This window comes from Brienomyrus brachyistius, chromosome 12 (genome assembly GCF_023856365.1).
Source record: "Brienomyrus brachyistius isolate T26 chromosome 12, BBRACH_0.4, whole genome shotgun sequence".
Lineage (NCBI taxonomy): Eukaryota > Metazoa > Chordata > Actinopteri > Osteoglossiformes > Mormyridae > Brienomyrus > Brienomyrus brachyistius.
Window position 1 is genome coordinate 22,769,866 of NC_064544.1, and position 72,089 is coordinate 22,841,954.

The 72,089-nt window shown below is 41.9% G+C and overlaps 2 protein-coding genes across 2 annotated transcripts; one reads left to right on the forward strand and one right to left on the reverse strand.

Annotated features, from left to right (window-relative positions):
* Positions 1-1,246: 1,246 nt before the first annotated feature.
* Positions 1,247-54,288, reverse strand: LOC125705284 (serine/threonine-protein kinase 32B-like). Its single transcript, XM_048971760.1, has 12 exons — positions 53,747-54,288; positions 42,403-42,458; positions 37,587-37,738; positions 28,422-28,595; positions 22,879-22,916; positions 20,433-20,522; positions 13,622-13,725; positions 11,795-11,911; positions 9,953-10,078; positions 7,632-7,763; positions 7,065-7,129; positions 1,247-5,475 (listed from the first exon to the last, which is right to left on the reverse strand). Exons 1-12 carry the CDS (start codon positions 53,796-53,798, stop codon positions 5,334-5,336), a joined length of 1,248 nt encoding a protein of 415 aa, XP_048827717.1. The 5' UTR covers positions 53,799-54,288; the 3' UTR covers positions 1,247-5,333.
* Positions 54,289-61,359: 7,071 nt separating this feature from the next.
* Positions 61,360-63,235, forward strand: LOC125705292 (cytokine-like protein 1). The gene is made up of 4 exons (XM_048971771.1): positions 61,360-61,590; positions 61,675-61,719; positions 62,096-62,242; positions 62,359-63,235. The coding sequence occupies exons 1-4, from the start codon at positions 61,444-61,446 to the stop codon at positions 62,455-62,457; spliced, it is 438 nt and encodes a 145-aa protein (XP_048827728.1). The 5' UTR covers positions 61,360-61,443; the 3' UTR covers positions 62,458-63,235.
* The last annotated feature ends 8,854 nt before the right edge of the window (positions 63,236-72,089 follow it).

Consider the following 72,089-nt stretch of genomic DNA (forward strand, 5'->3'; position numbering starts at 1 on the left):
TTAACTCTGACAAAGCAATCATTTTTCATCCCTTACACATCAGATTGATGTTGAAGTTTTGCTACCCAAATGGACTAATTTATTCAAAGAAGTATCTTTTGGGGATGCATGTTTACAGAAGGCAACTGTCATACATAATTCATTACGTATTAAATTTACCGTAAATCTGAAGGACTCTTTCGCTAATATACAGATGAAATCCCATAATGCACTAATTTGTGCTGAATTCCTTATTAATGTGGTGCCTGTAAAGCATTGGGGTGAACCTCTCCATTCCCATCCCTTGTCAGTACTTAGTTCTGATTACAAATAGCACAGTATAGCCCCCATCTGACCATTCCAAGTAATAAAGCCTTCAATTTATCAGTATTATTAGTGAGACTTCAGTCACAGGACTTATTCAGCAGGTCAATTAGTGCTCAAAATAATGGGGCTCGCTTGACACCTTGAAGAGCTCAAGAGTAATAGACTGAACAACAGAGCCCTAGAGTGAGACAGAAAGATACTGACAGATGGTTGGGACATGCATACCTCACTCTGCATCCAGGGCGGTGTCCATATCTGCTACAATGCAAAGAGCAGTCTGCTAACATGTGTGTTTGTGTGTGTGATTGATGCTGAACTGGCATGTCAGTGCAGAACCAGTCATCACTAAGGAGGCTACAATTTTCCCTTGTCTATCACCTTCTTAGTCTACAATTTCCATAGATATGCTTTCTCCAGGGTTTCAACAAAGAGGATGTTGATTAATTTCATGTTCTGTGTTTTCGGACCCGGTTCTTCCATAATGAAGTGACGATGGATCCAGGAGAGTTGAAATTATGTGGGTGGTGTTTACTTTCATGGAAGCAGAAATGTCAATAGGAGACCAAGGGGAACATCATAAACCCCAAGTTAATAAATACTTTGACATTTCACAGCACATATCTATCAGGTTCCGTGTGGAAAAAAAACCTTTTGTTCAAGCAAAACCAAGTCTGACGAGCGTTCAGTCATAAGAAACTATTATTCCATATCATTTCTGGCTGGAACATTTAAATCAAGGCGTGTCCTTTGATAATTTCATACTGCAAAATGCAACATCCATTTGGTTTCTAATGGACAAAACTGATGACAAGGTTTGTCCATTCTCCACTTAGTGTGACGATGCAGGTTATTAAATGTACTCTTTATAGGTAAGTAAAATCTGTGTACGATCACAGTGACATACTCAACCAAAAGAGTGACACAGCTATTTGAAAGACACTTTTAAAAATTTGAGGCATGACCTTTATTTATTTTTGTAGTTTTTTGGAAAAACATCACCTAGTTTTGCATGTTATTGTGCTTGGTAAACAGCCAGCAATGTAAACCATTATAATACTGTAGAAACATTTAAACAGTGAAGCATAACTACACATAAACGTGTCGAACACATGCACAAAAGCAAAGCAGCTCTTTGCCATGAAATGAACAGATATATGAGTCATTCGACACGCCGCACAGAAAGGCCATGTTTAGTCCTCAAGCAGAAGGAACATGAGCACACAAAAAGCTTGCTTTACGTTCAGATGGAGATGGTCAGCTGCTGTGTGATTTCTGATAAAGGCTTCCCTCTTAAACAAGCTTAAAATGGCCTTGATAAATGTGAACAATAAGAACTCCTGAAGACCCATTAAATGTTGTTTTCTCCCTCCAGTATCCTGGTTCACCAGATATGTAGACTCTGCTTGGATGAGCTAGTACTTCTAGCTGAATCACAGGAAGTGTATTGAGATATTTGTGTTCTCAGTTAGAGTGCGTCCTCAATATTGGAGGGTGTCCCCTCTCACCCACTCCTGGAACCAGGCAGCTGAGTCATAGCAACGACAAGACAACAGAGCAACTGCTTATCTGCATACTGTGGTCTAGCTTTCCCTTTTATCCATTAACCACTCCATCTCCTGGGCTACGTGAGTATTCAAGTTGCCTGCTCTTCAAGCATCATCATCATCTCATCTGTGCCTTTGTACATCCAGGTAATAACAGGTAACAAGATGGAAAGAGATCAGCAGGACGTCCTAAATGAAATATTTTTACCCCAGTAAAAAGCTACTTGAAGACAAAGGAAAGTAGATAAGCTTGTTTTTTTTTTTGGATCAAAAGTTTGTGTATTTAGTGTCTTTGTATACAGTATATCTATATATTTTGAAACTTTACAACAAGCTTATCTGCTTTTTCGTGATTAACATACATAAATTATTTAAAAAGGTTGCACCACATGCACAGATATATATATACAGTCAAACCTCGGATTGCGAATAACTTGCGAGTGTTTTGCAAGATGAGCAAATTTTTAAAATAAATTTAAAATAAACTTTTTAAATAAACTTAAACGAGCGAGGTCTTGCAATATGAGTATTATGTATACGCTTTGACTGCCGAGCGTCGCGTAATCACAACTGAGCCAATGGGTCTTCTCTCTCTCTCTCTCTCTCACTGTGGGATTGTGGGTAATAATCTCCCATGCTCGGTCTCAGTCAGTGTCCCTCATTCGTATAGTCAAAATTTAGTAGAAAAGCACCACCCGAATAAGGGTGTAGCAGTGCGAGCAATGCATCTGTGTAACGACGATGCAGTGTCCACATTTCCGCGAAATCAAACAGGAGGCAAAAGCAGCTGTCATTGGATAGGTTCCTCATTAAAGTCGCACAAAAAGAAAAAGATTCCAGTGAGCCAACAGATAGCAGTGATTCCGTTAGTTATAGTGAAAGTCGTCCTACAAAATAACCCTCCTCTTCTCCTCTCTCTCGTTTCCCTCAGACCATCCACGATTCTTTTCAAAGGGAAAGTGCAGGTTAATTTCTTTTATGTATTTTTACTTTATATTTTGTATTAATCATTTTTAAATGGATATTTTTGGGTTGTGGAACGAATCATCTGAGTTTCCATTATTTCTAATGGGACAATTCGCTTTGGATTACGAGCACGTTTCCGGAACGAATTATGCTCGCAATCCGAGGTTTTACTGTATTAGGATTCAGGATACTGAAAGTATTCTGACTTGTTCTAAATGCTCACGCGGAACACTCCAAATCTCCTGATGGACATGTTTCCATCTACGGTTGTTGCCCAGTCATGCTACATTGCTGCTGAAGGATTAAAGAGCACCAGTTTCATTTCCTGTGCGTCTTAATCATTTTTGTTCCAAAGAGTCCTTTGGCAAATGTGAAACACTGCTTTTGGCAAGGCTGTAGTCCTGTAAGTGTTATAGTGAGGGCTAGAGGAAACGACAATGAAGGGGCAAGGCGGCCACTTAACAGGCTAATCAGTAGCACCAATCATTATCCTGGTTATGCTCTGTGGTAACTCAGAAATTATGACCAGCTTACCATCTCTTCTGTAACTATAATTGAAGGCGATCCGTCGGTAGCTTCATGGAGGTACACTGTGTAGCTTAGTTCTTTCCCTGCTCCACCATAAATTATTCAGCTCAGGAGTGGTGTGGTAATTAGCACAAGGAGTTAAATCAGGTGTGTGAAATGAGGGGAAACCCAAAAATGTGCAGGGTTCTGGCCCTCCAGGACTGGAGTTGGGCACCCCTGCCCTAACTCAAGGGTAGTTCCCGGCCAACCTGAGCCCTACTCCTTTCCCTGCCCTTTTTGGCTCACAGAAGCCAACTGACCATTCCTTCATCTACAATGACAGCCACCTCTCTTCCTGTGCCAACATACACAGTGATGTTGTCCTTGCGTCGCTTGAGTAAGCTGCCCTTTAGCAAAACTGCCACTGGAGCAGAAGACGTCAACCTGACTATGACGTGAGACAAAGGAATGTAGTGACCTTTAAGGACAGGTGGGGGCTGCTTGCATTGCAGAGCATTGACACTGATGTCGCACATTGCAGAGTGTGGCGCTGATGTCATCAGAATGGAGCACTCCCCTGGTTAATACACCTTGTCCCAGGATATTCAGTCAGATGGAAGAAAACCGGCGTCTTAATGCTGCACTGTGAATACGACACAACAAGAGCGACAATAAACATCTAAGCCAACTAATGGAAACTAAAATATTAAGGGCCATCAGGTTTGCTTTGCCCCAGGTGCCTCGAGAGAGGTAAGAGTGGTCAGGCACAGAACACAGTGAAGCTCCTCCATTATTAAAATGCAACCTCCCCACAGCCTGATCAGACACAGGCAATTCTATTGGTCTAAATATGGTAAAAGGAGAGATCTGCTAGTCTATGGAGGCTGCTGTTTTGGTCAGACCTCGGTTATAAAAATGAACAGAAACGGCTGTTTAAAAAAAGCCAATATATATTAGAGGATCCTTAGAATGCGAGTTTTCCCCCATCAGACAATATGTCCTCTGATTCTGTTTATTAAACCGCAAACATTCTACAACATTATAGAGACAGAGGTTTTCATTAAAATCGACCTGCAGCTGAATATGTGGTTCTATTGAATTCCATTGATCCCGGGACTGCTTTCAGGTGAAATTAGAGAATGCGGTGCTCAACTTGTGAAAATAAATAAGGCATTTTAAATGTTAATTTTGAACAAATGAAAAGTGCAAACCCTCATATGCTACAGGGTTTTGAAATTGAACAAAAATAACGCAGGTTTTATTTGCCTCAGTGGCTCAGAGTGTTCCCACCGGTGATGAGACTTTTTGTACTTCTTACTTGTCACTACTTCTTATAATCACTGTCTGCATCTCTGCACTGGGGTACTTGTTTTAAGACACTGGGCACAGTGGGAGCTGCACTGACCAATTAAAGAACAGCACCAGACGGTTGTAAGCTCACATCTCAGGAGGGTAGCTTCTGTCGTACCATTTAAAAGGCTCGCCAAAGTCGACCTGTGGGTGTCGCTCTGGATTAAAACACCTGTCAGCATTGTTGTGATGTAACGTCAGGTACTGATGAGGGTTGGCTTTCATTTCAGAGTTTCTCCAGTAAGTTTATGGCACACAGTGATGCAGGAGAGAGAGGCAGGTGAAGGTTCTCACACACACACACACACACACACACACACGCACATGCACACACATAGGCCCTTGAGTATCCAAAGGGACACACTTGTAAGGCAAAGCAGCAGCCGACTGAAGACAATGGTTAAGGAGCCAAACTTCATTGTTTCCTTTTTCTTTTTCTTGTTTGTCTTTTTTTTGGGCGTTAGGCAGTGAGCAGCCAGGTGATTTCACAGTCCGCGCTGGAGGCTCCGGGTAGCCATGCGCCATGTTTCGTTGCCGTACCAACCAAAAGAGTAATAATAACACATGCAGAGAAGTAAAACACAGGGAGTCATGGTTGGCGGCTTCTCCCCATGCTCTGAAGCTTGAGCGCCTCGTCCTGCCCCCATCCTCATCTCCAGCTTAGCTTCCATACACGCCGGTCTCCTCTGAAGCCGGGAGCATGTTGTTGTTATGCCCATCTTGCGTCTTCCTCTGGACCTGTGGTGAGGGGTCCAGGAATGGTGTACTGGCTGGCTGGTCGGTGGATGCTTGCTGCCGTAACCTGGGGAAGAGAGGCGGTCTGGGCCACTGCAGACTTGCATGACTCAGAATGTCAGGCCTTGCTAAGACAGTGAAGCCACAGCATGTTCAGTTAGCAACACCTTAGCATTGGATGTATTCCGGACCTTTAAAAAGCAACTGCTTAATGTCAGCTTGTGATTCATAGGGTCTATAATTGGGTTTAGTGCCAAAAATAAATCTTATTAAAATCAGTTGTGCGTGACATTGCAATTCGCAGGGGGATCGTTACGGAGCAGCTACGAAAGCAGAGTTAGCGCTGTTACTTTTTACCGTCATGCTAATCCAATCATTTAATTTTACGCTGAATATCCTTCCTAATTATCCACGGTGAAAATTTGGACGACTTGCCCAGTAGGTTAGTAAGACCATCACCCACACAGATTCTTACTGTATTGCTGGGCCTCATGATCAAACCTTAAGTGACACTGCTGGAGGAATATAGCGCCGATTTACCTCCAACGCATGCCTTCCTCCCAACGCATTACACTCATCAACACCATGGAGCAGCCTCCCCCACCCAAATTCATAAGGTCCCAGTTACTTGATTTGTTCCAATTTACAGGCCCTGGGTGTCCTTCAGTGACCTAAAAGCCTCGCTGTCCAGAGCCAACAGCAGATGTTGATGTTGAGTGATAGGAGGACCAGGTCGTCTGATCCCAACCAAATGAACGCAAGCCAGTATATGTCCTCTGCGATACAGACAGCATAGGTAGCATTGTAGAAACTGTCTTTTGACTCTTAAAACTGAACTGATCTAGGTCTGAAAAATTTTATGATAAAAAATTATGATGAGATTCCGTGGACCGAAACGTCTGCCAAATGACGATGGTTTCCATCTTTGCTCCACTCTGATGGCATTTCCTTCAGAAGATACCCAGCAGAGATCACAGTGCCGTATCTGGGTCCTGAGATGCATGCTTAGACTGCCACCCCCCCCCCCAGAAAAAAGCTCTATTTCTGTCTTTGCTCTTTGGAAAATGCCCCCACCTCCTGATAGCTTGGCCGAAGTCCCGAGCATGTATAGTGTGGAGGCCAGCAGTAAATGAATGACTACTTTAGGGATCCATCTGCCTGATCCAGGACCTCCTTTATCTGCATAGCCCCCTGCCGTTCCTGGGGTCTCCTTTTATGTCCTTCCTTTGAAAGACAGCGGCTGGACATGGAGCTGAGTGCACGCAGCTGGTATCGCATGCCATCCAGTGCCCTCTGTTGATGAGGGGCACCTGGGGGGAGCTTGGTGAGTAATTCTTTAATTCTGGCCCGCCGGTTATAACACGACGTGCCATCTAGCCTCCTCCCTCATGTTTTCCCAGATTAATGAGGCTTCCCTGCATGCCACCTTTCCAAAGTCAACTACAGCCACACATGCCCTGCCTTATTATCTCCCCAGCCAATTAGGGGCCTTCCTTCTGATGCTGACTTGTATTATTCATGAGTGCGGGAGCTCATTATGCGACTGTGTATTTGGGGTTTCTCTTGATTGACAGTTCTGTGCTGTGTGGTGTTCTGCAAAAACCCTCCCCCCTCCCCCCACCAGCCTCCCGTCGTGCCCCAAGGACACCCGCTTACTTCTCCCTGTTGAAGATGATGAACTCCTGGCGTACCGTTTCCAGGCACTGCTGCAGATGGGCAGGCTTTTGTAGGGGCGGAATGATTGACAGTGGTCCAGTCCAATGAAGGTGCACACAAAAGAAACAGCTTATTATAGTTTGGCTCACAGAATGATGCCTTAAAGACTGAGCTCTGCAAATCATAGTTTTAATGCAAGGACACATTAGAGCAGCCCCCAACTTTGCCCATTAGTAATCTAAATGTCTCAAATGGCGATGGACAATGTTACAACAATCTTAAGAACTGATTTACTGTCTATTCAAAGAAAATGAAATATGAAATTCTCCTCTGGCCAGAATAATCATCCTATCTATAATACAATACAGTTTTACGACTATGGAAGACATAGATCTGGGCCAGAAGGTAGGTGCATCTATCTTACAGAAATGTTCAGTAAATAGCACACTATATAAATAACTAGGTTATTGTCTTGGCCTTCTCTGGATACAGACATTAGCAGAGATAATCATGCATTCCAGCCTGTGCATTCTCTGTAATAAGCAAATAAAAACAGGGCCAACTGACCAAGGGAGACGACTCTTTGGTTGCGTCACGTGACTTGCTCTTAGCGAGACGTTTCTTCTTCTTGTGCAAAGGCTTAGATTCCAGAATCATCTCTTCAAGCTCGAAAGTAGGGTCACAGTTTAGCCTTCCCTTCTGGACAGATGAGACAGGTCAACCTTGGGGTTTCTAATGCTTCATTTGCATTTCGTTTGTAATAACCCCGGATATGTGACATGTGAAGGACCATTGAGCTGTCCACCTCCATGCTTACTCTCCTGAAACAGTAGCTTGACTGGAACTCTCAGTGTGATTCATAAATAATCTCAAGGTGCAGAATGAACTATAAAAGAACACCTGTCAATCACAATGAATAACTCTTCAGATTTTCCATATTTGAGGTCTGTCTAATTCTGCCTAATTACCAGGAGAAACTCACAGGGACTCCCGGACAACTTCAGGTAATTCTAAAATTACATCCAAATGCTGCCAGACACCACATCCTTGCCACACCCACATCAAGCCAGCCATCCATTCAGCCACACCCGGTCATTTCTTGCTCTGCCTCCCCTGAATATTTACACACACCTGAAGCTCATCAACCTGCTCAGTTGGTATAAATTAAACACTCTTGGTCTCCTTTAACTACTTGGAGACATTGATTGTCCCAGCATGCTAAGTGTTTGTTTCAAGACCTATTTTCAGTGTATGATGCTTGCTTGCTTTCCTGGTTTTTCTGCTCTTTGTCTTGTAATTCAAATTGAATTATTTCCTCTATGCTCCCTATGTTGGCTTTATGGTTTCCTGCCTCTGATTGGACCATGCGTTTGGATCACAATTTGTATCTATTTGCCTCACCTTGCTTCTCCTTGGTTTTCGACCTTTTGCCTTTCTGTGGACCACAATTCTAGCAATTCTAGCACTTGGGTCACCTCCCTCTCCAATCATTACAATTCTAAAGATTGCCCCAGCATCTAGTAAAAAAACAATTTTATTAGGTACATCTGCCTAGTACTGGGTAGGACCCCCTTTTCCCTACAGTACCGGCAGAATTCCTAGAGAAATGTATGCTGGAACCTTTTGAGTCCCATAACCGATAACAAAAAATGTCCCTATGGAGTATTAAATTTTTGCAAATATACCCTTTGTGCTACTTATAATACCTATGACCATTCCCATCTTACCACTATCATTAACAAAGTGTTTTTGACATACTGTTATACAGTAAGGCAGGAGGTGATGACATCCATAGATGGTATATCTCAGTCGTGTGGTACGTCATAGTCATGTGGTACATCTCAGTCATGTGATACATCTCAGTCATGTGGTACGTCTCAGTCATGTGGTACGTCTGAATCATGTGATACATCTCAGGTGTGTGGTTCGTCTCAGTCATGTGGTACGTCTGAGTTGTGTGGTACGTCTGAGTCATGTGATACATCTCAGGTGTGTGGTTCGTCTCAGGTTCCTCCCCCTAGGTAGAATTACACATATTTTGGATGATTATTGAGTGGGGCTTAAAAAAAATTACAAAAGTGCTTCCCATATTGTGTTTTCCATTGTTTCTAACCTATATTGTCGATTTTGCTTTTTGCTCATTCTTGCTTTGCTCTTCAGCTACTCTGTTCCCAGAATCAATTAAATGTGTTCTTTTCTGTGTGATCAAAGCTGAGTCAGAATTCATTCCCCTGTGGGAAGTCTTTTACCTTAATAAGTCCTATGTAGTTAAGCACGGCATTACAAGGAGCCATATTTCACTAAACATGGTCTTTATAAAGTACGACATGCAGTACAATTATTTGGATGTTATTTCACACCGGAGGGAATTATTTAGTCCTTGTTTTACAGCCTAATGCACAACAAAAGATGAGTATTCGATGCAGATGAGAGGGAGCAAGATGTAAGACAGGGACATAAGGGATGAGAAATGAAAGCCGGTCCATTAAATGTTTGCTTCGCTCAGATGTGCACGTGGGATGGCAGAAAGATGAAAGCAAAGGTATTCAAATCATTTTGAATGTCAAGCACTACTCTCATCATTATGTCCCCATGCAGTTTTGGCTGAAACATGTGTGTCTTGGCTCTGAGTTCAGATTTCACTCATGTTCATAGCTGAGCTGTAAAAAAAGCAATGGGCAAAGAATATGTTGTAATCATCTGTGCTGTATATGGTCCGTTCAACATCGTGGGTATGCTTCAAAGGGCAGAGATGATACTGATAGGAATATTTAGTTTGGTCACACCCAGTGGATCTCACAGTAAATGCACAGTAGGCCTTGATGGCCACCATTCATTGCAATTAGGACAATGATGATGCTAATAACTAATGACAGAGAAAAACTCACATTTGGAACAAAGCCAGGGGGGACAGCTTTCTCCAAGATGGCGTCCCAGTTGACATCAGCCAAGTACGGAGAATTCTGGATGTCACTGATGGTTGAAAGCCTGCCTTCTGGGTCTTTGTCTAAAAGCTGGGAAGATGGGAACAAAGGTATGCAGTTACCATCTCTCTAATGAAACTGCCAGAGTGATATCCAGGAGAAGAGAATGTCAGCACAGCCCTTGTCTATACTGTGGAACAGCCCCCTGTGTCTTATAACCTGCCGCTTGCCACCATATGCCGGTTACTAAGCATGTTTGGGAGAGTGGTGCACGCGCTTGGAACATTATGCAGACACGTGCCTGCAGTGCCTGGAAGTTGAAGATGCCAAGGGCAATTCCCTTGCATTTGTCAGGTTTATTAGCTCAGAAAACACGATGTGTGTGTTTTTAGGACAGAGCACATCTTACTCCGATTATGTCACATCTTACCTGGGAAATCCCCTTACAACCCCTTAAGGAAATTGAACAATTAATTTGTGAACAAGCTATGCACATTCCCATGGGTATGAAATACTTGTGTAAATCACTGGCCCCAAGGCCATTCGACTTGATCATTTTTATTTAGGGAATGATTGAATGCATTGAAAATCTTTCATTTCTGCCACATTCTGCCAAAGGTCTCCAATCTTTTTTACAATGAGAGATACATTTACAAATAAAATAATCTGGGGAGCTTCTGATGGTATATTTTGATGATCAGGGAGGTGGGAGGATCACCCTAAGCATGGGTGGCACTAGGGAGGGGCTTGAGGATGTTGAAGTTCCCCCTACAATAGCCATAGCACCCCCCTTAGCACCCACAAGAAACTTTGGTGGTTTATTTAGAATTGTTTATTATTAATATTTGAATTGAATAATATCATTTACACTTTGAAAAATAAATGCATTAATAAAATTAATCAGTTATTATTATACATGTGTCGGGGGTGTTGCAGGAAAAACGCTAAATTTCAGAGCACACAGGCTGAAACGTCAAGCAACCCCATAGAACCAGCAAAAAATAAATCTCTGACGCCACTCCTGACCCTAAGTGAATCTCGCCAGTGTAAGGGAGGAGGGAGGAGGGGGGGGGGGGGGGGGGGAAGGCATAAGTGTTGGTTGATGGTATCACGATTTAGATACTAGACCTAGGTTAACCTGTGGTACACCAATCTGGAACAAGTCAGACTTGGTATGAAAGATTTCATTGAAATAAAGCTGTTCGTTTGGTGTGAAATGGATTTAAGGCTAACATTTATTTTTCCTTACCTAGTTTTGAACATTTCTACTGTAGCTAGCATTTTCACTACAATAGAGGGGTGTTTCCCAAAAGCATCTTAGTACAAATATTATCTTAACCATTACAGAATGTGTTCTGTGTAGGGCCAAGTTTCCTAAAAGTGTCATACTTCCTGTATGAATATTAATGAGCCTCTCCTTGCCATCCTATGTTTCAAAAATTCACATGCCAGCACTGTTACTTCTTGTCTACCTGCAGTATGTGAGTGTGAGACCATACAACCTGAAAGTAAGCGTAACTTTAAGGGGGATTTTGCCTCCAAAAAATGACTTATAACTGATGATTACAGATCAATTCACCATGACGCATCAATAGATTTTTACAATCCTAGCATGGAACACTAATGACAATGTTCAGTTACTGAAATAAGGAAATTCATCCAATGGGAAGGGTAAAAAATAAATATTTCAACATTAGTCATAGATTTACTTTTACTACATCCGTAGAGGGCATATCGGTCATATAACTTCAGTGGTTTGGGTTGTTTTAGTACAGCTGAACGGGGCAGATTCCAGCAGGAACTCACTCTGCGCAGTAGCGACACCATGCCCTTGGACCAGGTGGAGGAGTAGTGCACACGCTCGCCGCGGAATATGTTAGTGACGTCATCCACAGCTAGGCTAGAGTGGATGTCGTAAGGCCGCTGAGAAACAAAAACACACAGAAATGCAGCAGAATTTTCAAATATGACCTAGCTGGCTGGCCTCATAGCATCATTTATATAATTAACACTTACTGTATATCGAACTATGACTGCAATCAATCCTTTATCCATCTTTGTTTATGTGACCAGAAGGATAAACGCAACTTTTGTTTCCTTCAATTGACTTGTCATAGTAAGTATTAAAATCTCTTTTTTCACAGTTTAATAAATATATTTAGAAGAATTATGAAAGCAAGTAAAATGAAACCAAAGTCATCAAGGCATTTCTGCTCATCTGAAACCTTAATTGTTGCAACGAATACCCAGTACAGGTATCCCCCGTTTAAAGTCCATACGATCAACGTCCATTAACGACTGTGCAATAACAACATACAACATACAACTGTGCAACATACAATAAGAAAATAAATTCTGTGTTTTAATTTTGGACGTAACGCCTGCTGTTTTTTAAAATGCGCGGGCAAGATCTGGGTAGCGTTGACAGTCAACAAAGACAGTACTGTACAACGCTGCCTAAATTTTTTGTGTTTTAATAATCCATATCTCCTTTAAGTGTCTAACATGTGAAAAACGAAAAAGTTACAGAAGGTAGTGTTCTGTGATAAACAAAATGAAGAACGTTTTACTTTATTATAAAAAGTCTTTGAATACAAAACTTCTTAAAACTGACTTGTTATGATGTAATGCACAGTGTTTCGTGTTTTATAAAATATAAAAAGATAAGAATTATTGTACAGTACTGTACTTAATGTTTTAATATTGTGCTTTAATAATCCATAATAAAGTTTAAAATATAGCATCTGCGAAGTATCTAAGCTACTTAGTACAGTAATTAAAGGCATATTACACAACGTGCAGAGTAGCCTAAATATTCTAAGCAACTGTAGTAATATTAGATCAACGTCCAAATCGTCTAACGTCCTGTTTTATAGAACGAAATTTGGACATTAAGCAGGAGATACCTGCAGGAAAAAATATAAAATGTGTACTGGATCTTATGCTAGTCAGCACAGGGCACAATGTCCAGTTATCGCAGGGCACACACTTACACTCTATAGGCAATGCTGAGACCCCAGCTAGCCTAACTGCATGTCTATAAGCATGTAAACTCCCCACTCCCCGAGCCCTGAAGGTCTGGTGCAACAGTGCTTTCAACTGAGCTACCACAACACACAAGCTTTCATCAACCTAACTGTACAGCCCTTGGCATGCACAGTGTTAGAATTAATGGAATTAATTCAGTATAACTGTGTTACATATAAAAAAAACATCTTGGATCCTCTATCAAACTGGGCTGGGTGTTGTTTTACTACAATATATTATGGCAGTAAAGGAGGGAGCCACCCACCAACACCAAGGACACATGATTGTCTAAGAGCACTTCTCCCTGATCTATGAACATGCCTAGTTACTGACATAAAATGATGCAAATGGACACTTTTTGTTTGAGCTGCCAAAACGTGAGTACAGCTATTTTGACATGTAAATTAAATTGTAGATTTAATTAAATTGTAGAGTCAGATTAGTAATTTAACTTTTATAAACCAGTTTTGGTACCATGATCGGTGTGACATTTTCTATTTTTTCTTCCGTGAAAAGCAGCTATTTTGTCTTAGAATTTTACAGTTGGAAATATGCACAGTGGCTACATCATAACTGTTGCAGATGGAGGTGCTCTGCAGTGCTTACCCATCCACGGAGCAGTTCATAAGCTGTGATCCCCAGTGACCACCAGTCCACAGGGTAAGAGTAGCCGGGGCCTCCATCTATGAAGGACTGGAATACCTCTGGAGCTGTGAGATGCACAAGCAGTGGATGGACTTACTGTATTTGAAATAATATTACAGTGTTAAAGTGTAAGTTTAATGTGTTGGACAACCAATTATAGAAGATGTATGGACAGGTATATGTCCAAATGTACTGTGAGGTAGGGCTGGGTGATATAAACATCATTTCATCATATAAAATTTAAACAATAAGAAAATGAGTAACAGATAAATACTCAATAACAAACATTGCCTGGTAGCAACCATCAACTTATTACATAACAGAGACCAATTGAATCCAAACCAATCATATTTTAGTGCTTTGAGATGAGCAGAGCACACCACACACATCCATCTAGGTAATATCATGGAGGAGAGATGTGCTTCCTCTGAGGAAGCTGAGTGCCAGTGACGAAAGCGACAGCTCAGCAGCCTCATCTTTTATTTAAGGGATATTGTGGATAAATATGGTAAAGAGAATTCACTGGTGCATTGGTACCTTTCACAGTTTTAAGTCCAACACACAACAGACTGGGCTGTGTACTGTCTTGTGCCTACTAAAACTGGAAATATTGCAAACATTTCACTACTTCCCCTCCATGAATTGCCACTTTATTGTGGTGGTGGGGTTTATGTGCCTCCATGATCCTAGGAGCTATGTTGCTATGGGCAATTGCCCCTGGTAGAGACTCCCAAGGCAAATTGGTCATAGGTGAGTGGCTAGCATAAGTGCGAATCAGAGCACCCTCATGATGACTAATAATACAATGGATCATGTTACCCCACCCAGACTGGGGAGACCAGGGCCTCACCCTGGAGCCAGGCCTTGGGCAGGAGGCGAGTGCCTGGTGTTCTGGTCTCTACCCATGGAGCCTGGCCAGGCCTAGCCCAAAAAAATAACATGGGTCCATCCTCCTGTTGGCCCACCACCTGCAGGGGGTGCTGTGGGGGTCGGGTGTAATATACGTCGGGTAGCAGTTGAAGGCAGGGGCCTCAAAAGATCGATTATTGGCTACCAAAACTGGCTCTTGGTACATGGAATGTAACTTCTCTGGAGGGAAAGGGGTCTGAGCTGGGGTGGGAAGTAGAGCGATACCGACTAAATATATTCTGGATCACATCAATGCATGGCTCAGATCCTGGAACCAAACTCCTGGAAAGGGGATGGACTCTATTCCACTGTGAAGTTGCTGATAGTGAGAGGCAGGGGTGGGTCTACTTATAGCCCCTCAGGGTTAAATTATGTATGTAGGACCTTACTTACTTATGTAAGTAAGTATGTTGGAGTTCATCCTAATGAATGGTCGGGGGATGGGCTCTGACAGTTGTCTGTGCATATGAACTGAAAAGCAGCTCAGAGTATCTGGCCTTCTTGGAAAGCTTCGGAGGGGTGCTGGAAGGCACTCCTACTGGGGACTTGATTGTTCTGCTGGGGGACTTTAATGCTCACGTTGGTAATGACTTTGTAACCTGAAAGGGTGCAACTGGGAGGAATAGTCTGCTCGACTGGAATCCAAATAGAAAACAGTTATTGGACTTTTGTGCTAACCATAATTTGTCCATAACAAACACCATGCTTGAACATAAGGTTACTCCTAAGTGCACGTGTCACCAGAACACCCCAAACCATAGTTCTATGATCGATTTTATAATTGTATCATCAGGTCTGCATTTGTATGTTTTGGACACTCAGGTGAAGAGAGGAGCTGAGCTGTCAGCTAATCACCACCTGGTGGTGATCCAATGGCAGGGAAGGTGCCAGATAGACATGGTAGATATAAATGCATAGTGAAAGTATGCAAGGAGCATCTGGTGGAGGCCTCTGTCCAAGAGATCGTCTACTCACACCTCTGGCAGAACTTCTCTTGCATCCCAAAGGAGCCAGGGAACACTGAGCCTGAAAGGGGCTATGCCCATCTCTAGAGCTGAAGTTACTGTCAAAAAAGTACTCAAAAACCTATTTAGTGGTAAGGCTCCAGGGGTGGATGAGCTCCAGGGGTGGATGAGATTTACCTTGAGTTCTCGAAAACTCGTGGTTTAGTTGGGCTGTCTTGGCTGACACGCTTCCTCAACATTGCGTGGACGTTGGGGACAACGCCTTTAAAATGGGGTGGTGGTCCCAATCTTTAAGAAAGGGGACTGGAGGATGTGTTCCAACTTCAGGGGGATCACTCCTCAGCTTCCCTAGGATGGTCTATGCTAGGGTACTAGAGAGGAAGGTCCGCCCAATGGTTGAACCTCAAATCCAGGGGGAATAATGCAGATTATATCCTAGTTGCGGAATGCTGGACCGGCTCTTCACCATCACAAGGATAATTGCTGTGTTCATGCAACTTTGCCCAACCAGTCTACATGTGTTGTGTGGACTTGGAAAATGTGTACACTCATGTCTCTTGAGGGATCCTATGGGGGTGCTTTCAAAAGTTTGGGGTACAGGGTTCGTTGTTGTGGGCCATCAGACCCTTGCACACACAGAGCGAGAGCTTGGTTCGCTTTGCCAGCAGTAAGTTGACTTGTTCCCAGTGGGTGGTGGGCTCTACCAGGGCTGATCTTTCATGGACATATTTTCTAGGCATAGCTAAGGGGCAGACGGGGTCTGGTTTGGAGGCCTCAGGATTTCTTCTTTGTTTTTTGCAGATGATGTAGTCCTGCTGACCTGCAGCATTCAATGGGGTGGTTTGCAGCTAAGTGTAAGGTGGCTCCGACGACGATCAGCACCTCCAAGTCTGTGGCTATGGTTCGAAGGATGATTTGCTCTCTTCTGGTAGGAGATGAATTGCGGCAAAAAAATTCCTCCGCATGGTGGCTGGGCTCAGTCTTAGAGGAGGTGAGGAGCTCAGACATTCAGGAGGGGCTGAAAGCAGAGCCGCTGCTCCTCCGCATCAAACAGAGCCAGTTGAGGTGGTTCAAGTATCTTTCTAGGATGCCTTCTGGACACCTCCCTGGGGAGGTGTTTCGGGCAAGTCTAACCAGGAGGAGATCCCGGGGCAGGCCCAAGACCAAGATCTCTAGGCTGGATTTCACCACTTGAAGCACTACCATCTAGTACAACATACAGAATGCAAGCCCTTACAATCACAAACACAAGCAATTAGGGTTTCCACTTTCACTCTGAAAAAATATGGAACAAGCCACATCCTGAATTGGTTAAAAACGGGACATAGAACTTTATTTTTTATTACAGAACGAGTAACAACTGTCGCGTCCCTCCACCCAGCCTTCTCATGTGCCACGCTCACCTCGTTACCCTCGTGTGAATTCCCTACGTATCAGCTGCCCTGCGTTCATTCTGATGTCCTGTCCTGTATGTTAGTCTGTGTTCAAGTCTGTTTCCCCAGATCTGTCATTTTAGTTTCGTGTCTTCGTCCGCCGTGTGATCCCTGTCTGCTAGTTCTCCCTAAATAAACCCCATCCTGTGGATTTCCGTCTCCCTGATCCTGCTTCCCCGCACCATGCTCGCTCGCCCATCACACGATCACAACAACTGTATCAGCAAAGTCAACCCTCTTCCTTGCACTAAGCAGCAAGGCAGTCAGAGAAAAATCCTAGCAAAAAAACGTATTGTCTGTGTTTTCTAGTATTATGTCCTGCAACAAAAAAGTTTATTTTTGAAATAAAATTAGATTTCATTTTGCATTGCATTGAATTTGTCACTTGTCTCATGTTTTGCAATTCTAAGGGAACAAAAGTGGAGCACTGAAATAAAGAAATAATGACTTGAATTGTATTGTGATAATTATCAATATCAACTGATATGAGCAAAATTTTATGGTGAAATATTTTTACATTAAAATTATATGATAAAATATTTTGCCATATCGCCCAGCTATATCGTGAAATTAAACTTTACTTACAGGAATTCTGTTTTTGCATAATCCTCTTTGCTCACTCCTTGCCAGTAACAGCAAAATTTGGGATCAGAGCACAGGGTGTTTATCCTGTACCCTAGATGTTAAGGGTCCTTGCTAAATGGAAAATGGTTGCGTGACTATTCTGCCAAACCGCGAGTTTTAAATCAGAGACCTTCCAATTACAGACACAGAGGTCTGTTCCACAAAGCCACACACCATGCCCAGTTCACCAAGAAGGCACCTCCAGGACCCTCACACTCATGCCAGTGTAAAGGTGGCCATGTGCTTATAGCAGGACCTCGGACAGCACCCACCTGTCAAATTTCAAGACTAGTGTTTTGGAGAGCAGAGCAACATGTGACCACAGGGCCACACCCACAATGACCCACTGGCCAATGGTCACACCAGCTGCTCCAACGTCCCCAGCACCACAGTTCCCTGTAAGAAAGCCTCCCTGACCAGACTTAGGAAGAGAGCTGGACCTACTGCCTTCATAACTAGCTATTCTAGCTGTTGTGTCTGGAGTTTGCAGTGGGGTGCATGTTTCTCCATTTCTTTGTCTAAGCCTTCTGCGTTGATCCTTAATAAATACAGCCTCTGCAAGGCTGATTCTCATTAACCCTAAGTGCTTTAATTCACCTTAACCCTGTGACACATCTTTTTTTCTTGTTCCTACTGTAGTGATCATTCATAGTTTGTCACAGATCTGGCTGTACATGCAATATGTTTTGATTTCTGCTGTATAACGTTAAAAGTGGAGCTACCTTTGTTGTGCTTCTATCTGTTAAGAACTATGAATCTCCACAGGCATCTCTATGAGTAGCAGGAATGGGGGGTTGACCCTGATCCTTCAATCCTGAGCCACATCCACAGTGACCTTACTTCTCCACCCAGTGATTTGCTTGCTCCAGTTAGCCTGTCTGCTGCATCATCAGCTTTGACCATTACCTTAGAGAGAAGATTCTATCCAAGAAACTAAGATACTAAGAACTAAGAAGGGTTTCCACCTTATTCTTTTTAAGGTGTATTTGCTCTCTTTTCTATAATATTAGCATGTTGGTGGGGGGGGGTGTCTGGAGTTTTTGGTTCTCATCCTTAGTTGTCTCTTGACATTCTTTCTTTCACATTTCCCTTTTCCCTGTTTTATGCACCATTTTGTATAAATGATGTAGTAATGCATTACCACACACTCTTGTTAAGTGCCTTGGGGCGACAGTATTGTGAAAAGCACTACATAAAATAAACTGAACTGAATTTTTAAAAAGATGTAGGAAAAACCATTACTGAAAGAATTATGGGAGTCTGGAGCTGCACTAGATTCTGGAAGTTTTCGGTGGTGTGGTTTCCTCGGTCAATCCTCAGGAGAGGGTGACTACATTTCTTCTCTGCCTGCTTGCCTTTTTAAGTAGCAAATCTCAGGAACATACAAGCAAAAGACGGGGAATGTTTCTCGTCTCCCTCTGCATAACTCTGTAGTGGAAGCTTTTTGAAAAAAGTTATTTTCTGAACCACAGATGTCTCCCTACTGCCTGGCCGCAAGACTTGCAGTGTTGAAGCCTGGTTCCCTGAGGGTTTCCTGAATGCCGGATGCAGCTCTGTCACTGGCTTCTTCAGGCACAGAAACACAGGACCAGAAAGTGGCTTCCAGGCCCTGTGGGAACCTCCTCTAACAGCTTCCCCTCCAACAACAGGGCCGTTCAGGGACAGTTTACAGTCCACTGCCAGAGCCTTTTCCTGAGTACCAGCCATACTCAAATATGCTTGTTTTCATATCTAAATTAAAATATTTAAGCACCGTGATAAAGAAAGAGAGGTTTGATTTTCAGACATGAGTGCAAAATTGCAATCTGCACTTTATGTGGTCATACTCATGTTTGTAAAGGTGCATACTTTATGTAATTGCCCATACTAGAGTCTCTAGCAAGTTACTCTGGTGATTTTTACAGATGTTTTTGCATCTGACAGGTCTCAAGATCACTCTTAAATGCCTTTGCTATTTGGTTATAACTTGGAAAGTGAGATTCTATCTAATCTATTTTAGATTACTGGCTGTAGCAAAAAGTCCCTGACCACAAAAAAAAATTAATTGATTTTGGCTTGTTCCCAAGTATGAAAGCGAAGGCTTGCTGTTTATCACCTTGTTTGTTGCAGCAGATGTTAGTGTTTGGGGGAGGATTAAACAGTGTGTAAATTCATTCTGGTCCAAATCTGAAACTTAGCTTAGGCGGGGGAGGTGAAAATAAAATGGACAAATGCATCATTAAAGAGTTATTACAACTAAGCTTTGAAAATTACTAACAGATGCGACGAAGGGTATTGGTCCACTTGTAAAGATGGATATTTCCATCACTTTTCAAGTCTGGAACACAAAATGACACCTAATAAACTTTGCAAGGGTGACAGTGCCTGATTCCCCAAATATGAAAGTACTGATTCGGGCCAGAAATTGTGTCTGTCACCAATGATCCATTATGCAGCATCTTTGAAAATGGAGAAAGAGTAAAGGACTGCCTTTGAAGATGGACCACCAGCTCTTCTGATCCTCTGTGGGCTTTTCATCTCTCTGATAAAAATCTGCTGCTTACGCATCATTTATTTGGCACATTTATCAGACATTGTGTGACCTCCTTCTGTAGGTGGACTTGAAGAACGTGATGGAAACCAATGTGTGAATTTACAGTTCGGTACAATGATACGGGGGAAAAATATTCCTCAGCAAAACCAGATCCCCCCTCAGTTTTAACTAACAGTATCACGTTTTAAGTAAAGATCAGAATGAGAATTGTATCACATGTTAGCCGTCCTTAAAAATGTTCCTCTATGACTAAAACTAACATAGGCCACTGATAACACAAATGGTGGTGCAGCTCTAGTTCCACTCACCCATATAGGGTTTGGTCCCAGCCATGGACATTGCCTTCTCGGAGTCCTTCAAAACAGTGGCGATATTGAAGTCCGTGATGTGCACGTGACCTGCAGGGAACAAAAACGAGAGCCGCTGTCTGTTTGGTACCTCAGTTGCCCCAAGCACGGGCCTCCAGGTCCAGGTGAACATCCAACTGGGCTGGATAGAGCTTTAGAGCTTAACTAGAACAACAGTGACATATGGTCATAATTTTACTGTTCTTTCATTATAATAAATGAGACTGAATGTTAGGCAGTGCCAGTGATTGTGTGCCTAAATGAAGACACAGAATTCCCTGTGCTGTGCTATTTGCTCGAATGTGTGCTACTGGCCTGTGATGAACTCACGGCCCTTCCAGTGTAGACTCTCTGTATGCCTCCTATTATAAGATATCTGGAACCCTGTAGAACTACCCTGATTAGAAAACCAGGCAGTGAAAACCTTTAAGCATAATATGAATATAATATAAACATATATAGGGTGGGCGAAAAGTAAGTATACAGTTTTTATTTTCTTACAAAGTAGATGCTATTTGGAAAGTAAAGTTTTAATTTTGCAAAGTGTTGCAAGGTAGGTATGATGATTTCATTTTACAGTACTTATTGGGTCATCTTTAGCCTCTCAGTTGTTTGAAATGTTCTCCGTCAACGTCGCTACTTTCCTGGAGCCTGTCCCTGACACTGTGACATGCGTTAGCCACCACGCTCACCCGACTGGACGCCTGTGCACTATTTTGGGGGCATAGTAAAGAAGAAGGCTTTTGGGAGGAAGCCCCACACAATGGGGGGATTGAAGGAGTTCATCTTGCAAGCATTTGTGGGCATTGATGCTAACTGGGATTTGTGTGCTAAAGTGTGTCACAGTGTTAGAAACAAGCTCTAGTAATGTATCAAACACTGACATTTCAAACGCCGAAGAAACTAAACATGACCCAATGAGTTGTGGAAAATTAAAACTGTTTACCTACTTTTGCCCCCCCCCCCCCCCCCATATAATGTGTGTGCTATAGTGCCTCAGTATGTAACACTGTAGGCTCAGTTGGTTGGTTTCATTTATGCTACCAGTTCTGTAAAAGAAAGTCAATTTCCTACCCCAGTCCAAAGACACGCATTCATGTGATTTGATGACTCTAAGTTGTCCATACTGTGCTCTAAGTTGCCCATACTGTGCTCTAAGTTGCCCATACTGTGCTCTAAGTTGCCCATACTGCGCTGCGTGCCCATACTGCGTGATGACCTGACTGCCTGTCTAGGCTTCTTGAGATATGTTTCTTGAGATAAGCTCACAGCTCACCACAATCCCTAAGCTTTTGTGGAAAGCAGAAGGATCGTCATACAGTATATAATGTGATATATGATAATATGGCAGACGATATTACAAAACATATTTCAGAACGGGCAATGCTGTGAGAGTGGTAAGTTCTGGCCAGCATAGAGGTTCCCCCAGCCCTTCACCCTGTGCTGAACAAGTGCTTCCATCCGTATGTCTGTCCATTCGCCCTTAACATGAGCATTTTGTCTCGCTGGTTTGACATTAACCCCCTTCAAACCAAAGACCACCATGATGAGCTTCTAATAATGCTAGGATAAAATATTACACAGTAATATATTGCTGCACTGAGGGTTTATGAAGAAGGGAGTCTTTAGCAAACAGTTTTAAGAGCCATCAAAATTTATAGTGTCCAAGAGGGAGGGAGTGGATTTCGAATGTTCTTCATAAATCAGTGTCCACATGACATCCAGTAGTCTGAGAAATATGTTCTTGGCTCATGTGCTTCCATCCATGAAAATGTGGAACACTAGGAAAATCCAGTGAAGTTACTGGCATTGTGTAACAATTTTTTGATTGTTGAATATACTCCAGGCGATTTAATGTAATTACATTGGTTTTTTTTTACTTTCCATGCATCTGTTCATTTATGGTCCATTATTTCTTATGTAGCGTTAGGTAATACACAAGTGCCACTATTAATTTCACCAATAGTTCGGCATTTACCCATCAGAAGGGCTGGCACTCGGCATCAGGGTGCAGAGGAGCAACCTGAAAACAGCTAAGGACTGAATCAAGTTTCCTCCTTCACCCACCTTTCACATTTCTGTGATTTTCTGTGTTTGCTTTGAAGACCAGTCCAAGGCTGGAGCTTAATATCTCTGTGCCAGCTGGAACATGGGCTGCTGGGTGAGGGAAGCTCACTGCAGGACATAGCCACTGAACGTGAGGCTAACATGCAACAGAATCGACCCACAGCCACTAGAGCTGTGTAGGTAGGAGTGCTTCGGAGATGACATTCTGGATTTAATGCATGCTAGTCTGACGGATATCTAGTAAACAAACAAGGCATCAAATTGGTGTGTTACGTTTGATAACTTTTTAAAACCCAGACTCATGTAAAAGAAAGTAATGCAGTCCTTTAGCTCAACTTACCATGCTCATCCAGAAGAATGTTATCTGGTTTTATATCCCTAGAAAGGGGAAATAGAAGGAAAGGTACGTATGAGACATACTGTCCTATAAGTTCATTCATCAGGTATTAGCCAGCTGTACACTGGTGGGGAGGGACCCTTATGGCGCAGTGTGGACAATGCACTGCTCATAAGAAGCTGCCTGTTGCATTACTGATTTAGCTACCAACACACACACACAGAGTAATCCATCAGATGTCAAGATAGATGCATATCAGGGGCAGGTGGGAGTATTTTTAGACAGGCAAATTGCATTTGCATCTCAATTTTAATGAGTGTGCAGTCCAATTAAAACGAAGTAAAGAATTTGCATAAACATCCCCAAAGGGCAATCAGCTATATTTCAATCTGAGGTCTGTTCTTAATTGTCTATTTAATGAGACACCACACTGTGGTATCTGCTATATGGGTATGCAAGATAAATCAGAGCCCTTTAGAAATCAAGATAGTCGAGTCTTTGTGAGGGGGAATGGGAAATTCCCACTAAAATAATGCAAATTGTCTTGCGAGGCATTTATGTAAATGAGCAGAGTCCCCTTTGGAAGAGTAAATGTGCATTCATTTCCATTTCTGTACACTGGATTCCATTTCTGTGAACTTGCAGTGATGTCCAAAGGTGAAGGCATGAAATAAAAGAGGTAATCCGAGACTATACCCAGAGATTATTTATTTATTCTAATTTGTTTGGAAGTGGGGTAAATGGTAATATTTACTTAAGTCCCTATTTGGGTTATATGTAACACATTCCCACACACAGAAAGTTGTATTTCTCATCAGACTCTGTGAAAAACATTCAATCTCATGTGCAATAGTCTCAGTGGAGGTATAAAGATATAATGGAAACACCCCCCACACTCCCCAGTGCAGACATTAGTCTGCCCATCAATAATTTCTATGTAAAAATTGCATTCAGTCAGACAAAGGTCAGGATAGGACAGACATAATATGTACTAGGGCGGTTTACTGTGGCTATCTCTTCGCCTAACTCAAGCAGGTCTCTAAAAACGAGGCAAGTCAGAGTCTCACATTCGCAGAGATGTTATCCAAGCAAAATCAGACTGTATTGATGGATTTTTCTGAAAGGATTCTCCTCATTATTGTTGAGCTACTGTTGATATTTCAATTTTAATCATGCTGGGACCTAAAATGGAATTGGTTGTTTATTTTTCCTGATGTGTAAAGCCAGTGGGATTTATTTAAAATGAATACATTTAAATTTAATATAACTAAAATAATTTATTTTCTCACCCTTTTGTCTGTAACAATGTGGGTATATTTAGAAATAACTCGCATGCATTCTGGGGTCCTATTGGACAGCTTGGGAAGCAGCAGTGGTCTGCAGGGGTCGCCAATGAGGGAAACATGACCTCAAATCCAGGTCGATCCCTGACCTATATTATTGATTAAGGAGGTAGGGGGCAATGTCATTTTTGATGAGGGATATAGGGAATCAATTTCCAAGTATCCTGGCTGGATGTCATTTAAGGATTATGTGAATATTTTACTCCGACAGTTCATGTAAGGGACACCTGTAATTTCATCCTTGATTATCAATATGTCTGTATGTTAACTTGGTACTTCGCAATTTTTTCATTTAAAACCCTTAGTTCAGCACATTCCTTCCATATTTTATTTAAATATTCCATGACTCCATCACTCTTTTGCTTATAATACTACTTAGACTCTTGTAACACATTAGGGAGTATTTGGATAAATTAGCCTACTTTCAAATGAGTAAAATTTGGATCCAGCCTGCATACAAGACAGACAGTAGCACTGTCCATGCATTTCAAGGACACTATTTCATTTAGACAATAAACAACAAATGCTTCTAGCGGCTGTTCAGTTTAACACAGATTCTAGAACTCTTTTTCAGGCTTGAAGAAAACACAAGATAGTTCAGTTAATTACAAAAGACCCGAGATCCCATTTTGTAAATGAGTCTCCATGGCAACCTAGAGAGGTTATCAGTGTTCTCACATTTTGCCCAGAAAAAAGCAGCTTTTACCACATCTTGGTACTGTTGTTGTACAAAGTATATGGTTGCCTGTGCAAATACCTTTTCTGTTGAAAACATGCTTTAAAAAATAACACTGCATCCATTCATTCAAACTGGCAGTTCTGTGCTTTTTTCATTAACTGAGGTAAATGAGAAGTCTGCAGAGATAATGGTGGTTGATAGAGATTTGATCTTGATCAGCCTATCTAGCATCTTTCAGTCCTGAAACTACTGGCTAAAGCTTTACAAGACTGTTGACTATTGATCCATCTGATGACCTATATTTCAGTCATCCAGTGTCATCAAAAAGAAACTCGTATACTTCACACAAAAATATCTTTCTGTATAACATGGGTAATATGTAAAACAAACAGAATATATGCTTGATACCTCAGTCAAAATACATAATAATAAAAGCAATTGAGTTTTTTAGATAAAATAATATAATATATCCCACAGTATTTAAATAATTTAAGACAATTAAAAGCATTTCAAGCCTTAATCTGCTACATCACTTATAAAGGTATTCGTGATTTATAATAGTCATATTTAGTATTTAGACAAATCCTTGAAGGTCAAGGGTTTCACATTTCTGCAAAAAATATAATGTCTAGGTATTATTGTATTCATGAGTCACGGACAAGATTATCATCTTTGGCCATCTTCTAATAGTCGGCTGACTAGATATTTAGTAAATGCATAAATGTTATAGTAAATCATTCCCAGTGTCACAATAATACCTTTAATAGTTTTTGGCATTTTGTTTATTTTTAAGATATTGCCTTCCAGAGATAACAGATACCTCAGTAAAACGAACGAAATGAGTGAGAAACTCAGAAACAATCTGGAACCTAGAGATGAATGAAAATGAAAGTACTCTTTAAAACATCGTGTAATTATTTCAGGCTTTGCTGGGTGGCTTACGAACATTGACCGTTCATTGAGGGTAATGATGCCAAGTTACGAAAATGAGTCCTCTGTGATGTTCCAACCCTTGACCAATGACTGCTGGGGCCTCTGTGACGTTCCAACCTTTGGCCAATGACTGTCGGGGCCCCCGTAACATTCCTCTCCTTGACCAATGGTTGTCCTTCATGTGAAGCTGCTTCAGTTACAACTCCTAGTATCTCTCAAGTTTAGAACTCCAAGGGATCAACGAGACATAGAGTGAACCGAACAACACCAAGATTGCCGAGGATAATAATGTGGACTCGCCTCAGTGCCCACTGTGTAAGTGTGGCCTGTCCTGTGTGGCTGAGCTGCTGTTGACACTGCAGAGCCGGGGGTCATTATCTCTAGCAGAGTGAGCACAAATCCCAACATGGTTACTTACAGTGTATTCTCTGGTCTCCAACTGTATAATGGAGCGAGTAAATAAACCCCACAGAACATGATTGACTCAGTTGAGCAAACAATAATCCCGAGATTCCATGAGGGAGGCAAAATTTATATCAAGTCTGTTTCTGTACAAAAATCCCTCTAGAAAAAAATGAACAATGCTTACAAAACCAGTACACGACAGCAATAATAAGCAACAGGTAGACATCTTGCCGCCAAGTGACCTACCTAAATACAGTTTTACCTTGTCAATAGCACTTTTATTTGAATTTCATGGTCGAAGCTGCTTGTTTGTTGCAATTTATTTGAGCGATAGAGAAAGGCAGCCACGACAATGCGTTGTGCAGAAACAAATCAGGGAAAATCGATGTCTGAGATTCATGTGCAGCCTTTCATATATGCGGGATACTCCGATTTTTTTGGATCTGTGAGGTGAGTAACCAAGGGAATTTGAATTATACAGATGACTGTATGCATGGCAGTTTTTGAATTACTCTGCCATCCCTCAGGGACTTTGCAAGAGGTGAGTTTTTGAGTAGAGTGAAAATCATCTTTGTAGTTCAGTACTGAAGAAGTAGAGATTGTTATTTCGGTGCTTAAACGGCAAAGGAAATCCACAGATTTCTTTTAGTATTCTCTGAGGACTCCTAACATAAACAGGGCTCCATTTGACAACAGAGCAATTTTGCACTTGTTAATGAGCCACTCACTTGAAACTTAGCTTGGAAGCACTTGTACCTAAATAGGCTCCTTGATAACTGTACACTTGTGTTGCCTCCCTCGTACTCACTTTGGACAAATGTCTGTGAAATAAATATAAATGAAAACTATATTGGGTTTATGTTAATTAACTAACTACACATAATTTCATGTTAGAAATCCACATTGTAATGAGCTACTAACATTTTTACCACTTCAATAAGGTATGGCATGTCTGTAAGAATATCAAATATATGTACATGTTAAAAAGAAAAGCAAATCTTTTTTGCTCTCGCTTCCAATTAGGACAATAGTGAAATCCTTGTCATCTGAGATTTTGAGATAATAATTCATCCTGTCAATTCTCCCTTGCAGCCAAGTGTAGGATGAATAGCAATTTCTTGTCATCCTTGTTACTAATGCTAGTCTTTCCTGCTTGGCTGTCTAGCTTTTCAAGATGAAAGAGTCATGTTAGAGATAATGTCAAGGGATGATCTTGTGAAAATAGTTCTCTTCTTCAATTAGCAGTGGCGAAATAGGGCTTTTTCACCAGTCCGATAAGAATGATACTTCTCTTTTGAACAGCCAAGAAGATAACAGTTGTTAAATCGCTTCCCTTATTCACCCTTTTTTTGTGAATAACGAACTAAATTGAGTTATTTCCTAATCAATTAAACAGATGGTCTGTAAATGTTCAAACAAAACTTAATACTTTGATTGAGAGGATTTCTGTTACATTGTTTATTCAGAGTCCTTGCTGTTTTGAAATGATTCATCTTCTGCTTATAGTACCATTCAGCAAAGCTATTCTTTTTCTTGGCATATGCTGTAGAGTTAAAGTCTGTTCTCTGTGTTTTCTGCAGAAGTCTAGATTGTAGCCTTGCCTCTAATTACAAGACAGATACCATCACTGGTGTTTAATTCAAAGAGGCTTTTTATACTAGATTATTGTAGTTCTATTTTTGCTTGCGGTGCCTTTAAGACCAGTCATTTGCTTCAAATAAACCAGTCACTCACTTGATAAGCATTACAACCAAAAAAGGGAAAATGTGCAATTCATTTAAATATGCACTAAATATATTACAATTGTTTTTATGGGATTTTGACAACATAAGCAATTTCCAATAGCACAAACATCTGCTGCATTTTTTATTGTATTTTGTAACAGCCTGCAGTTATACTGCTGGGATGGCTAAGAAACTGAATGATTGTTTAACACAAGCTGCAAAGGTTTATTCACAAGGAAAATAGCCTTTGATTCTTTACTGTGACACCATCAGGTATAAGTATTGCCTTCAACAATATGTTCATTCATATGATCACAACAATAATAACCATTACAATGATAAATATCATTAATGATAAGAACAATGAGATCTGATTATGGCAACAATAATATCAATGATAATGACAATGAGAACATGCAGTAGTGTGTCAGTGTTTTCGGTTGCCATGGTAAGAGCACTCACCGATGGATAATGTGGCAGCATTGTAGGTAGTAGAGGGCTAAGGCCAGCTCACAGATGTACAGCTTCACGGTTTCCTCCTTGAACTGTACATTCTGCTGCAGGTGGTAACGCAAGTCTCCCCCGAGCAGAAGGTCCACCACCATGAACATGTCCTCCTCATCCTGAAAGGAGTACCTGGAAGGTGAAGAGGAGGCACCACTCACAATGAAAATCTGACTGCTTTAAGCTGGACGTCAGACTTGTTCTAATACAAAGAAAGTCCTGTCTGTATACATAGAAAACAGTGTTATTCCATCCATCCATTTTCCAAACCGCTTATCCTACTGCGGAAGCAATGGGCACGAGGCAGGGAACAACCCTGGATGGGGGGCCAGCCCATCGCAGCAGTGTTATTCCCCTGTGTTAAAATGAAAAAATGGCTTTAAAATAAAACTAACCCAATAAGTGAAATAATTAGTATCGTCAGTTCTATAGCATTTTTTAGGAAAATATACAAAATGTATGCATTGATTATATCCGTGCCACATTCACTTTAGCTGATAATATTTTTTTTCCCTATGGAGTCCTAGAGGGGCCACTTTATTTGTCCTGCAAGGGCCAACCAGTTGTTTGCCAAAGACATTTTGCTGAAAATATTAGTTGTGATGTCACAGTCACCTATGAAATATTATTGGAGTCACATGTCAGTCCAGGAGAGGATCCTCCCTCATGAAGGTTAAAGGTCAAATACCTCTGAAAGAATATACTCCCTGTCTGTGGAATGAAAATTTTCATGATTTGATTGTATGTGCAATAATGACACAAAAAGAGACTAATTGGAACCATTTCCTTGACACTAGGATCAAAAGAATCCAGTCCCATAAATCCTAGCAAAGAGAGAAATCCATTGTTGTAAAACATCTAAGGAAATCCATTCTTGGTAAGACAGATGATCATTAAAATGTCCTAAAGCTGGAATACTTTATAGTTTGACAAAAAAAGAAAACTCTGCAAGTCTTTCTCAAGCTCCTTTATTTCTTGTTTTATAACTAGAACAAAAATATCCTCGACCTGCATTCCATATTCAATTGACTTAAAAACTAAAACCAAACTGGACCAGAACCCACAGCCCTCCGATGTCAGGCTACACAGCTTAACATGAACAATCTCTGTAATAAGTATCTTGTTAATGCAAAATTTAAAAATGTAAAAAACTGACATAAAAGCTCAAAGATAAAAAGTAGACTTTTCTATTATAAGGGGGCAGTTATATGGGAAAATTACTGTGGAGATCATTAACAAGCTAAAAAAGCATCTTGGAAATGATCATGTTTGAGACTATGATTCAAAACCCAGGTTATTTTGGACACCTGAGTTTCCTGGGAGGTGTGTACAGAGCAGAGAACAACAAGGCCCTTGACTAACAGAGGACATCCTGGTCTGGCCCATGTGTCACAGCTGCGGAGTGGGAAGTGGGAAGTGGGAAATACTGGGGAGCAGCTGATGGGAGGACAGACTCGCGGGGCGGGGGGGCTTTCATGGTGCAACATTCATTTTTATTTACAATTAAGATAATAAAGCAATAAAAACACCGCCTGTTCCCATAATTTTGGAAACTCAACTGGAACATGATATAGTGTCATTATTAAAGTAAATTGTATTTCAAGCTATTACATTTGTTTTCCTCTGAAATCTGCCGGAACGTTTGGCCACATGTTAAATATAATCCATAATAATTTTTGGCTTGGCAGCATTGCGAATTGATTAGGGAAGTCAATTACGTTGAATTAATTTGCTGTGGAAATGTTACCTGAAGGTTGACTATTAACTGAGCCCCACAAGTCCAAGAGAGAGACTGGAAAAGCATGCAAACTGTCTCTGCCACGCCATCCCAGTTATGTTAACTGTCATCTCTAAGTTGCTTGTAGCATGTGCTTGTGTAGGATTCTGTGTGTGCTGAGCAATAGACTGATTTCCCATGCATGGTGTATTCCTACCTTGAGCCTTGTGCTCATAATCCCAAAAAACATAAGCGGTTGGATTCAGAATGATCTGTCAGGCCTTGACTGGTTGCTGATGTCAGAGATGCAGGATGATGACTGCCTCCTACAGTCAGGTCTCTTTGACCCTACTGAAGGACTGCCTCTTGATTAGCCAGTATAGAAAACTACAAAATAAGAACTGTTTCCCAGCTCAGTGTATGTTTCATGCTATGAGCCTCACCATTAGCCAGATGTAAGATAAGTCTGAAGCAAGACTTAGAATCATTTTATCACCATAACATCACTAACATTGTGGCACGGGGCAGACTGAAGTATTGTCGCAGCACCGAATGATGAGGTAGCTTGCTTCCAGGGAAGACCAGGTTCTTTTATTATAGCCCATACAATGACTCACACAAGCACCAAACACACACTGAACCAAATGTAATGGGGGAAAATGGAATTTGCATAAGACACGAGCAAACACACATGCCACAATAGGAGAGTACAACAAGTATTAAGGATAACACAACACTACAAGGGGGCTATTTACAGTCACTCATGGGGCATGTTTAGACATGGTTCCAGGGACCCCCGCTCTGGGGAACATCACACCCAGTGATTCCCACAGCCAACACCCCTTCTCCGGGGACTGCCAATGCATGGAACAGCTATGGATCTCTGGAGGAGCCGGGCTCCTAGTGGGTGCTGGGAGGCTAGCAAAATCTGATGGTGCTGGTCCCCCCAGCCTCAGTTCATCTTCTGTGACTTTAGGGTGTATCAGCTGTTTACCACCAGGCTGATTCCCTGCAGGGCCTCCTGCTCCGCACCTTAGGTGGTCTCGCCCAGCTGCTCAATCTCCGCCAGCCACTCTTGCGGCTGCTCCATGCTGCGTCTCCCGTGCTCCAGGAACTCACACTGTTGGTTCCGCTTGCCCTGCTCCCATTGCTCCATCTGCTACCGGCCGAGCAGCGCCTTCTTGTGGCCACTTAATGCCGCCTCTGCTGCCTCGGTCAGGCGCTTCTGGCGGTTGCACTCACACTCTTAGGTTGACCTGTTCCTGCTGAATTTTGCTCCTGGCCCTGCTGGTTCTGCCGTCACTGGTCATCCAGCTGATGCCGCTCCTGAGCCAGCCAGGCCTCCAGTATGCGGCATGACTCTTCATGACTGAGAAGAGCAGCCTCAGCCTGCTGCCTCCGCTGGGCAGTCTCACGGCTGGGATCGCTCCACTGCTCGCGGCTGGAAAGCAGGCAGAGCCTCTGGGAGCACACACCTTCCTCAGTTACCGACGCATTCTCGGACGGGGAGCTGGCTGGATGACAAAAGCAGCTTCAGGGCATGCTACAGTAATACAGGAATCTGGTGGGCTCCCAGGGGCAGCTTCAGGGTATGCTGCAGTAATACAGGGATCTGGTGGGCTGCCAAGGGCAACTTCACAGCATGCTGCAGTAAACAGGGATCTGGTGGGCTCCCAGGGGCAGGTTCAGGGCATGCTGCAGTAATACAGGGATTTGGTGGGCTGCCAGGGGCAGCTTCAGGGCATGCAGCAGTAATACAGGGATCTGGTGGGCTGCCAGGGGCAGCTTCAGGGCATGCTGCAGTAATACAGGGATCTGGTGGGCTCCCAGGGGCAGCTTCAGGGCATGCTGCAGTAACACGGGGATCTGGTGGGCTCCCAGGGGCAGCTTCAGGGCATGCTGCAGTCATACGGGGATCTGGTGGGATGCCAGGGGCAGCTTCATGGCATGCTGCAATAATACGGGGATCTGGTGGGCTCCCAGGGGCAACTTCAGGGCATGCTGCAGTAATACGGGGATCTGGTGGGCTGCCAGGGGCAGCTTCAGCGCATGCTGCAGTAATACGGGGATCTGGTGGGCTGCCAGGGGCAGCTTCAGGGAATGCTGCAGTACTACGGGGATCTGGTGGGCTGCCAGGGGCAGCTGCAGGGCATGCTGCAGTAATACGGGGATCTGGTGGGCTCCCAGGGGCAGCTTCAGGGCATGCTGTAGTAACACAGGGATCTGGTGGGCTGCCAGGGGCAGCTTCAGGGCATGCTGCAGTAATATGGGGATCTGGTGGGCTGCCAGGGGCAGCTTCATGGTGCACTGCAGAGGCCCAGAGTTTCTCTTGCGGTGCCTCTCTCTTTGTGGTGCTTTCTGCTGGCTGGTCTAGGGCGGGCTTCTGGCCAGAAGTGGAACTGGTGTCCTACAGCAGAGAAGCTTCTCCCGGGCCAGCTTTGTTGTAAAATGGCAACGCTTCAATGCTTCAGTGTTGCCTGCAGGTATTCCAGGCTACAGTGGACTTGCTGCACTATGTAGGGCCACTTATAGCATTCCATTTCTGACACCAGTGTGGCTCTGGGCAGACCCAAGAACCGCAGCAGCAGCAAAGAATAGAAAAGGCCTGCTTGTAGGGAAGAACTGGCTTTTTTATTAATGCCCTTACAAGGACTTACACAAGCACCCAACAAGCCCCCAACGGAACAGTACATAAGGAAAAGCAGGGAGGCTAGACGCCAGACAGTAAGGTACACGCACAGTGGGTAGTATACACAATGCTAAAGACACGCGAGGAGTGGACAGGGTTCACATAAGACACAGGCAAGAACACACACAACAAATGTGAACACAAGTATTAACACACAACAATACTGCTAGGGGCTATCCACAGTCATTCGCAGGGCATGCTGGGACACGCAAATTTTGCCCAGTCGGAGCTTGGGCCACCAACACCACAATATTTTATAAAACTTGCATAAGTCTTTAGGCAGTGCATTTGGCTTAATATGATTTTAATGAAAAGCTATTCAAATTTTAATGTAAATGATTCATTCAAACAACACCATAGGTCATTTTTATTAAGTGCTTAGCTAAACTGAAACCTATGGACAGTAGAGATGGGACTTATAAAAGAATGGGTGAATACAACTTGTATTTAAAAGTCATATTTAAAGTACAATATATAAATATATTAATATTTAAAAATGCTCATTTAGTAGACACTTCGTCTAAAGCAACATGCAAATGAGGATCAGAGAGCAGGGTTAGCCAGTAACCCTAGAGCAGTTGGAACAAAAGGCCTTGCACAAGGGCTGAGCCATAATATGATTACTCTGCAGACCATGGGATTTGAACCCACTGCCTTCCAAAGACTGCCACTGATCCCCAACCCGTGGAGCTACTTAACAAAAGAATGGAACTTGAAAGGGTGGTCTGAATGATATTCCTATAATGTTGTCGCTTTGCATTCATTCACTAGTTACAGTAACCATAAACACCTAGTTAGGCTTATGATTGCCAGTATAGTCAAATGGCTTGCATATGCGTTTTGCGCACAATTAATCATGAGATAAGAGCTTCTTTAAGATAAATATCTAAACTCAGTAGATGGAACTTATTTGCTGTTGTTGGCCTCTCGAGAGACAATACGTCAGTCTCTGGGTAAAAAAGATCTCTGAAAAGCGTGAGTCATCCGTCCCTATGTCAATGCGGCTAGTTAATGGAGCTTGGCCTGATGTTAGGAGAGCTGGCATCAGACAAGGGCCAGCGCATCACTGGAGCCTTAAAGATTATGCCCGGCTGAGCAGAGAATATCCACCGTGTCGGAGAGAAGGTGCAGGCCCCTGAGGACTGCAAACCCTCAACTCCACCCCTCCCCCTCACCACAGCCTCAGATTCGCTTTCTGCTCTTCAGTGCTGGATCGAGACGCATATTCCGAGCGAGAATACAGCACCTTCCGACCACTGAAGATGCTAAAGTGTGAATGTAGAATTTGAACCTTAAGTGGGCTCAGCTCCCAGTAAGCTACCCCCAGATCCCCAACAATAACGTTTTTAGGGTGGCTGAAGTCCCCCTTAGTAGGGTGTACAATCATCTATGATGACACCAGTAATAGAAAGTGTCAGGATTAGTCTCTGCCCCATGTCTGTTCCCTGTCTGGAACAGCAGGTTACTGGCTATCCCATGTCTTTAGTACCTACTGTGTTCCCTTCTTCCCCACGCCATTGTGTGGCTCAATGGGCTAAGTGGACATCATCATGGGTTTGAGGCTGGTTAGAGACCAGCCTCACCCTCTTTGATATTCCTATGCCCTGCTTACTGCTGTGCTTCTACAAATAGTTTATTTCAGTTGCTTTGATACATTTCTCAGATCAGAAATGAAATTCTCATAACTGCCTGTACAATCTCTACATCATCAAGTCGCTTGTGTGCATAAATGTGAAGTCTCATTCATTTGGTAAAATGTCATGAAAATGATTATATACAATCATCTGCTGATTCCTACATCAGTCAGTTATGTTATGTTGATCAAAATTTATTATAGCAGTTCTCTGTTGAATATCCATCCATCCATCCATTTTCAAAACTGCTTATCCTACTGGGTTCCTGAGTCCAGAGCCTATCCCGGAAGCAATGGGCACGAGGCAGGGAACAACCCAGGATGGGGGGCCAGCCCATCGCAGGGCACACTCACACACCATTCACTCACACATGCACTCCTATGGGCAATTTAGCAACTCCAATTAGCCTCAGCATGTTTTTGGACTGTGGGGGGAAACCGGAGTACCCGGAGGAAACCCCATGACGACATGGGGAGAACATGTAAACTCCGCACACATGTGACCCAGGCGGATCTGTTGAATATCTTACCCCCTAAACCATCTAGGCATTAGTTCATTGTATAAGTCATTACATGCAAAATGGTTGTCAAAGTTGTCATAATCTGTCACGTATATTTTCTATAGATCTCATTTTTTTATAAATGTGTCCTGAATTTCTCTCAGTTGACCAATGATCAACCAGTTCTCTAAAATATCTCAGAGGTGCATCTCAGGAACTTTCATTTGGGAAGCATACATGGACAGAGCACAATACAATGTTGCAATTTGACGATGGAAGAACAACAAGGAAATGAACAGGATCAACAGCTAGTAAGAAGAAGAGGAGTAAGGCTGTATGGTGGAAGGGTATGGAGGCAAAACAGGAAGGGGTGGAAGAGGCCAAGAACAGAGGTGTGTTCCTGATGAAATAAGGGCCACAATTGTGTGTCCTCAGTCATGACCTTACAACGACTGAAGCTGATCGAAGGGTGCAGCCGAATGTTTGGATAACAAGAGAGATTCTGTGGGGAAGCCCTAAGAAAGGAATGGTGACAGGGGCTGTGTGTAGCTAAGGGGGGTAGATGTATGTCTGAAAGGTTGTCAGCCTGAATCCCATTGCTGCACTTTTCACCCATATTATTGACACTTTGACCCTAATTGCCCCAGGGAGGCTTGTTTTGCTCTCTTATCCCCAAAGCTGTGTAAGTAACTGCTAACTATATAGAAGGATAATGAGTCTGCTGACTAAAGGCCAGGTGCAGCTTCAAGAGAGTCCTAAGTATGAGCCTCCTGATGGCGCCTTGACCCACCAGGCCAGCGTCAGGGCTCCCAAGCCCACGTATCAGTGCAGGCTGCTGCGATGCCAGGAGGAGGCCATCAGCAGGCACTAATCACTGGCTGGGAGGCAGTCAGGGTCAAAGCCTGAAGCGCTGAGTCTGTCACCCTGGAAAGCACATGTGTGGAAAGGCAGACTCTTCCCTGCCATCACAAAACAGGCCTGGCTTCCTGTATCCTACCTCATTAGCCCATGGCTGATCGATCAAGCGTTTTAAAGTAAGCTTGAGTAACTAGAGAGCTATGCGATTTAAAACTCTAGTCCATTCTAAAACTTCTTGTTACATAACATAAGAAGCATGATCCATATGATGCGAAACAGAACTCAACTGCGGGGATCCCATCTGGGATCAAGCCCCAGACCTGACTGGGAGCAGACTCTGGTGCCTTAACCGCTTCTATACCCACACAGCAAGGGTGCCTCATCATCCCCAGGACAGGCTCCCCCCCATGCCAGCCTCAGGAATCACACCCCCTCTTCACTTAATCCAGTGATCGAAACTCTACATCCATCTACATCCACGCCCCTCTCCCTACCACACCCAGAATAAAAAGTCATTGTGTATTTTCCTCTGAAAGAGATTGACCATGGGGAGTGAAACTTTCGAGTCTGACTTCCAGGATTATCCCTTATCTCTATACTTCCCCATCAGAATGTCTGATCAGCATATTACATGCAACCACATTCCCAGGCCAAAATGCCTTACATACAAACCCACACTCTTATCATGATTTAAAAATACCCTTCCTTTGCAGTTTTATGATTTAAATGAGTAATTCTATTTGAATAGCCCAACATTATATCTGTGGGTAGAATGTGGTCTTGGTTGTCAATTTTATGTTGTCTCATCACAATACAAGAAATACTTTTGAAAGTGACAGATAAACATCAGTAACAAACAAAAAACAATAAAGACAAAAAACAAATAGAAACCCTGAACTGGATCCCTTCTGTGAGGAAAGTGCTGGCAACAGCTTGACCCAAGGCCAATTATCGATGGTGCAGGGACCCTCGCAAAAACATTTTCTAGACGTGTACTGACAGCCCAGCAAAGGCATTGTGGGTAGAAGCGAAACAATCCCCCTCTCCAGTCCAAGCAAAAAAAGAGACAGAGGGACGGACGGACGGACAGACAAACAGAGAGATAGAGAGATAAATGCAAGATGGATGGATGGATGGATGGATGGATAGATGGATGTAGGACAAGGGAAGTCACACAGATTTGCACTCCATCCAGAACTGGTGTGTGTTGGGGTTTATAGACATGTCCCAGCAGGGCTTGGCTGTCTGCCGTCTTTGGTTTCCATGGCAAAACTGCCAATTTTGTCCAGGTCAAAAATGCAGGCCTGTGCAGATCTGTGAGCTAAGAATTTAAGTTGCTGTTTTTAGCTTCCTGCGGATTTATGCAGCAGACTCTGCACTGACGAGAGCACTGCACTACAATCGCTTGGAGATGCTCTGGCAGACGACGCAGGAGCCTCATAATGATAAACAGTCTGTGTTTGAATTGTCTGAATTGTCTTTTCCAGTCTTTCCCACTGCAGCATTGGACTGCATCCACTGAAGATCCTTTGCATGATTTTTAAGGTTCGCATACTTTGACTAAAGGCAATAAGAAGGCTAAGCTTATGTTACTTTGGCAGCCCTTGAAACCATTTTCAAGTACAATGACACAATATGCAGCACAGAAGGTTGGTCTTTGAGGCTAAGAATTCAGATGGGGGGGGCTGGGAGGGGGGGGCTGGGAGGGGGGGGAGGTCCAACTCACCACAGATTGACAAGAAATGGGTGTTCCAGACCCTGCATCACCTGCAGCTCCCTGAAGACATTGCGCACCTCGTCCCTCTCGATGCACTTCTGCTTGTTCATGTACTTCATGGCGTACATCTTCTTGGTGTCCCTCTTCTGCACGATACATACCTGGGTGGAGCAAAGACCAAAGGTCGACTTCCTTCATGCAAGACCCCCCCCACCTCCGAACTGCACTTTTACTTCTAAATCAAATTTCTTTTTTAAAAAAAAAAAAAAAACATAAGAGTTTTAGTTAGAGGTTCATATAATGAATAACTGTATTGTTATACACAAACTCTGTAGCGGAAAGCTGCCTCATTAGCTACAAAGTAGGATTTCACCCACTTGAGAACAGTAAGGTTTGTAGAAATAATGACCCAATTTGCTGTTCAAAAGGTTTATTTCCCCTTTTAAGGATGAAGTGAAGAACCTGTAGGACCTTCGTTAAACCTGACACTCGCTGTCATTGTACCAGAGTGCCATAAATTGCCGTGATGTGCTCACACTTGGCTCGCAGTGACATTAGCGTCACTTAGCTTAGCCGATTAGCTGACATGTAAATACTCCCAGACTCAGGGTACCAATAGCCTCCTGTATCTATATTATTATTATTATTATTATTATCTTCATGTCCTTCACCTGAGTTTGAACCACAGAACTCGACCCTATACAAGTCTTATCTCAGTGACCCCATCCCCATCCCCTGCACAGAGCACACCCAGCTCTGTCCATTTACACTGAAACCCACCTCCACACATAACTCCCTCTATTGATGCGCAGCAACATCAAATCACAGTGCACCACTACATGACACACACCTACAACAAGCACGTCCCTGCACCTGAAAGACGTTAATGATTACTGTCTGATTTGTTTTCCCTCTGTAAGAAGGAGCAACCCACCTTGTTTCTGAACAAAAGCAATTACTATACAATTGTAATGATCACTATTAAAATTATGGGCAGCGTGGCATCTCAGACTGCTATCCCATTCAGTGCGGTACCACTGCCTTCTGTCCTATACTGACTGGAATAGGCTCCAGATCCCCATTTACTCTGTACTGAAAAATAGATGCACAGATGGATGGAATGATGTCTAAGAGGTCAGCCTTCGCACCTCCACTCCAATGCGTGTGGAGTATTCATGTTCTCCTCAAGCTGTGCGGCTTTAATTCGGGTACTTTGGTTTCTTACACCAGGCTAAATTGTCCATAGTGTGTGTATGTGTATGCCCTGAGAGTATAAGGCTCGTGGCATACGTTGCAAACACTTATCCTTAGCTGAAAGGTCTTGCTCCATTTGTTCAGGGATCTGATGGCCTGCAACAAGGGAACCCATTCCCCTACTCCTGGAGCAGCCCCTACAGGACCTCTCAAAGGACATGCTCATTTGCCTTTTCCAAGTCCACAAACACATGTAGACTGGTTGGGAAAATGCCCATGAACCCTCCAGTATCCTTGCGAGGGTAAAGAGATGGTCCATTGTTCAGTGACTAGGATAGAATCCACATTGTTCCTCCTAGATCTGAGGTTTGACCAACAGACGGACCCTGGCATAGACCTTCCCAGGGAGTCTGAGGAGGATGATCCCCCTAAAGTTGGAACACATCCTCTGGTCCCCTTTCTTAAATATTGGGGCCACCACCACAGTCTGACAATCCAAAGGCACTTTCCCCGATGTCCATGCAATGTTGAAGAGGCATATCAGCCAAGACAGCCAACATCAAGAGCTTTCAAGAACTCAGGGTGAACCTCATCCACACCTGGAACCTTACCAGCAAGTAGTCGTTTGACTATTTCACTGACCTCAGCCCCAGAGATGGGCAAGTCCTCCTCCAAGTCTTCCAGCTCTACTTCCTCTACCCCTCCATGAACCACTACCTTATCATGTTGGAGGGGTTTGTGTACAACCATGATCATAGGAGCTATGTTGTTCAGGGCAACTGCCCCTGGTAGGGTCTCCCCAGGCAAATTGGTCCTAGGTGAACGGCCAGACTAAGTGCGATTCAAACAGACTCCTATGATGACTGCAATAAAGGAGCATGTTATCCCATCCGGATTGGGGAGACTGGGGCCTCGCCCGGGAACCAGGCCTGAGGCGGGAGCTCAAGGGCGGGCGCCTGGTGGCTGGGTCTTCCTCCATAGGGCCCGATCAGACATTGCCTGAAAAAATAACATGGATCCACCCGCCTATGGGCCCACCGCCTGCAGGGGGAGTCGTGGGGGTGCATTGTAGCTCGGGTGACAGTTGTAGGCAGGAGCCTCGACAGACCGATTGTCAGCTATCAAAATACACATGCACACACACACACACACACACACACACACATGTAGGGTATACCTATCCTTATGGGGCCTGCTCATTCACTTCTATGGGATAAAAGCTAATGCTAACTACAGTATGATAACCTTAACCCCCACCCAGCCCTAACCATAACCATAAGTAACCAAGCAAAATACAAGAGTTTTTGCATTTTTAACTTTTTCATAGCAGTCACTGATTTTTATAAAATACAGTTTTCCCTTATGGGGACCAGGAAACCGGTCCCCATAAGGGAAAAAAAATGGATATTTATCACGTTATGGGGACATTTTGTCCCCATAAGGATAGGTATACCCGCTCACAGACACACACACACACACACATGCATACATAGACAATTATTATTATATCCTGCAGACTCGGAATATCACAGCAAGGGACCATAATTCCTAGCATAATCGCTCTGAGTTCTGATATCTAACTAGTTCTGTTTTTGATGCCTGCACCGGTGGTATACACACGTTTCATTTCTAAAAAGCCTCATGTCCTTGTGTAGGCTGTGCTCCAATACACATTCAGCCATTTCATCTAGAAAGGGCAAGGCAGAGGTTCACATATCATCAGAACAGAACAATGCTTCATTTTCTTCCATGTACTTATAACACAGTGTGTCTGGCCCCATACAGCACAAGAAAATGTACTAGAAGAAGGCGTCTGACATTGTGAACAAAGCTGAAGACTGCAGCTTATGATTTATCGAACATCAAGCAGGCAAGCAAGAAAAAAACTGCAATTTCCTGAATGGACAGAATTGAAAATCAAGCATGTCATTATTTATCACAGTGAGCATAACAATTCAATAATTGATCCTGATGAAAATAATACAACAAAACCATTGTTAGTCATGGTAGGGCGAACTGCCACAATAATGGAAATCTTGCTTGATTGAATGCCAGCAAGATCACTATGTCTTGTCACAGTAATGACTCAGAGAGCTTTGCGTACATTGATATAGGATGACTAGCTCTGCAGTTGTGAGCTGCAGTGTGACTTGGCACACTTGTCACCAAGTGTGGATTTCATCTTTCAGGTATCCCCTAATTCAGACTTCACTTCACTCATGATGTCAAGGTGACGAGTGAAACCCCATGATACAGGAATGTGACAGAAGCGGTTAGTTAGGGATGCATGTCTTTTATCAGGGACATATATGTGGCATGGGAGGTAGGTCAACCCAGTATAGAGTTGAAAGATGAAGATAAAACGAAAATTGAAACACGCTGTAGGGACAGTCATGCCCCCCACAGAGACTTGTACATAACATGAGTTTTATGTTCATGGTGTGGTTTTTGTACTCGTGAATGGGTTCATTTGTGCATGGGTTACAGGGTATGTGTGTGTGTGTATTCGTGTAAGGTGGATGCAGGTAGGTGTCAGCATGTGTGTCTGCCTTTTGATGGAAATGTTGAAGCCTGTGCATTTGTGTCTGTGTTTATTTAAGAATTGCTGGTGAGGTTTTGCCAGTTTCGCTGGTCATCTAATTTTAACTTGAATTGCCCCAGAATAGATTCAATATATTGTCAACAATTCACTTAATAAAGCGTATTTTCACTTTTCATTTTCAGCAAATGAAAGAATGATTTATATATATGTGTGTGTGTGTGTGTGTGTGTGTGTGTGTGTGCGTGTGTGTGTGTGTGCAACAATATGTCCACGGCAGATCCAAACTGTGACGGAAGCCTTTCCAGCCACTCATTCCTGCCGTCATCTCCTTTCAAAGTCTCAATTGAAACGGCAGGGAGTTGACGTGTGTACATCACCATGACGACTGTGCCAAATATCCCTAACGAGCTGCCCTTTGTTACCCAACTGTGTGGAGCACAGAAGGCATTTGTACGGCGTTAAGCCATTTGCTACAGCTCTAGAGAGCTTCCTTTGCCTGGCAGTCAACGTCAAGTACTGACAACGTCACGGAAAGATGTGACTTGGGCAGTGACAGTGATGCAGAAAGACAGTGCTGCCTGTTTCAGTGCTACACTGTATGTTTATTTATACTCTGACATCCATTATCAAATACTGCATTGCATGGTACCACACTATTCTCACTAATTATGGTCACAATTTTCTTTTTACAGGCACAATTAAACATGACGTTTCCACGTAAGATCAGTCGTGGTGGATGGCAGGCATTAGACCAGCACCAAACTTACGCACAAAATCTTAATGTGTGGGTCAGTCATTCATCACCACTATTCATACTGTATATGACATATTAAAACCAAATGGAGGTAAAACAATGGACCAGCACTGATTTATGCCACATAATTAACACCAAGGCTCTGAATGTTCTTCAGGTGTTTTTCTCCAATGTGAGTCATTCAGAGTTGGTGGAAAAACTAAGAGACTCCATACACCATATAGCCTGGAAACACAGCATATCTACGAATGGGCAGATACACAGTCCTGTTCTTTATACTGTTGGGAGTGATATTCTGGTGTGTTTTGGCTGTCAGAGGATCATTGTTCACTTACCTTCCCAAAGCTTCCCTTCCCAATGGCTCTGAGAATCTGGAAGTGGTCAAAGTTAACTGGAAGAAAATGAAAAGCATTCGAGGTTAATTTTAATATATATAATACATTCCACATCAACAGGAGATTTTTATACAACAAAATAAATGACTCAAAATTTTTGGGCAGCAGGAAAAGCCATTAAGGAACAAGAATGGTAATCAAAGACTTTAGGGGAATCTTCAGTATAATGCTTATGTATAATGCTTCAGTATAAAGCTATAATGCTTTGATCAAAGGGCAGCTGGTTGTGTGAATTTTGTGCTGTAGAAGTGACTTATACTGCAAGATAAGCACACTGATATAAAAATACAGAAAAACCATCAGGCTGAAAGTGATGCATTTGCTTCTGAACTGAAGATCGCAATAATCTGCAATGAATTTTAATTGGTTGAATGTTTACCTTGTAATTATGCAGACAGGCATTAATACTGTAATGTGAAACATTACAGGATTACATGACAGGGCACTGTCAGCTCTATTAAATGTAGAACAATGAGCAAAGATGGGTCAAATTAGAACTAGGTTTGAAAGTAAGAGCACCACATTTTCAAAGGCTTTCAGCATCACAAAAATAAATAATAGGCACCCAACCCGACCCAGAATATGCCTCGAACATCTCAAATACATAGTCGCATGTGGGGTTCAGAGGTTTAGACTGCCTGCGCCGAGGAAATGTTACCCTGGTGACCTAAATGCTAAGCACTGCTGACCAAAATGATGAGATTCATTCATGTGCACTCATGAGGTCACGATGAGGAAAGGAATCACATGACATGGCATGACATAGAACGAGGGGTTCTCTCACCCCCTTTTGAAGTGGAGGAGCAATTGTTTATTGTTTATCTGCCTATAGGCATATAGACACGTAATAGGTAAGAAAGAGTAAATCAGACTTGTATACAGGGATGTTTGAGGTGTGTCTGTTTGTGTCATTTGTGTGGTGGGCAAATGCGAGGCTGTAGAGACCACCGTACGCATCCACTTGGCCAGACCTCTCTTCTGCTAGTCACTTCTGCCCCTGAGGGGGCCAGAACAACCCAAATGACAAAGTCGACTGCCTCACATGACATCAAGCAAGCGACAAACCACTGATCTGGCGCTGGCGTGGGATGAAGTGAGCTGCTCAGCCTCCCCCAGTAATAAAAAGGTAAAGAGGAAATGAGACAGCGAGGAGCCTCCTCCCCAACGGACCTGCTGTTTTCCTTACCACTTTAGATGCTCCCCCCTCCCTCCACTTCACTCTGAAAATGAGGTCTTTGATATCTCATTGGTGAGAGAGCCAACTGCCTCTGGTGCCTCTGGGGCTGCTGCAGGGAGTTGGGGGGGGGAGGGGGGGGCAGGGTTTCATTCAGTCATGGGAGCGGAGAAGGATCTCAGCTCATTGAAGGCATGCTCCTGGGGGTAGCTGATCGAGATGATGCCAATAAATTGTGTAAAAACTGCCGGCTTTGTGTGTATTTGTACGGTTGCATCTGTGTGAATATTCCTCCCATTAACACTTGTGAATGCTGTCCCCCCCCCCCCCATAGCTGAGGCCATGTTATAAGAACTAATATGTCTACAAGACAAAATGAATTCCAAAGTGGAGAGCCGTTCGCTATGACAACAGGGTCCTTACACATGTTTCGCTCAGAGGTGCCCTTCCACGTGCATGTTAGAAACCTGGTAATGGTGGTGTCTGTGTTAGTGATATATGCGTATGCCTCCATGTATGCTGTCTGCTCAGCATCTTCTACACCACCCAATTCTTCAGGAGGAAGACAAAGCCTGCATTCAGTTACAGGCAGTGGCCTTCACATTTCAGACAGGCCAGCAACCAAAGCCATATAAAGAATAAAATGTGGATTTTTAGATCTGTAATGTTTCTGAGTGTGTGAAGATTAGGTATTAAACTTTCCTAAACTAACAGGGTTTCCATTACTACCATGGCCTTCTGTGACATCACAAACTTGGCTTCCCCCGCTGTGAAAACTTCATACAAGAAAGCAAAACACATCACAGTCTCCTCCAACCGCATGAGAGAGAAGAATTTAAACAGGTCAATTGCTGTATGCAGTGTTAGCCGAGATGGAGACGCATCCGCTTTGTATCTACAGAGAGAACAGCACAAACACCAAGGTTCAAATGTCTGAAAGCATCAATGTTCAAGCATAAACACTGACACACATGTGGCAGTTCTGCTCACACATCTACACACACGCATTCTCAAGCACATATACATTCATCCATCTTCTATTATGGCATCACATCAATGTCAAAACTAGAAGGCAATAAAAAACAATGTGAAAAATATAATCCTGCAAGTTTAAACATTTTGCAGGTGTAAGAATCCCATTCACAAGCACAAATGTTAAACTCACAAGCACAGAAAGAATAATCGTGTGTATCATAAAATCACGATCAAATTGTCTTTTTTCCTTGAATGTTTTTTTCCTTCTCAATTTGATAGTTATCCTGGCACACCAAGTAGATTACCTTCCGCAGCTCTCTGCACGCAAATAAAAAATTTTCATTCAAGTATTGGTAGTTTGGGGAGGGGCTCATGACCAAGTTCTATCATCAAATGCTATTGGCTGATGGCTCCTAGTTTTGCGACTGACTGCCTATTATTATTAGAGAAAAGCTTCTCCAGAAGACAAAGATAGCAGATGATAGTGATGGGAATTCAGGCTCTTTTTAGAGAGCCAGGTCATTTTAGTGATGGGAATAACAGCTCTTTGAAAGAGGCTGAATATTATGGCTCGATTAGTTCTCTAGGGGGTGAGGGTTACTAGGCTTATCTATGAAATATTCAATATGAAAATATTGAAATATTCAAGATAATGATAGGGCAAGATTTGGATCAGATTCAGACTTAGACATATACCAATAATATTTAATTTTACATGTGTAGACTAGGTTTAGCAGCACTAAATTAATCGTACTGTCAGGCCTAATGTGAATGATCTGCAATATCCCTCTGCTGAATTTACCCACTGTATGAAATATGTTGTAAAGTTGGGATACCTTGAAGGCAATTCATGCAGTACTTTCTAACTTTCTTTGGTACAAATTCTGCTCATTCTGCCTTTAAGAAAACAAACATGAAAAGGGGCTTCATTGAAATGAACACAGAAAGTGGACAAAACAAGGCAGACCACAAGGGGTCAAGCAGGGAGGTTAACACAGGAAAAACTCTGAAGTACACACATGGAATGACAGGACTGGGGAGCACAGGACTGGGAAACCCTTTTATCCAGAACTGATGAGGGAGTAAACGAGAAGCAGATGGAGTGATCCAGACAAGGGCAGAAACGAGAGGTAAGATGCACATAGAACAGGTGTAGCTCATTAGAGCCACACTAGGGGACACAACGAGAGGGGCAAGAATGCAGGGCATGACACCATTGCATGAACGACACAGTAGTAATGTGAATAGTTGATCCTATTATTATCTTGTATTAATTAACAAACCAAAAGAAAAGGAAAGTAAATCAGCTCTCAGATGTGACCAACACATCACTAGAGGACAAAGAAGAACGTTGACAAGTAGCTAGGTTAAAAGAAACCCATGGTTTAGCTGTCATATAATAGTAATGATAATTTAATAATGAACTCTTTTTTATGAGCATACATTCACTTGTTGCCCATTTGCTTGTTCCCCACATCAACATGAAAATAGCATCTATAAAACCAGTCTATTTTTATGTTGATAGAGGAACGTGAGCAATGGGAATCATTGAAACCGTGCTCATAAAAGAGTTAAAGCTTGGGTATTAAATTATTATTATAAAATAGATAAACTATGATTTGCTTTTATGAGCTGCACTTCCAACATCTCTCACATATATTCATTTGCTCCCAAATGTCTCGTTTTGTCTGTTTCTGTCAGGTTTGCCACCTCATAGAAGGTAACCCACTTGGCGCATGAGGATACCTATCAGTTTGAGCGTAATAGTATGATACAGAGGCTTAAAGAAGCTGCCATTTCTGCTTCAGCTTTGCACCAGCCTTCAAGCCACGTGGCCAATAAGATGATGCAGATGCAAGAATGTGCCATGTGTGCTGCAGTCTCATGTTTCACTGTGATTTCTCATAAAAATATTAAATAAAAGAACTCACTGTCAGTGCAAGTCACTCATAGTGCAGATTTAAATACTGAGGAGACATTTCCCTTGCAACCCAAGCAAGAAATACATTCCCTTATGTTGTTGCCAAGCTGGTTGATAGAGGGGGGGGGGGGGGGTTACAATTCTGAATTGTCAATTTAAGCACATTTTCCTGCAGTCAGTCAAGCAAGCATAAAGGGAGGTACTCATGACATAAGGAATCAATTTACAGATCTGCCACCTCACACACAGCCCTGTGTAGCCGGAAGAAAGTTTGTGTGTGTGTGTGTGTGTGCATGTGAGCGGGTATACCTATCCTTATGGGGACACAATGTCCTCATAACGTGATAAATATCCATTTTTTTCCCTTATGGGGACCAGGAAACCGGTCCCCATAAGGGAAAACTATTTTATAAAAATCAGTGACTGCTATGAAAAAACTAAAAATGCAAATACTTGTATTTTGCTCGGTTACTTATGGTTATGGTTTGGGCCGGTGGGGGTTAAGGTTGTCATAGTTAACGTTAGCATTTTTCCCATAGAAGTGAATGAACGGGCCCCATAAGGATAGGCATACCCTACATGTATGTGTCTGTGTATATAATTTGTGGAGCTTGGTGTTGAAGTATCAGTGTTAATGCACCATCAAACGTCTAAATGCTATTATATCCAACCACATGGGCACTTAAATGCCCGCAGAGGTAAAAACGAAACGGAAATGACTGTCCGGGAAATGTAATCCAGGTTACAGCAGATGGTGGTGACTTAGCAATGGCCGTATTGCACTTGCCACTCATAATGCACCTTCAGCTGCTCCCATTTGATCAAGAAAGGACAAGTGGGGGGTTAAAATGTGAGACTGAGGCAAGAATATGGCTGCCACACAGAAAAAATACATACGCCTACACAGTGGATGAAAACAGATACTATTTCTCAATGTAAAAGAGTGGAATTCATTTGCCCACATTGAGGGGATGATCCAGGTGAGTCTGAAGATCTTTCCAGAGACTGCTGCCTAATATTAGAGGACATGGAAAAATAAACCTGCTTATATTTTGCTTTTGCAGCAACACTACCCTACAGGTTTACTCAAAATAAACAAGTTGGATTGACGTGAGATGGCAGTAAGATGAGAGAGAGTCTTCCAGCTCTAAACAGCAGAAATATATTGCCCTAGTATGAATGGATTGTTCAGAAAATAAGGGAGAGCCTGGTGTCACAACTCCTGATCTACTGGTTCTTGAGGTTCCATGTCAGGATCTGGTGACTCCCAGATCCCCAGTATACTTGTACTTCAAGTTGTCAAAGCTCCAGTCACAGTGACTGTCACTGTTTTTGAGAACCTGTGCTCCTGGTTCTGGCCCTTTGACCACCCATCCTTGTATATCAATGTCTTAGCTGCTCAATGCTACTTTGGTGGCTGTTAGCAGTTTCGGCTCTCTCTGTGACACCCCTGGTGATGTGAGATGACAAATGCTTCTCTCCTCCTGCAGATTTAGCACTCTGCCCTCAAGTGGAGGACTGTGTTTACCGGATAAATACTGGCACACCGGTGAGAGCTGTAAAACCTTCTCACCCTCTAACATGAGAGGTGCCTGAGATGCAGTACAAACAGAAACATGTAATGATGCCCAAGGGACCAAACAGTTTGTACATTCTAATATTGCTCATCTCACAATAGCCAGAGCACTGCACATAAATATCTGGCATGTGTTGGGTACCAAGACATGGAAAAGAAAGGGGATGGTGATGTCAGTTTGAAAATGAATATCCAGCATAAGGGCTGATGTCTTCCTGTTGCTCTGTCCTACAATCTCCACCCCTTTCACGAATCTCCAACAAATGTGCAATGATATCCATCACAGCCTCCTCATCTTTAACAAGGTTTAGGGACCTGTAATTGAGCTCCCTTCGGCTCCAAAACATCCTGTAGCAGTGAGTGGTTGCTTGGCCAGGACACCAGTGTATTGATTTCTTGTCCCAGTTGTGTTCTCTCCTAGCAACAGGCCGAACACAGCCAAGCTAACGGCTGCCATCTGTGTCTCCAGCTGCATCAAAGAGCAGGTCCCTACCCCACAGGCCAAAGCACGCGTCGGTTCACTTCCCCCGGCATGCACCGTTTCCTCCCTGAAAGAGGGCATTCATCATCGATCCATCTCAACACAGGGCTGTTTCTTTTGGATGCACTCATGGCCATCTAAACAAGAGACAAAAGCTGCCTCAACAAATACAAACACCGGGCTGCCTCCATCAAACAGGACTTCCAAACGACTGATCCAATTGACATTGACAATGTTCAACGACTGTGAAAGGAGGGCCAAGAGCCTTTATCTCAACAACAAGGTACTGCCTTCAAACTCCAGAAAGAATGCTGTGCCTTGAACCGAACCTAGGGCAAATATTTTCTTTCACTGGAATGTCTTCAAATGTTAGGATTTACCCAAGAGGGTTATTGTTTCAACTGGCTTGAGTTAATAGATGATACTAAGGCACAATTCATAAATTGATGTTAATAACCACCACACCTGGGGAATTCTGTGTTGCTTTCTTGGTATGATTCAATATTTTGGGGTTCTTGTTTAAGATCCATTATTTGGTAAATAAAAGAAAAAGCTTTAACAGCCAAAAGTGTCCGGATAGAAATACAGTAGTTAAGACAATGTTGTGAGCTGAGCTGTCTCCCTCATCCGTATCTCTCTCTGACAGCTGAAGAGTTTCATGGTCTCGCTGCATTAAACAACACTGCAGACAGACAAAGATGGGAGACTATTAGGCCCTTCTCTTTGCAGCTTTTCATCACAAATGTTACTAGTGAACATTACCCTTGGTACACAAACTGACACGCACGGTTCCCCTTCATAGCTGTTCCGCCATCTGACAAATCTTAGTTATTCAGATACTTAAACTCTTCCAAAGACATCTTCATCTGAACAATGTGTGTTTGAACAGCTGACCAACTGAAAATGACAGAATGATGACAACCAATTCATAAAATTACAGTGAATGAAATTCAAAGTTCAAAGAAAAATCAGCTAGAAAACAAATTTTACGTACCTTATGCCAGTTAGCTTCCTTAAATCCCAATGCTACAAGATAACATGCAAGTACCAATGATCTACAGTAAGAGTGAGAACATCATCTCTTAAAGCATAATACGGTCATTAGTAGCCAGGCAACACAAATAAAGTGAAAGGCTCAATGATTCATCAGAATAAGACTCCCCAAACTCTGACTTGAGGGTCTACAGTCTAGGCCAGTGAGTCTCAATTCATGGATTACAACCCAAACTTAGGTTGGAAATGTAAGCATTTTAAAACCAGCAAGCTCCTATGATCAGATTTCCCATCCAAAGTCTTAAATTTAATCTATATAAATGTGTTTTGAGTCTACAACTACTTATCCCAAGTCTAGTGAAAACAACCAATCAAAGAAGCCAAACCACAGACGCTTAATTTAAAATTCACTGGCACATCCACACTTGCAAGTTTATATAGGCATTGATTGGTGTGAATTGTACAATGTACAAAGTGCAATGTACATTTGATCATAGCATTAAGTTAGACCTGTACTTGATAGAGGGTCGCCACTGAGGGTCGCCACTGAGCTGGCACGGTAAAAATTGGGGTTGTGGTGCAAAAAAAAATTGAGAGCCACTGGCCTAAGCCATGAGGTATGCCAGAGGCATGGGGGGGGGCAACAAGATCATCTTAGACTTAAGTAGTCTACGTCACTATGATGGGCTGGCCCCCCAGCCTGGGTTATTCTCTGCCTCGTGCTCATTGCTTCCAGGATAGGCTCCGGACCCCCCGCGACCCAGTAGGATAAGCGGTTTGGAAAATGGATGGATGGATAGTCTACGTCACCGGTGTTATGAAAAATCCATTTAAAGTTCCCTTCTACTAAGTTGATGATGGTGTGCTTCTGTAAACCCTGTAACCGTGAAATGACATGGAGAAGCTAGAAAGCTAGAGGGCCCCAATGTGGGCACCTGAGTATCCCGTAGAGGTGCCTGTCACCTCCACAGGAACCTGAATGTGAAGAGTGAAGGCATTTACTTATGGTTATGGTGCTACATTTACCAAAGGTGAAAATGCAACTTTTTCCCATAATAAATGAAAAAAATGCTGGTCTAATATTAATATTAATATTAATATTTAAAGCATAAAGACAGCTGTCCTTATTCATTACAACACCAGTAGATTGCTTATACAATTCAGTTTCAGCCCTTATTTTAAATGGTAAAACAGCAGGAATCCATAGTGAACATTTCACTCTGCCCTGCTCCCCTAAGACCTAAAAATAAGAGATTATGTGATGAGTGCTTTACAAAGCTCTAGATGATGAACCTGACAAGGCTGATTGTTCATTTGCTGCGAAGGAGCCTCGTGCTCCATCCCTGCATCATAGTTAATCTCCAAATATGTCAATTTTGGCATTTTTAAGAGTCACGCACGTTTTCTTAATCTCCTATTGCTTCTCTAGTCTTCTTCTTCTCACCTGGAAACAGCACACTCTCAGAATTTATGCTAATTGAGAAATGAATGCCAAATTGGCACCACCCATCACATACATACACAGTTAGTACTTCTGCTATGCTTACAGGAGACTCCTAATATTGCAAAGGTGTGATTATTACATTATACATATGCGTAGCGTTTGCTAATACCTAGCTACCTGTAAGCACCTGTTTCCACAACTGATAAGGAAATAACCTGTAGGTTAGCTGATTAGCATGAATTTAGGAGCGCTGCCCAGTTTTCCCTTGGACAACTGCCTGGTGAAGCCATGAATAATGTATCCGTCCTCCAAAGTATTCCGGCCACTGCCTGGTCGCTAACCAAACACTGACTGTTTACCATATTTTATCGCCTCAACACAATCTAGACCCGTTTTAGGTTAAATCAATTGTTAGTAATATATTTTAGCAGCGTATTTAGCATTTTTTATACAATGGGAGTTGTACATCTTTATAACAAGAGAAACGTTGCCATATCATGTGAATTAGCTACCTGGAACAGAAGTGTTTCAAACAGATATACAGTACCAAGCGGAAACTGAATCAGTTCGCTTCATATCGTAAATCGCTAATGCTAACCCTTTTAAACATGACAACAATGCACCTATACATAGATATTGATTAAAATCTGTTATTTATAAACCTGATGTTTCTGAAAGAAACACTTGAGTTATACAACAAAAAGGTCAAATAAAACTGATGTATATTTTTAAACCAAGTAGGATCAGTATAACATGAACAGAAATATTATGAAGTCTCAGCCCAGATCTATTGCATTTGCAGTGGCTTTACTTCTGTTGTCCAGATTACATAGCTGCTTTTCACATTTACGCTGAGAGCGTTGCCGTATCCTTAATTTAGTTTGCTGCCGCTCAGAGCTGACAGCGTGTGGCATAAATAATTTATTCTTTTAAAACATGCTCTTAGATCTCGGTTGTGTGATGAGCATTGCTGTTTCTTCACTGGAGAATGTACCAAAGGGGCCATCTGCAATGCAGGTGACCACGGGCGTCGATTAATAAGCAACGGTTTTCTGAATAATATAATCACGCAATATTATAACAATCAGAATAGCTGATGTTCAAATGTTCAAATTAAAAGAGAAACACAAGAGATTTCAGAAAGTGCACTAGAAGGATGTTCAGCCTTAAGAAACATGAAAATGGCGTTTCTGATGTGAACTACCATCGAGTGAGGCTTCGCCACTGTGGCTGAACAGGGAGCTGGACCCTTGTGTCGCTCAGATGCTGTCTTGTGAAAGCTGACTGTAGTAGCATGTCTCTGCAGATTAACTCAATCGGGAAGTGGGAACCCACAAGCGTCAAAGACAGGGTCCAAAGACCACCAAACCGAAGCCAACAAGATGGAGGAAGCACGTGGAGATTCAGTACCAGCACAGCTTGTCCACCTCTGTGCTCCCAATAGGCCTCCAGCTAACCTTGTTTGTCACTTTATTTATTTATTTATTTGATTCCCTTACATGGTTACAGCTGATAAACCTGTGTGATTCTTTGATAATAAGCTGGTCTTTATCAGCCATCCCTCGCAATATTTTGCAGCTGCTGCTTTCATCCCTAATTAATTCTGAGGAATATGTTGTTATCTTTCTATGCCCGTGGTGGGCGACTTATTAAAATTAGATTTTCTTTGAGGAGTTAAATAACAGATTCTACCCTTGCATTTCATCTGTCTTTACTGATAGACTTTCAAATACAACCCAGTTTGATTTGATCAGCTGAGAAGTGTGTGTGTGTGTGTGTGTTTGTGAGTGTGTATGTATGTGTGTGTGTTTGTGTCAAAGACAGGAGTAATAGGATAATAATTTTTGCACAAAACCTTCACTGACAAATTTCTGCGTTTTCAATTTATGGTTACTTTTTAATGCAGCCTAACGCCAAAGAAGCCTACAGCAGAGCCGGAAAAGTCTGATAGAGGTTTGTTATTGCTTCAGATGACCCACTATGGAAGAGGTTAGCCAGTAATTCCAGTTCTTGTGTTACTGAAATCTGACTAAACACACGAGAATTCAATAACACTTACCTTAACCTCCACCTTCCGTTACCTCAAATCGGTACCATTGCTGACATACGATCCACCGTGACAGACCCATATATTTCAGAAAACTCCATGCTACAAAAAATACATTCATCCTTCTTCCAGCCATTAATCCAGCACGGACACTGGATCGTATTCCAGGCAGGTTAGGGCACAAGGTAGGAGACATCAGACATGGGATGCCAGTCCATCGCAGCGAAACACGCACTCTCACAAACACAATCACACACTGTATATACTGTACAATCTCAGTACACATCTCAGAAAAGCAAAATCAATGTCTAAATACGTGAAATAAGTAATATCTTGAAAGACACCATGTAGAACGCTACATTTATGTATCTAAATTGTCGTACTAGCATTATCCAAGTGTCTCGCTAAACTATAGCTACTAGATTTACAACCGAAACATCGAAGAGTGCCGGTAAGGAAACATCATGGCACGTATAGAAAAAAAAGTAGTTATTCATTTATGTTTGATGAGTGGAATTAATAAATCATCTCACTACAGAGAAAAAAGTTTAGGTTTTTTAGGCACAAATGTACGATTAGGCTTTCGCTTTTTGAACATATTGTTGAGGATGCATGCGCTGCACGGATAAGCTGAGCCCCGCGAGCAGGAACAGTACGCTGGACAGCTCCTTACCGTCCTCGTCCTCATCAAACACGGGAGTTTTGTGGGAGTGATTTGCGCCCATATTCCGGAGCTTTTCTCCACAACCCACAGGGAGTCGTCCGATAAGTCAGTTACGGGCATCCCACGAAAAGTAAAATATTTTTTCTGTTTTTTTATTATTGTTGTTATTGCATTCCGGGATAAAAGAAGTCCATACGATTTCCTATTTCATTCTTTCTCCTATTCACTATGCCACAAACAAAGTGAAGCCCCACACCTTTTCGTTCATGCTCACAAACTGATCTCTCTTTAACTACCCAGGACCTAAACAGAAGCGCTGATGTGTTAGACGAGAATAAAAGGAAATCCCAGCTGTATATGAGGACGATCCATTGCACCTTAAAACAATCGCATCCAGCTTCTGAATAATTCGGTATTATTTCGGTGCGGGGGACTACGAAAGGACTGATAGTGAATGAAAATGAAAAGGAACGAGGTCCTCTCTGAGCCGAAAAAGGGATGTAGTGGAAAGCCTACTGGCAGGTCCTGCAAACGCGATTTCCCCGTCAGTCTGCAGGAAACCCCACTCCGCCCCCAGCCCAAGGCAAAGAATAAATCTGATAAAGCATGGATCATTTATGTGGGGTTGGGAGAGAGAGGAGTCATTTAATGCAATTTAATTGTATTTCTGCTTGAAGACAAGTGTGACCAGGCTGGCAGTTAATATTTCTACGTTAAGATTCATTAATTCAGATAATTCAGCGAAACTGTGTACATCTATCGATAATTTTTATTAGTTTTAAATATTTTTTAACGAGATTTCAGGGTGCAAAGTTTCTGAACAGTTCTATTTACTACATTTATTTAAAAAAAATATACCAGATACATCAAATGTTTCTTCCAATTTGTAAACAACCTAATATTTTTTCTTTGTATTAATTTATCCAAAATAGAATCAAAATAATACATTTTACTGTTGATAATTAGCTGCTTCTGAGTTGATCCACATTGTAGGCCACATAAGATAATATGCCACTACTCTATTAGCCTCGTGCCTCTTGTCGTTAAACTGCCTAATTATACTGTTCCTCGGGGGGATATATATTTTCTGCGAGTTTAATTAGGTAAAAAAACAATTTAGTTTAATATCCTAATTATTGGAATTCCGCCGAAATCAAGCAACTTTAAAAATAGTAAAACAACCAGAACATAAAAATGTTAGACAAGAAATAACTCAGCAATTATATTGGTTCAGTCTGGTTCATGTCAGGTTCTGTGGTGGTGGCTGTTCCGTATAATAGTCTTTGGAAGTGTTCTGCCCACTCGGTTTCTTAATTTACCAGTATTTAAGAACGACGCATCTCTGCTAAAGGCACCTCCATCACCACACCACCAGGGGCCTCCTCAGAAGGGGAGATGGGGAGGATCATAAATGAGACATTCCCATGCCCAAGCAAACAGCAGTTGTATATGATTTGTTTCAGCAGCAAAGCCTTTCTAAATAAACACTAAAAATCCTTAGGTGTGAAGATGCCATAGATCTTATTTGCTCTGTTGAGAGAAGCTAATACATTGTGACTTACATGATGCCAGTGAGTCACTAATTAACTATATTCTCTAAATTCTGCAAGATTCTACCTTTAATAGTCACGGTTGGTGCCAATTGGTTTTGAGGGTCATACCAAGTTAGTTTGAAGTAACATTTATTTGTGCGATCATTTCTGGCGTGTAAATTAAACGAAACTAAAGCTTTAGGAGGTGGAGATCACTCTGAAAATGTGACTGCATGAGTGCTAAATGAGATGGAGTCCATCATGGAGACAATGCTGGCTTGTAAGACACTCAGCAGCACAGAAAACCCCCCCTACCCAGGCCAAGGCTACACTGAGCGAATTCTGTGCAGGCCATGTGTGAATATGCTTACATTTTCCTCATATATATCTCCCTCATGCATTTTACTCTGAATGTTATCTAGTTACATGACATACATATCGCTGATGGAGGCTTGGCTCTCAGCCTAAGAGTTCTAAATTATCCCTTCTCATCTCTACTATAGCAATCAGCAACTACCCAACTCTTCTACAAAAATCACCCTTTAAAACACAAATACTCTGTGCACATTTTTGATTGTACCTTCACCTTCTAACTCTATTAAGGCAAAGCAGGGCTTTTCCCCTGCATTCCTAATACATGCTATGTATTAGGAGTGCAATGGTATGATAGCATACCATGATAAAAATCTGCAATAGCTATGCATTAGTGCCGTTCTATTTTACAGTTTACAGTTTAAATGATGACATCACCACACATTAATATACACATATATGTACATGATACATATGCCAATAACATATAATTATCAAAAGAAATAATTGTTACATATTATGTTCCCAGTTCATGTCAGTTCAGATTGAATTCCTAAAACTTGCAATTTGCTGTCATTTTCCTGACATGTAGAGGTGTGACACTTCCCGCATGCAATGGACAATATGCATTGGATAGCTGGCTAGCTAGTAAATAACAGTCTGAAGATGTCAGCGTGTTCTGAGGAAATGGAGGCTGCAAGTAACATTATCAGAGAGCTGCACGCTTCTCAAAAAGTACCTGTTCAGCCTTTCAGACGCATTTGGAATTCAGAAAGAAAGATAGAGTTATTGTTGTGAATGACTTACCAATTTGTAGATAAGGCTGCCAACTCCCTCTGACAGCATTCTTTCATATTTTTTTTTTTTTGGGGGGGGGGGGGGGGGGGGGTTTACACAACTTGCCGATTAATTGCTTATACAGTCATGTTAAATACCATCCAAAAAAAGAAATATTCAGTAGAGAAATTTATTTAATCCACGGAGAAGTCTCAAAATAAAGATAAAAATAAATAGTGCTGGGGGCAGCATGGTGGTGTGCAGTGGTTAGCATTGTTGCCTCACACCTCTGGGACCCGGGTTCGAGTCTCCGCCTGGGTTACATGTGTGTGGAGTTTGCATGTTCTCCCCATGTCATCGTGGGGTTTCCTCTGGGTACTCCCGTTTCCCCCCCCCAGTCCAAAAACATGCTGAGGCTAATTGGTGTTACTAAATTGCCCATAGGAGTGCATGTATGAGTGACTGGTGTGTGAGTGTGCCCTGCGATGGGCTGGCCCCCCATCCTGGGTTGTTCCCTGTCTTGTGCCCACTGCTTCCAGGATAGGCTCCAGACTCCCCGTGACCCAGTAGGATAAGCAGTTTAGGAAATGGATGGATGGATGGATGGATGGATGGATGGATAAATAGTGCCTATCTCAGTTTTGCATGGGTTTAGTAAAGCTGCTAAGAAATAAATGTTCCACTCCACCATGTCCTCCAACAGACTCATTTTATTCTCAGTTTATAACACTGAACTCAAAACAGAAGATGAATGTTTTAATACAATATAAAGCCTGCTTTGCTGCCTTTGCCCTCTATCAGCTTCCCCATGAGATGCTAAGCTCCCATGATGTTTATAACCAGGAAGGAATACTATAGGTCTCTGTGTAATTTTTCATTATACATTTTTCTCATACTATTCCTCCATCTGCTTATTAAAATACTGCACTGTCAGCACAAAATAACACATTATGATAAAGATACTGCTAATGTAGGATGACCAGATACAATGTTTTCAAAGTCCTAAACCGGGACACTTATGTAGATTTTCAGATGGTGAAATATTTCAGTAATATCTCAGAACACCATGATAAATAGCCTAAAATTGAAACTGTCTCAGTCAAACCGGGATATCTTATAATAATAATGGTTTTCTGTGGCTTAGTAACCTTCTAAAACAATGCATAGGTTAACATTCACACAAACCACGTCACTGATGCTGGCAATTTATGATTAGACATTTTTTTTAAAGACAGGATATATTTCATGCAAATAAACAAACTAATAATTGCATTTTAAAATGGAGCCCTCCTATATGCATGTATGACACATTTTTGACACGTCTCCCTACTGTCAAATGAATAGAAGTTCCCATACTTGTACATAGCAAATAAGAAACATTTGCATGCAAAATATAAATTAATATAAAGGAATACACAAAGAAAATTTCAGTAAAAACATCTTATTCCAATTACTAATATCAATATATCAATCATTAATAACTGTGTGTGTGTATGTGTGTGTGTGTGTGTGGGGGGGGGGGGGGTAATCCTATTCCAGGAAACGTAAGGTACAAGGCTAGGATACCAGTCCATTGCACAGCGCACACCCAAACACACACAAATCATACTCTCTGGATAATTCAGAGACACGTATTAGGATATCTGCATGTCTTTGGAAAGCACAAGGACACTGGGGTACCAGGGTAAAACCACACAGCACAGAAAAAAAAACCCCTAGCTCTTTTCATGAGTAGAACTATAGATAGAAGATCTACACATTTTCCATAAATGTTTTTATTACCAGTGACTTTCTGCTGGTGGTGAGATCATTAAAAACACTCCTTACGTCCATCCATCCATCCAGTTTCTGAAGCCTCTTAATCCAAACCGGGGTCGCAGGGGGAACCGGAGCCTATCCCGGGAACAATGGGCACAGGCGGGAGCACATTGCAGGGCGCGCACACTCACATGCACAATCACACTCACATGCACAATCACACTCACATACACAATCACACTCACATGCACAATCACACTCACACAACTACAGGGCCAATTTAGACTCACCAACACTCCTTACAAAACTCATCAAATCTAGAAATCCCGGTCCATATCATTTTGTCCAAAATGGGGCTTTTTGAGCCTGGAAACCTCCCAGAAAGCAATGGTTATCAATCAGGGGATACCATGGGCGGCATATGGGCCACTGCAAGGCATTCGGGGAAACGTTAGTGAAATACGTGCACTCAGTGGAGCTTGTCTGGGCTGCTTCCATAATGTCATTAGATACTTAGGTCTGAGGCATAGTACAGGCATTCACTTGTACCCAGTGGTTACCACAGCTGTCGCAGTGAAGACTGGGCACCCTCACTCCAAAAGAGCTCCTCAAAAGCTTCTTTGACCTACTAAAGGTGGGCCTGCCCTTCTTCTCTACTGCTGGCTGAATGCTTGATTTCATTCAATTCCTCATACAGTTCCTGCCTTGACTTTTATTCCTGGCTTTAATCATAAGCCTCATGAGTTCACTTCCTATCAGTAAAATCATCAGAAGTGTCAACATAGCGGAAATTTGGATGAAAGAAGGCAACCGCATGAAAATATGGAGTTGCTGCTAGACATCCATGATAAACCAAGCAGTGGTTCCTCTGTGGTCCATATGGCTCACAGAGACCCATACACCTTACCATGTTACATGCGCCATGTTACATGCGCCAAGGCCCAGTGACTGTAAGTCAATTAGATGGTTTAGCTCAGCAAGATGTACGATGGTTGATGCTGAAGCTGACCTTAAATAACAGAAGGTCGACAGAACCACCATTCAGACCGTCTTCCCCCGGCCTGCCTCCAGAACTCCATCAACAGATTATCAAATAGATAAATAGGTATTAAATAAATCCAACTGTAACATATTAAGAACCTGCTGTGACAACAAGTTTATTTCTAATATGTTAGAGGAATGAACACCAAATAATGACAAATTTAAAATTTGTCTGATTTAAGTTGTCCGATAGTCACCCTACAGCACTGACCTCCAATTAAAATAACTGTATTACCTCAATTACCTCAAATTTAATTTAAGTCAGATCCAGATACTGAGATGTCTTCAGATATGAATTGCTGTTGGATATTTACAATACCAATAGAACCAGCTAAAAAACTGTGTATTGTTATTTGAGAGAAGGATCTATGTACACACCTGCATTCACAAATTGTGCAAAAATGGCAGTATGTCACTCTTTCAAAATGCAGTAACACTTCATTTGAGGGGGCACAAATAATGTATTAGTACACTCTTACTTAATGTACTAATTAACCAGAAACTAAGTGTTAGTTGCGTATTGATCGAATGTTCCTTCATGATTAACCATGAAATACATGAATTGGTTCATGTATTTCATGCAGTTACTATATTTGTTCATGACTTATACTTGAGTAGTAACTGAGTTACTAAGTTACTTGTGCCCGCTCAAATAAAGTGTTACCCAGAATGCTTTCTGTCCAAATACCGGTGTTTAATTAAATATGAAAACTTGGATTAAAAGCGATAAGGCTGGGCATGTATTCATTATTTGTCATACTAAGTAAAAGGCTGCCCATTAATTATGCCAGAATGTGACTGTGTCACATATTTATTATCACTTCATTTCAAACTGTCAGACCTGGAACATACAGCGCTAATAGGGAATAACTTTCCACAGCTCTCCCCAGACATGTCATGCGCTTCTTCAGTTTCTTAACGATCATGACAAAATATGATTCCGTAGAGCTTCGCGCATTAAACTGTATGCTAGACAGCCCTTGAGGGTTTCTGCAGCCTTAATCGAAAGTAGCTTGGTCACCGTATTCACAATATTGCAAGTTTAAAATTTGACACTCGTTAGTATCGTTGCGCATATTTAACCTATGGGGATTGAGAAATGCTGGAACAGCTGATTAGAATTATGCAGCTTTCCTATGTAACTTCTGGAATTTATATGTGCTGTTCTCCCAGTCGTGAAACCAGCAAATAAATCATTGCATGAATTTTGGCTTGCAAAAGGTATTACTGCAGAGTGACCCCTAGCGACAAGATTTTGTAAAGCATTCATCTTAGAGGGTTTTTTTTTTTAATGTTAAATAAACGTAGTTTTGATCTTACGGATAGTAAATATACAGAGGAAAATGCCTCAAGTTTATATTTAATCAATTATTAACAAGGATTTTTTAAATTAGTATTATTAATTGTAAAAAAAAGCTTATAATACTTATACTAAAGCTTATAATGCTGTTAGTAGCCTAGTTTGTGAAGGTATGTAAAGTCATTAAAACTGTTAATAGCAGAGACATTATGTTTATTATCTGAAATATTCAATTAACACTAATGTCAAATATATGAAATATATAATGAAGTTTTTAATTCTGAGATACACTAGAGTTAGAATAAAATGAACGTAATAAACCCACATACATTTTTTTTCAACATACAGAATGTTTTTAGAACAAAATAACGAGCCACAAATGTGCATGCAGATATGTAATTATTAACATGTAATTTCGCTTGACCTTCTGTAAAAAATAACCAAAAACCAAAAAACCAAAGTGTTAAAAAGTACCTATATAGTTGGTGTAATAGTGGTACGGTTGTAACTATTAACTTGTTGGGAAATTTAATATTATTTTCTGTTAGGCAATGTAAGCTTTCTGTATTCATAAAGATAATTGATTTTCATGCAGTTCTTGGCTGCAACTCAACATTAAAATAACTTGGAGCATTTAAGCAGAGTTACCGGAATGTCAGAAGGTATAGCTAGTAATAACAAACAAGTTAATTTTACAATCACCAGTGCAAATAAATAAATACTATTGCAAACATAAAAATTTCCGTGTAATTGCTTCCCAGCCTGTCAACAGATTTTAAAGTAAACGTCTTAGTCATTTGGCAGAAATGTGCCCGTCTTGCTAAAGAAACTTTTTCTTTTTTGTAAAAATCCGACGTGTATATCTGTTTGACGTCATCGGTATTCTTCTCCTCCAAATGTTGAAAAACTGGGAGCGCACGCAGAGTAAAACCACTTAGTCAACCGACGTCCACTAACCAAGGGAAGGTCCGGCAGCAAGATCCAGGATGAAAATAAGCCCAGTGGCTTTGCTTTTTTTCGTCAGTATTATTTGGATGGCGAGATGTGCTCCGCCGACGTGTTATTCTAGAGTGTTGAGTTTGAGCAAAGAAATTATGGATTTAGTGGGGAAATTGAAAAAATATAATCTTGTGGTAAGTCACTTGACGCATGCGTCCACCTCATCAGTTCGCATGACCACTGAAAATACCGTAATCAGTTTTTACTTCTCTTTGCAGAAAGTCTGTATGGATTTTTTACCTCCACTGTATCTGGATGTGCACGTAAGTTACATTACGCATTCAGCAAATTCAGTCCGCGTTACCAATGATGGTGAAGATCAAATCCACTGAAAATAAGACCTGAACATGCCTTTCGGGCTTCTTTTAAAGGTAGATTTATTAATCTTGAGGACGGTATCACAGAACTCTGTGTTATCCTCTGTATTTTTAAAAACTGAAATAGCTGTTGTTAAGAGAGTTTAATAGAAATTACATGATGCTGTAACGTGTTAATATGTTTTTTTGTCATTCCCTAATGTTAATATATGTTTGCTATTTTTATTTACCAAAATCTCGATTACAATCAACACAGAACTTTTTTTTTTGGAGGCTGAGATTTGGTGGCTGAATCTAACTATTTCCGCGGTTACTTTCCCAGAATTCCTGCATATTGACCAAGCTCCGGGATTATGTCTTCGTGTTGGAGAGCTTGCCAACCGAGTTCTGCAGGGAGCGTCCCAGGATCGCTCATTTGAAGCGCCAAGCCCGAATCCTCTACATCATCATCAATCGATTCTGCTATCGGGTACCGGCACTTGAGAAGTGTTGCTCTCCCCAACATCATTCCACACTCACACAAACATACATACCATAGATTCCACCCCTAATGCAAATTCATATATCCATTTGCCTTCTCTGCAGGACCTAGTGTTCATGTCAGATGACTGTGAAGCCCTAGACTCTGGTCAGAGTGTCCCAAGGTATGGAGAAGATCGACTGGAACTTCTGCAGGAGAACTGAGTGCAAGCTGTCTCCACCTATTGTGCGTGAGCACAAATACATGCCCCCAAGACTCATTATTTCACATCTGATTGCAATAAATCACATTTACAAGCTGTGAGGATTCAGCATTTGATTGCTGCTAAATTGCATGTGAAAAACAAACCACACGCATTTATTTTTCCAGTCACGAGGGCCACCCATGCTATGCTATTCACCCTTACATTACACACACAGCACCTGTAGTGTCAAGCAGAGCCCAAGTGACATTTTGCTAAATGCATTTCAGACTGTTATGCAAAATATGACAGAATATTTGTGGTTTAAATCCAACAGCTAGCCCTAAAACTATCCACAGGAAATTTGCCAAATGCCATTCATTCCATAGGAAACCCTGAAATAATGTTCTGAATAGGTTTGTGTGTCCTTCACCCTGTTACATATTGACCATATAAAACAAGCTTGATTGCCTTTCATAATGGGTCCAGTGATTCAGTTCTCTTCAGACCAGGCTACTGCACATCTATTCAGCTCTGTCTTTTCAATAGCACTGACTCAAATATATATTGTACACGTCTTTTCAGATCACAGTTCAGAAGTGAAATGCTTGTGCTCTTCCTTGAATTTAATACCTCAGATATGTTTTACTTCATTTCAGAATATATGAAAAACTTCAAAACTTGGAAATGCAGCTTTCATTTTATTATATTCTTTATGTATTGTGACTGTAACATAAAAAAAGCTTTTTTACCTGGTATTTCAGTTTATGCATACATAATAAAAGAATTCTAATTTGTAACCTTGTGAAAGCTTATTTTATCACCATACAAACTGCTTTCAACAGTCGAACAAATACTGTATGTTTCCTTTAAATTAATGAGCAAGATGATTATTTTGTTGTCATGCTGCGAAAAGCTAGTGGAGACTCCAGCAAAAGATTTTCAGCTTAATGAAGAGGTGCTTGACTGTGCAGTTATTGTGCAATTTGAATTAATTAGTTCAATGAAATGTCCAAGAGCTTGTATTAGATAAGCGGCTAGAAGATGAACGGGGGAAATGTGTTGAGATGGAGATTTTGTAATAGTAAGGAACTGAGTTTGGGAGTCTGGTCCAATAAAAGTGTTACCCAGGATGTCCTGAAGAATATCACAAAGTATTACTCATACATAACCTATTCAGGTGCTCAAAATAGACCTGTAATATAAAATATTGTAAACCAATGGCAAACTGTTATTTATTCGTTTACTTTGTGATTGGCTGAAATCTACCTTGTGACATCAAAATAAGGTCATTAATCAGTACTGTATCTGGAAAGAGAGGTATTAAGAAAGATCATTTAAAACTAAAAAAGGTTTTTGGCAAGACCCACCCAATACCGTCTGTAGAGCTAAACTTTCCCTGAATCTTGGATATCATATCAAAATGAGCCAGTTAAGGTGGTTTGGGCATCTATCCAGGATGCCTCTTGCATGCCTCCCTGAGGCGGTGTGCCTGATATGTCCAATCAGTAGACATCCCTCTGGTAAGCTCAGGACGCACTTGGCTGGCCTGGGAACATCTTGGTATTCCCTCAAAGGAGCTGGAGTTGGTGGCTGATGAAAGGGAGATCTCAGCATCCCTGCTGAGACTGTTACTCCCCCCCCCCCCAACATTACCCCAGATAGATACTGTATACCGTATGTAGTAAAGGGTATGAAGATGTACGTGGATTTAGGGTATGCTGTATGTAGTAACGGGTATGAACATGTACGTGGGTTTAGGGTATGTTGTATGCTGTATACTGTATGGAGTAACGGGTATGAACATGTACGTGGGTTTAGGGCATGATGTATACTGTATGTAGTAACGGATATGAACATGTACGTGGGTTTAGGGTATGCTGTATGCTGTATACTGTATGTAGTAACGGGTATGAACATATACGTGGGTTTAGGGTATGCTGTATACTGTATGTAGTAAGGGGTATGAACATGTACGTGGGTTTAGGGTATGCTGTATGCTGTATACTGTATGTAGTAACGGGTATGAACATGTACGTGGATTTAGGGTATGCTGTATACTGTATGTAGTAAGGGGTATGAACATGTACGTGGGTTTAGGGTATGCTGTATGCTGTATACTGTATGTAGTAAGGGGTATGAACATGTACGTGGGTTTAGGGTATGCTGTATACTGTATGTAGTAAGGGGTATGAACATGTACGTGGGTTTAGGGTATGCTGTATGCTGTATACTGTATGTAGTAAGGGGTATGAACATGTACGTGGGTTTAGGGTATGCTGTATACTGTATGTAGTAAGGGGTATGAACATGTACGTGGGTTTAGGGTATGCTGTATGCTGTATACTGTATGTAGTAAGGGGTATGAACATGTACGTGGGTTTAGGGTATGCTGTATGCTGTATACTGTATGTAGTACTCCAATGGGACACTAGTATGTTGCATGGTTCTGTGTCACTAGCAAGTTGATTTTGTGAAGGAACCACTGCAGGACTAATGTAATACACTTTTTCCTCTGTTCACAAACATACTACATTAAAATTTTTACTCTACGAAATTAGCCCTTTCAATTTCCTGTTCAATGCTGGTTCAGGCACAAAAAAGATCTGCTGCTTTAAACTGAAACCTTCTGTGTAACCTCATCATTTCCATCTGTCTTCACTATGTTTTACTTATATTAAATATTATTAAATTCCATGTACACAAATTACATAGATATGGATTTTTTTTTTAAAGGTCAAAATCCCCTACATACAATTTTCATAACTGACTTGCCTAACTATTTATGAGACGGACACTTTTTAAAAAGCAGCTTTAACAATCTTAACGATTGTGTGTGTTTTGATGTATTTTTTTGGGATACTTCTTTGGGCATGAAATGTTTTGTGAATTCCCATAACATATAATTAGATTATCCCATTTATGTATTCTCACTGTCTGAACCAATTCCATGGATCAAATTATATTCATAAAGTGAGGGATGGAAACACAGGCTTTTCTACTGGTTTTTTCATTGCAACAATTGACACTTTTATACAGCCAGCTGTTGTTAAACAGAATTCTATTGCAGAAAGACCACAGCAGGATATGATAAACATCCTCCGAATTATTGTTCTACCTTTGGGACACCCTATCTGCCCCTCTGAAGACGAGCGTCTCTGGCCAGCAAAATCCAGAGTTCCACCATCCTTAAAAAGAAACATAAAAGATACGTAAAGAGAGCTGAACAGCCGTGAACCCTAATATGGAAAATGCATTATAAATTTGATTAAAAATTTGTCAGCTTTGCAAATTATGCAATTTTTGTAGACCTTGATGTACATATTTTCCTATTTGCTAAATATCCTCCTTAGAGAATTACACAGAGTATACACAAGGTCTTGTTGAGACTTGGCTGTTTTTTCTTTGTTTTTCTTGGAGTTAAAAGAGAAGAGAAGGAAAAACATTATTCTTGTATTCTGCATATTATCCGTGAGCGAACTGGACAGAGGATCGCAGCAACACAAAGGTCTGTTATTGGCAGCACTGTGGGATGTCGGATGTAGCTTGGGAGACTTTTATGAATACACAAGATGTCTTTTGTAAATAAACCTTGCAAACTCTTGTTCAATCAGTATTTAACAGTTGCTGCTATGCCCAGACTTATTATTGCCCCAAGAGACCATTAACATTTTTAATAAAGAAACTCAGGTTGATTACCTTGTGTGTATGGATGAGTGCGCCTGCCATTTACTCCCTCCGGCCTTCTGGCTTTCGGCTTCTTTGGTTCCTTTTTCACTGCTGATGCACTTTGATGTTAGCGGTAAATATCTCAAAATGAACACGACGCTCACATAAAACTATGCATATATGAATTTCAGCTACAAGAAATACATCAGTTTGTGTAGCACAGGGTTACAGCTAGGAAAAAAAAATCTTTAATTTCATTTTATGTCTATATTTGCACCATAACACGGTAGAATTCACTTTGCATATCTTGGCATATTCACAATGACAAACCATTTAACCCAGAATTCTGCAGGGTGCTATGACAGCAAGTCCCAAATAACAACTTGGAGTCACAGAAATAAGCATCTACCCAAAAAGCACTATGGGAAATGTAGGCAGCATGTTGAAAAGACTTCCAGGGAATTTAGATAGGAATATATGGAGGCCCTTCAACTTTTATATGCAGTGTCATTTGGGTTCAGAGCCTATCCCAGAAGCCACAGGAGTAACGCAAGGAATAATCCAGGACAGGGCATCAACCCCCATCACAGGGCACACATTCACACACATACAATTTGGTAACTGTAATTCGCCTTAGCTTGTTTTTGGGCTGTGGAGAAAGCTGAGTACTCAGAAACAAAACACCCCATGACGACATGGAGTGAATATGCAAACCCCCCATGCAGAGCCAGAGAGGAAGGGCACATCCGAGAAGAGTGAAACAATCTTTTTATTTTCTCTGGTCTTCTAGCAGGGTTTTCCCCTCAAACAACAGTTTTGTGTTTTATTCACAGTCACTGGCATAGATGAGACCAGATATATCCATAATTTACATAAGTGTGTTTACTCATGGACACGTTTGACTACAGCATTGATTACACATGGCCGCTAAGTTTGTGGAATGGCTGGGAACAGTGCCTTAAGGTTACTGCAGTCCTACAAAACAATTCATGAGAAGCGTTCACCACTTGGCCAAATGACTTCCTCTCTAGTTGAATAACGCTTTGAAAAGCACATAGCAGCCCACATTTCTGTCTCTGCTTCTCGGTAAGTCTTTGCTCTCTGAAAACCACAGCGGAGAGTTCCTTGGCTGCCTCCGTAGAGCTAACAGAGAAGCAGGGGAAGAAGGAAAAATAAAAAGACAAATGTAGGTTTTCATTCGGCGCCATTTGCTTCAGAATTGCTGGCTATGTGGAATCCGGGGGTTTGGCTGGGTTTAAAGCTGCCAACATTGCTTAAAAAAAGCTGGTTTGAAAGACCAAGGAAATCTCCCTGATCTACACTTTAATCCTATCTTATTCAGCAGGAGATATTACACAACTCACCTTTTCTGACCTTGTCCGAAGTGTAGTGTTCCAGGTATAATTTGTTCCTGTAGAATTCAGTGCTAACTATCTAGAGAGTTGTTCTGCCCTCTCATTGCTACAGGGAAAACTGTGAGATCCAGACACAGCTCAAGCTGCTGGATAAGAAGAAGTACAATGCTGAGACACATTCACACACATCCTGTACAGCTCGAGTATTCTAAGCCATAAAAGCCAGTAACTCACTTGATTCATAAGATCTTAGGACTCCAAGGGACCCCACACCCCACCTTGACTGAAGGCTGAAGAATCCGAAGTAGCATAATCTCTTCTCACTCTGCAGTTTGGCTGCAGCCTTAATGAGTTGGCCAAACTGCTTGATTTTTCTATTTCCATTACTGACTCTGAGTCACTTCAGCAATGGATCTGATTGCATCGGTTGCAATAAAATAATGTATATTATACAAAGTCAGAGCTGCCTCCAATGCCACTATATCTGCAGTGGAAAATTGGTAGGAACATTCTGCATCACTCAGTAACCTCTACTGTACCGCAGGTTGAGTCAGCATCTCCAAATCCCAGACATTAGATAGGCATTGGATAGATATTCACCAAATAGCCTATCAGCAGCTCGTGCAATGGACAGCACTAAAGCCACACTGGATGCTAAGATGAGGATCTCGGAGCCGATCGTTGGATTTGGTACTCCAATATTAACGGTGCAGCGAAGGAGACTGATCACATCCTCATGGCCAGACTTTCGAGACTTCTGCAGAACTGCAGGCTCTACCTGCTAGTTTGTGAATTCTGACCACAGACATGTTGTTGCTACTCTATGATGGCTACAGCCACACAGTAAGATCTCAAACATTCTCACATCCTTAGTTGATTACTTGTATGCTTTCTTTAATCAAACTGCTTTATTTACAATAACAATTCATAGTTCTTAGTTGATGTGCTTTGCCTCATGTTATGTGCATTGTACATATTTTGATATTGTAGGTTTGTGTGCAGTGTTTGCCTAATCAATCCTTTGTTGTTGCAGTTACTTTCGTTGTGGGGGGTGGTCTTTTCTATCCAGCATAAAGGTGTGGCTGAGGGCGGAGGTGTTTCAAAGGACAACTCCTGGAGCAAGATTGAACCATGTGCTGCCATGGCAAGAGGGGAGAGTTGGGGTTTAGCTGTGTTTTGCTTTGTTCAGTTATATGTAGTTTTCATTTGGTTTACCCATTTTGTGTGTTAATTGGTTTGGGCAAACCGCTATATATGTTCCCTCATATCTCCTTATTGGAAGGTCAGTTTGTTTCAGTTAATATCTTGCTTTGTAATATTAAGTTTTGTTGGTTTTTTTTAACCTCTTTTATAGCCCCTGTTATTAAGGTCTTGAGATTAACTGCTTGTGTTTTTGGGAGTCAGTAAAGCCCTATTTTCTTTAGTCAGGCTCCTGTGTATGTGTCGCTTTACTGTTTGGTCCCTCACATAATCTGAAGATTCAACTTAGACCCAGTAGGCTACCACCTACTCTGAGAATGAGGCTAGACATGGCCAGACTCCAAGATCAGGCTGTTTTTTATGAGTTTGGATATAATTGATGTAAGAAACCTTCAGACGTGGGTGCGAATGCTGACTCTAATGTGATGTGGGAGACCTTCTGTGACTTGACCGTGAAGGTTGCCGAGGGTTGTGATGGTGTTGCAGATGTTCCCAGGAGGTTTTTCACCTTGCAAGGCACCCTGGATATTATTGAGAGGAGTCGCTGTGCGCGACTTGGTGACAACTTCAGTCTGTACCAGGAACTGAGGAGGTCGGCTGTGAAGGATCTGAGGTCAGATAAGGAGGCAGTGTTTAGATGAATTTATGAGCAGATGACACACCATCTGTGGTCTAGTGACCTACATCCTGCTTCCAGAGGAATCAAACATCTGAATCTGTTCCTCTGAGACCTGCAGCTGATCCTCCAGCTAGGACGATGGACATCTCTGCGTTCTAAGGCTGATCCTCCAGTCAGCTGTGAACCACCCAGTCTCACTGAGATTGCAAGGGGGGTGAATCAGCTGTTAGTATTAAAGGCTGCAGGGATCTGTGGTATCCAGGATGAACTTCTCTAGGCTGGTGGAAAGGCTGTACTCCTGGCATTGAAAGCATTCTTTGCTTCCATTTGGGAGATGAACATTATTCTAACTGACTGGAAAATGGGACTTGTAGTCCCTATCTGGAAAGGGAAGGGTGATCGCCTGGATTGCGGCAACTACAGGGGGATTAACAGGTTCCGTGATCACTTACTCATCTACCAGTAACTGGAACGGTTTGGTTTTCCGCCTATGAAGTCTACCATCGACCGCATCCTGGCACTGAGGGCTTTCATCAAGCATAAGTTTACATGCCCTCTCCGTGTCATCTTGGGGTTTCCTCCAGGTACTCCGGTTTCCCCCCACAGTCTGAAGACATGCTGAGGCTAATTGAAGTTACTAAATTACCCATAGGAGTACATGTGTGAGTGAATGGTGTGTGAGTGTGCCCTGTGATGGGCTGCCCCCCCCCCCCCCGTACTGGGTTGTTCCCCACCTTATGTCCATAGCTTCCGGGATAGGCTCTGGACCTCCTGCGACCCAGAAAGGTAAGCAATTTGGAAAATGGACGGATGGAGTCCATCGGAATCAATGGAGGCTCTGATCGGGGGTCACGAGAGATTGAGTGTCTGGGATTGTGAGTGTCTTAGATAAAAACCAAGATCCAGGCATTTAATGACTTATTAGAGGAGTCCAGATTGAGGCACATTCCCTGTCAGGTACGGCATGTGATTACAAATGCCATAATAGAATAAATGTTACCAAAACATTTTAGGATGTTTACTTTAAATGTTTTGAGATTGTATAAAATAATTAAGATATATTTCCTATGCCCAAGTATCAAAAGTGAGGTTTCACAAATTTTCAAGTGTTCGTTATACTCCAAATATTTCAGAACATATATATATGCAGAATATATGCAGTTTCAGTTTTATGAAACTTCACTTCATAAGCAAGAATAATAGTGAAATATAGTAACAATTTACAAAAACTGATGATTATAAACATTGACTCAGCTGACACACACGCGTTTGAATATAAATATCCTCGCATGGACAGGTCTACAGATGGATATTCATTCTCACACACACAGAGGCGATTTCACACATATACACACACATACACACACAGTCGTATAATCATATACTTTTTTGGGACCACTCATTAATTTCTATGGGAAAAATGCTAATGCTAACTATGACAACCTTAACCCCCAACCCAGCCCAACCCCTTACCCTAAAGTAACCAAACAAAATACAAGACTTTTGGCATTTTTAGTTTTTTGACTGCATTCACAGATTTTTACAAAATTGAGTTTCCCCTTGTAGGGACCAAAAAAAATGTCCCCACATCAAAATCAATCCATCCATCCATCCATCCATCCATCCATCCATTCATCCATCCATCCATTCATTTTCTGAAACCGCTTGTCCTACTCAGGGTCATGGGGGGCCTGCAGCCCCATATATACATGACCCTCCCGCTCCATCACTCTACGGAACATGCTTCCGAGTCCAGAGTCCAGTGGCAGTGTGCTTTACACCACTGAATCTGATGACTGGCATTACACTTCATGATGTGAGGCTTGCATGCAGCTGCTCGGCCATGGAAGCCCATTTCATGAAGCTCCCAGCGCACAGTTTTTGTGTTGGGTTAATGCCAGAGGAAGTTTGTAAAAGCAGTTATTGAATCAACAGAGCTTTGGCGACTTTTATGCACTACGTGCGTCAGCACTGGGTGACCTTGCTCTGTTACTTTACGCAGTCTACTATTCTACTATTCACTTCTACTTTGCAATAATGCCACTTACAGTTCACATGGAATATCTAGAAGGGAAGGGTAACACTTTATTTGAGGGGGCACAAATAATATAATATTATGCTATTACTTAGCTAGCCTCATGCCCATTGCTTCCGGGATAGGCTCCGGACCCCCCGCGACCCAGTAGAATAAGCGGTTTGGAAAATGGATGGATGGATTACTTAGCTATTAATTAACCACAAACTAAGTGTTAGTTACATATTAACATTAATTCATCATTAATGAATTGTGACGCATGTTTTATCTCAAGCAAGTACTATATTTGTTACTTTATCTGTTAATTCTGTAAACCTTTGTAAAATACTGAAGGAACCACTGTAAACTACTGAAGCAAGTACTGTAGGAACAAATAATGAATAACAAATGTAAAATACTGATCTCATGTTTGTTCATTGTTAATTAATTGTCACACATCATTTATCTCAAACAGTTACTATATTTGTTACTATATGTGTTCATTCTGAGCTGACTTATTGCAAAGATGGCATCCAATAACAGTCCGACGCTTCACACGTTTGTAAACCTGACTGCATGGCTGGGTGCTGGATTTCATGCACCTGTGGCAATGGGTCTGAATGAAACACCTGAATTCAGTGATTGAGAGATGTGTCCCAGTAATACTATCCATATAGTTCCTACCATTGTGGGGACTCCCTATTTCTATGGATACAACCCTAATGCTGTGCACTAAGCAGCTCTCAGGAGTTCTCCAACACTTATTCAATCTGAGCCTGAGCCTGGGGGGTGTCCCA

Excerpts from the sequence above, each read along its gene's own strand:
- LOC125705292 (XM_048971771.1), top strand. The coding sequence starts at position 61,444 with ATGAAAATAAGCCCAGTGGCTTTGCTTTTTTTCGTCAGTATTATTTGG. Across the intron at positions 61,720-62,095 it reads CACTGTATCTGGATGTGCAC|AATTCCTGCATATTGACCAA; the intron begins GTAAGTTACATT and ends TTACTTTCCCAG. Across the intron at positions 62,243-62,358 it reads TCAATCGATTCTGCTATCGG|GACCTAGTGTTCATGTCAGA; the intron begins GTACCGGCACTT and ends CCTTCTCTGCAG.
- LOC125705284 (XM_048971760.1), bottom strand. The coding sequence starts at position 53,798 with ATGGGCGCAAATCACTCCCACAAAACTCCCGTGTTTGATGAGGACGAG. Across the intron at positions 13,726-20,432 it reads TGGGACCAAACCCTATATGG|CTCCAGAGGTATTCCAGTCC; the intron begins GTGAGTGGAACT and ends TGCATCTCACAG. Across the intron at positions 7,130-7,631 it reads CCAAAGAGTCGTCTCCCTTG|CCTGCCCATCTGCAGCAGTG; the intron begins GTCAGTTGGCCC and ends CCCCTACAAAAG.